A 72,089-nucleotide genomic window follows, 5' to 3' on the forward strand; every position below is an offset into this window, starting at 1 on the left:
GGGCTCATCTGCTTTGCTGTACATGGTTTCTATGGGAGGAGAACGTTTAATGTGAAATTAAACGCGTTGCGTTCAAATTCTGGCCTATTAGTATGATGTTTACTTACATTACGCCAGCATTACGCCACGTTAAGCTTTTTATAATGTCCCGAAAATGGGACAAAATGGCGCTCCATTTCACATCCGTTTTCCACGCTGGTCAGTATATGCAGATAGTTCATAACACAGCCAGCGTTCACCATTCTAATATGTTTTTAACTGTATAATATAAATTTTAACATCTTCCTCCACTATTTCCCAGTCTCTACTGTACTGTCCGTGACCTAAAGTCCCAGAATGCAATGCGTTGCTGACGTCACGTTCCCAGACTCTATAAGGGTGGTTAATGGACTCTTAATTTGAAGGGTAGTTGTAGTGATGCTATTCTCCACTAGAGGGTGATGAGCGCAATAATTGAGAAAAGAGCCATTTTTACAAATGAGAGTGGAGATAGAAGATTGTTGATTTCAGAGTGCAAATATTTTAAAAGAGAGCAATATAAAGTGTGAAGAAGCTGTTTTAAGTTCTTTTTCCAGTCGATTCCGGGGGGAAGAAACATCTTTTAAGAAAGAAACATCTGTACTTTTATTTCGAGGAACGGTGAGTGTTGTGTTCCTCCGTTATTGCTCTGTAATCAGTCATATGTGTTTAATTAATGGTTTACAGTAAGAAATACGATTGATAACTAACTGATGATGAGAAAGTATTGAAATATGCATGTTGATAAAAGAGATAAAGGTAGTTGTCATAAAAAAACCTTGTTAAAATCAACTGCGTCACACGTTGTTTGATGTGCATTGGTTGATGCAGATTGAGCCAATTTGTGATAGTTTGATGTTATTAATTAACTATATGGGAATGTACTGTTAAGAAACAGAATTTAGAGTATGTGATGACATGCATGTTTGCCATTTAGTCGTTTTATTTTGCTTTTATTTTGTCATATATATATATATATATATATATATGTCAGACATTAGTTTGCTTAATGTTGATCAAGTGGGTATATTCTCACAGTATTTTCTTTGTAAGAAAAGTTACGTTAATATTAAGCAGTTGGAGGAAGAAAAGAGAAAGATTTGAAATCTCCTGTGCTTTATGATCGCTCACGTACGTCTGCAAGATGTCTGTTAAAGATCACTTCATCTGGAAAGCATCTGCTGTTTACAAACATCTGACAGACGTCTTTAAGATGTCAGTTTTACATACATTCTAAATCATAAACATCTAAAAGACGTCTTCTAAACGTCTATTTGACATCTGACAGGAAACGTCCTATAGACATATTGCAGATGAGCAAACGCTCTAAAAAATACGTCTTCCAGACGTAAACACACACATCAAATAGACGTCTCCGAGGTGTACGTGTGCTATCAGGTGAATGTGAATGAGTGATAAGTTTTCTGCATTATGCAGGTTGTTTTTTTTTCCTTCTCTTGTTTGCTGTTGATGTGTGCTTCTTCGATCGTGGACGAGTGAATGGCGAGCCAACAGTGCCTAGTTGATGTCGCAACGCATCCTTCTTTGTAGCACATTCAGCATCCTTATTCTGTCATCAATCCCTGGATACAGATAAGAGAATACAACACACCACACTCTTTTGATAACTTGAGTGAAACTGAGTTTAAGACTACCCGGGTAGTAAATCCTTTCTCTGTCATGTGACTACTTTTACTTTTTTTACTTTTTCCTATTTTTCTTCTTCAAATTTTTTCTTCCTGGAAGGATCTGACTTTATCGAAGAGACAAATAGTAAAACAAGGAAAAGACTCTGAACAGTGTTTTGGGAAACCTATCTTTTATTGGTCATTCCAAACAGGCCTGATTGTATTCCCTTTTAGTTTTGTTGACTGTTGAACTATTTTTTTTCAATTGATGGTACCAATAAATTTTTTTCTTCTTCCTTAACAAGTTGTAGTGAATTTGCTGTCTCAAATCCTCCTTACGAACTTAGACGTTAACTATACTGTCACGCTACTGTGCCCATTCATCCTTATTAGTTCAGTTGAATACTAGAGTGATATTACGGGTTACACCACTATATGGCTGTAGTACTCAATGGCTGCAAATCGCCGCCAGTTTCATTCTTTTCCGTAAGTAGAATAGGGAGGTGAAGGACATACAGCGTAAGCTTTTTGAAGAATATGGAAGAATAAGTGAAAGCATTTTTTAAATTTTTTAAATGACCAATCGTTATGCTAGATGAGACCTTTATTCCTCGTCTGGTATCGTTTAAAGCCCTTTGAAGCTGCACTGAAACTGTAATTTCCAACTTCGTTCAGCTTCCGGCTAGTGAGGTCAAAAAACGCGTTGTGATGACGGAAGTGATGTCTCGCCCATATACTTCAATGAGCGCGAGACATCACTTCCGTTGTCAGAGCGCGATCCGACCTCACTAGCCGGAAGCTGAACGAAGTTGGACATAGTGGTGTATTAGAGGTAAAAAATTATATAAATACTGTTCGGTTTCTCGCACAAACCGATCGTTTCGTGTCTTAGGACATCAATGTGTCGTTACGAGCCGCAGGGTTTAATTTTGATTTGTCTATGGAAGTTTTTTCGACTCTTATTGTTCAAGTTCCCAATCACTGCTATTATTTGACTGACAGACGGCAGCGGTTGCAGTTAAAAATCATCATTTGTGTTCGACTGAAGAAAAAAAGTCATCTACATCTTGGATGCCCTGGGGGTAAGCAGATAAACATCAAATTTTCATTTTTGGGTGAACTATCCCTTTAAGATGTCTGATGGCTCTAAAAGTAATTTGAGCAAACATGTTCCAGGCCTAAATTTTAGTTCTACCAACTGTAATCTCTGAACTCAACCACCTCTAAAATATTGCATTTTTTGTTCTGAGTTAATGCATTTACACAAATCTAATGACTTGTAATGATTGAGATTGTGTAAAACATTGTGTATTACACTCATGTTTAACAAATACAGTTTGTGCATTTGCCACATCTTTGTTGTATTTAATGATTCATTACAAGAAAATTTAAAAAAAAATTATTTTGTTAAATGTATGCAATTTAAATAGAAACAATTTAGAAAAAAAAAAAACAATTGGATGGAACCATGTCTATAATTTTAATGAGTTATTTGAATAAAATCATCTTATGTTGCTTCATTGAAAAATAGTTGGGAGTTTTTACTAGACCAGAACCTGTTCAGAAAACATAACCAGTTTAAGTTACTGTGAAGTGATTGAATCAAGTTGGTTGGACATAGCTATCAGCTCAGTTACTGAGTGGTTCCTCATTTACTGTGGTGACTAAAAATGAGGAGCCCTACAACTGACCGTTCTGGTACCCTCCGCACCAGAGCCTGCTCACATCATGGCCGCCACTCAAGAGCCCGCCTCTGCTCTATCCAGGTCTTTCCCTTCACGGGCCTGGCCCTCCATCCCTCCCTCGCCCAATACAATCCCACCACTCTCCAGGACTTTCTGTTAGTAAAAGGTGTGTCTGACATTGGCTGCAGCTGGATGCAGTCGGGGAGGAGCTGAAAACGGAGCCGTGAAGTCGGACACTTTCTGCTTCTCGTAGTGACGCTCGCACTGCATTTGTATACAGGGGTGCATTTGTATACTTTTTTGCCTCCACCAAAAAAGTAAATGAGCAAATCAGAACACTGCGCGCCAAAACAGCACCGGTATGCGCGCTGGTGTGAACCACTGTTTCTTCTTGCTGCGGTATATCTGCCACTGCAGCATTATTTCTCCCTGAGACCCGAGTTCGGCGCCGCGCCTTCCCGTTTACTGGAAACTGGTGAGATCATCAATGACTGGAGGTAAGGATATTTTTGGTTTATAATGTTATGTAATCTAATAGTCATGTAATTTATTAAACATTTTAACTAGGCCGAGGTAATATGTTGTGTGTCTGTGTGTAACCTGCTATCAGTACGATTTAGCTACATCAAGTTCACATGTAAAGACCTAACGTTAGTGCTAGCTAGCAGATCAAATTATGGATGACTGTAGCTACATAGAAAAAGTTGTTAGGCTCGAAATTACAACCATTTTGGTCGCATGTGCTTGTGAAAAATGTAATCCGTCGATATATACGGTAACCTAAAAATATATTCAGGAGTAAGTTACTGCTAATTTGTGCGAGTGCAAATAATGGTTGTGGTGCTAACGTTTCCTGTTTCATTTTGTAAGCCGTCAGTAAAAGAGGTAGAACACGCCAATGCTGATAGTTAAAAGGAACTAAAATCCTGCTATTGAATCTTAGTATTCAGTAGTAAACATGCTGTATGTGTCTATATGAGAGAGAGATGAATAAAATGTGTGTTGTACACCTATACCTACTGTTTTATGGTTATGGTTATGATTTAGCAGACACTTTTGTCCCAAGTAAATTGTTATTATTATATTTTATTAGCCTAAGGAGTACTCATACTGTTACAATCTGTGCAACATTTTATGTATACCATTGGTATTGCACTAACTTTAAATCTGTATGCACTGGTATGTATATTGTATCTTTTTTTATCTTTCTTTTTTTCTTTCTTTTTTTTTGAAGGAATGACTGATTTGGGGAAGAAAAGGAAGGCCCGAATCGTAAAGAAGATTTGGGTGGAAAACCAAAAAGTGAACCTTATTCTTAGTGTGTACCTTGGTGTCCTCCCAATTTTGAAGGAATACGTGATGGTCTTTCAAGTGAGTATTTTTCTATACAGTGTATGCAACTCAGCATAGAAGTAAGATGATTCTGATGTCTATTGAAAAACAACAGCAAGTTCAGTCAGTTCTAAAAATGCATTTTTTATGTTCTTTGAAGGGAAGTAAAACCTTGGTTCACAAGCTTCATGACAAGCAACTTGAAGTGTTCATCAACTTTCTTGCCTGCTTCATCAAGCCTGAGCATCTGAAGATGTCGCCAAAGAAATTGCTAGAATTGGACTTGGCCAATAACACTTCACTCCCAGATTTACGTTGGGAAAGTCACAGAAGACCTGATTGCAGCCCATCCAAAGCATCCGGTTAGAATTTTAGATAAAGTTAACTACTTTTTAAATTTTCTTTCCATTTTATCATTAGCGGTTCAGAAAAGCAGTATCCCTTAGGTCATACTGCCACCTACTGGTTAAAAAAATGCAACCGCATAATCACGAAAGTACAGTATATGGGACAAATGGAACATGTATTGTAATTACTCTTTCCATTTTATTGACTGATTTGTACATTTATATGTAGACCAGTAAGAGTGTTTAACATCTTGTAAATTTAAAATGTATTTTTATTAATTGTTTAGAAAAGTAAAGATTTGGAAATTTTCCTATTCTGATTTTACAGTCCTGCATGATGTCACCATAAATGTTACATAAACAGTTAAGTAATATCATCGAACATGATCTGATATGCTGATATGACTTGCCATTGTGCTGCAGCCATGAAACCTGAGTATGAACTCAGTTTAAACATGTTTTTTGTATGGTATGTGTGTTGCAGATAATCATGGATTTTATTGGGAAGGTGACCAAGGCATACAGAGCTTGTGGCAAGTACATGCAGCACAAACTACCTCTCAAAAGTAAGACCCTACAGGCCTTGTCCTCTATTGATCCTGTGGTTAGGGGCCATTCCCAGGCTGTTACTCAGCTGAAGGAGTTGGCTAGGATCATGAAACATTTAGTGCCCCTAGAGAGTGACATCACCCAGGAGATCATTAGGTACAATGTGGACCCCAACCTGGCCAAGTATGAAGATGGAGATGACATTATGAAGTGGTGGGCCCATGTCATGAGTTTGGGGAAGTATCCAGCTCTCAGCCATCTTCCATGGACCACTGGTAGAGTCCTCCTTTAGTCTCATGGGAGATGTGATTGATGCTAAAAGATCTAGCATGAAGATCTCCACCTTTGACAGTCTGCACTGCATCAAATATGTGCTGAGGTCAAGGGGCAAGACTGGCATTGGCATGTTCAAAAGAGATGACATCAAACTGGGGCCAGTTGATAAAACTCTCTGCCAGAACATTAGGGTTGCAGGGAGAAGGGACAAGACCGACAGAGAGAAGAGGATGGAGGCAAAGCAGAAGAGGCAGGTGGAGTATGGCTGCAGTGCTACATGTGAAAGTGCAGAGAAGGCCAAGACCACTGCTCTGGCCGAAGAAAGGCAGACACGTCTCAAACATGTTGATAAGAAAATTAATGCAGCCAGACGCAAGGCCCTGGATACGTTGCAGGAGGTGGCCAGGAAGAAGAGGAAGTTGGAGTAAAGCAAGAAGATAGTTCAATGAGAGTTTATGTTTCGGAATTAGCGTCTGTGTATTTTGATTTTCAGAATTTCATTTTAGTCTGTGCCTATGGGGTGGGCTGGGGATGGCAGGGGTTGGTGGCAATGTAAGTATCTCGATAGTTGCCGCTGGGCGGGGGCTTCGATTACCTCTCTCTTTTTTGACCATACATGTGTTTGCACCCCTGTGTATACTTTATCACAGCTAAAGTGAAAGAAATGCAATATTTGTCAAATACACTGATGTTTCAGAGACATTTTCATTCAATACTTTATTCTTGTACAAACAGATGCCGTAAGCAGCAAAGTTCAAAATAAGCATATACTATTTCAGTAACAAATAAGTGGGGTCTGCGTTTTTTTATCAGTTTTATTTGCACAATACAACACAACTACACGAAAAGTTATAAGTACTGTTATAAAAATACATATTTGTGAACATTAGTGGAACTCAAGGTTTCAGAATAAACACAAAACACACGTGATTGTTGTCATGTGGTGAATCCGGCCAATCATGAAACAGCTGTGGTGTTATCAGAGCTTGTGCATACTGCAAAAAAAGCTTTTCTTACTTAGTACTTTAGTCTTGTTTACAGTCCAAATATTTAAAAATTCTTAAATCCAGATGCTTTTCTTGATATTTTTTCTTGTTTTCTGGAGAACAAAAATTAAAACAAAGTGAGTTTTTGTTTAAAACAAACAAAATTATCTGCAAATGGAGTAAGAAAAATACAAAAATGTAAATGACTGGGCAAACGAGAGGATTTCTTATCCTGGGTCTCCCTCTAGTGGACAGTACTGCTCCAGTCTAGAGGGGGCATTTCTGCTGTGCCAATGTAAGTCTATGGGAAATTTATTATTTTTGATTATTATTTATACGGAAAATGTAAGTCTGATAAGAGAATATATAGCAACGATCTACAGAACAGGCCCAAGGTCTGTGGCGAGTTTGGTGCTTGTAGTTATATATGCAGTATATATAAATAATAAATATAATATTTAAGTTTAAATAGCATTTAAATATGTTGTATTGTTCAAACTAACATAATGTTTAAATAGCATTTCAATAAAAAGCTTAAGCTGTAGATCAGTAAGTTGGCTTTTTCATGCCATCTTAATAACTAGGGAACTGGCTGACTAGAATCAGCTTGAAAATGCCATTTCATGAAACAAAGATGGACCCTTAAAGGGTTAGTTCACCCAAAATGAAAATTATCCCATGATTTACTCATCTTAACTTCATTTACTCATCTAATCTTCTTTCAGACAAATACAGTCAGAGATCTATTTTAAAAATATAACTCTTCCAAGCTTTATGACAGTGAGTGGAGGACCTGATTTTAAAGCAAATAAAAGTTCATCCATTTATTGTAAAAGTACTCCAAGTGGCTTAGGGAGGTTCATAATTTGAATTAAATAATCAGCTATTTCCTCGCAAAAGGGAGGTATATTTGATTAATGTCTACTATGGTTTCAGACACCACTACAAATGGCTGTCCCATCAAATAGTGCCCTGTTTAAGACTATAGGGGATGATTTTGGACACAGTCCTACTTGTGATGCAATGAGATCAGTTTTCTAGTTTGGTCATGTGACATTCATCATTAACCCCATTCTAATAAATGAGAAATAAATGCTTGGGTCAACTGCCATAGAGTTAATGTTGCTATTGTGTTAGGGTTTCTACAGGTTTCATCAAATCTATTAAATAAATGTTGATAGATGACGACATACGGCAATTAGAATATTCAACATGTCATTGTTGTATTCGCATTCTGCCAAGTGTCAGCCCTTTACCTTTGTTTGCCTCTCTGCTGCTACCCTTTTGCTCACATAATGTATTTTAATACAGCCAAATTACCAATAAAATTCATCTATATATCATAAATATCTATATAGTTTCATCTATATATAGTTTTTATTGTCAGATATGAAATGGTGACTGAAACACGGCCCATTAAGATTACACAGGGCTCGACATTAAGCCTTGTCATGTGGACATGCGTAGTTTTTTGTTTTTTTTTAATTTTTATTGGTGGAAATATAAATTTGTTTTGAAGCAATATCCTTTCAGAATATTGCAGCTTTGACATATGTAAATCTGCTTATTTTTAATTGATTACAACTGCATTAAATAATGTTATTGGATTGTTTTAAATATTGTTTGAAAATAGAAATATGAAATGTTGGGGGGGAAATGATACTTTTAAAAATGAAACTAAACCACCAATAGGTGGAGTCAAGTAACTGTTTTATTGAGTGGGTCATTGATTCATTTATTCCATTGGCTGATTCATTCAAGAATGAGGCAGTTGTTTATGAATGATTCATTTAATCTTTGACTCAACAGATTCATTCAAAACACTGAATCATGTGTTGTGCTTTGGTTCTGCTGTGATCTTTGTTTGAAACTATTTTCGCTGATAAAATTAACAAAAATACTCAATGTTCTAAAATGTAAGTGGATTAATATTAACTACTTGTTAATTGAACCTTTGTATGAAATCAGTGTCACGTTTTTAATGGTGATGGTAGCATATTTAGGAAAACAGCATTCTTGATCGTGTGATATTGCTTACCAGGATCAAGTTATAAAGATTTAGATTTTTTTACCACAGTAGCCTACGTTTAACTGAGTTTCTTTTTGTGTGTGCTTCACTCATGTTTCCATTTCTTCTCGAGATGCTGCGTGAGGCTCAACAGCTCAACCTTGTTATCGCCAGTAGCCTACATTATACAGCCTATTATTATTCACTATCGATCGCCACTTAGACTAAATGTAATATGTAAATGTGCGTTTTGGTGATTCCCAAGTTGCCGTTTGTTTTTTTGTTTGTTTGTTTTTGTGGTATTGACATTTTAATCAGTTCTTTGTCCAGTCGGGAAAGTAAAGTTCGAGCTCTGACTTGTTAAGCCAGCACTAAAATCCTGATTTATAATCGAAACGTTGTCTGATTAAATCACCTTACACATAAGATAAAGACATTTGCTGTGATTCTGGCTATATGTACATGTAAAATGATCACTCAGGTTAGAAGCAATAGTATCTATTTTATTTGTTCTCTGACAGAGCGCACAGCCTCAACTGAATGCGCCGCTGAACCAGAGAGGTGCGCCTGTGGCAGGAAAGCAAGATCTCGCGCTCGTGCGGCAGTACTAGGGGTTTCGGAAGCTAGATCAGGTTAACAAATCGCTATATTCTTCACAACACACTTTCTTAGAAAAAAAGTAGCAAAGGGGGTCTGAAAAGGCACTAGGTTGGCAACACTAGCCGCGTTTTCACTGCCGGGCCAAAGGCGGGCGTGCTAGTGCGTGCCAGGCCCGGTTGCGTTACCACTGTCACTTCCGGGGCTTGATCGTGCCTCTTCGGTGCTTCCTCGGTGCCAAAGGCACGGGTTTTTCAGCCCACCGAAAACCTTGGTCCAAAGCTGGCCAGCTGGGGCTTGAGGCGCGGTCGAGGTGAAAGGCGGAGCTAATCGTAGTCAGGTGATGGTCTACACGCTGAAATGGGTTGTGTGACGTTAGATCAAGGGAGGTGTGTTTAAAAGTGGTTTTTAGATCAGCGCTACGGAGCTAGCGGACCGACAGCACATCTATAGCACAATTTCATGCTTTCATTTGGCATGTTTTTAACATGCAGAAATCACCTTTTACGTGCATCTGATACACACTATTCAGTTAAATTCAATTTGAGTTATTATTTGAGTGAAATTATTTGGCTATTAGTGTTCTTATTATAATATTTTATTATAAAATGTATATTTTATCAAATATATTGTACTCTAAAATTGCTATCAAATGAAAGCTATATATATAACCAAGTTGTGTTCCAAATGTGAAGTTGATATCGCAAACATTTTGGTTCCTATGAGAATTTATTTAGGAGCTGTACTAAAAAATAGCCACCAGGTGTCACCAATATTCTATTGAATTTTTTTTAAAGCATTCTCCTGTTACAAATGAATACATTTCTGTCCAAATATCACTTCTATCACAAAGCAATGGCAAATATGGACCCGTGAGACTCAAACCTTTCCAACGATGTGTATTTTGTCAAGATTAGAAAAAGGTTTTGACTATAAAGTAGTTAAAATAAATATTGTAATATGAAACCTGACACCACCCACTAAAGGAGCTCACTTAAAGAAATTAAAGTACTGTTTCCACAGTTTTCACAGGCTATATATATATATATATATTTTTTTTTTTTAAATCATTGTAAATTTATGAGAATCTAAAACATTTTTACTAGATTTTGATACAAAGGTCTTGTTAATGTTTTTCAGTTTTTCAATAACGAAAGAAAATGAAAAAGTATGGATTGAGGTAAAAGGCACAATAATTAACATGATATTAAATAGCGGTCTGAATTTTCCATTTGTTGATATGACATGGTTAGATTCAGATAGTAAAATGTCATATATTAAGTTGGGTGTCCCCCATACGGAAATGTAATATATGACATATATGTCCCTATATCGCAAGTGACATTGTCATATATGCAAAATATATGACAATATATTGCTATCACATATATACATATCTCTAGATATATGTTGATATATGTTTATAACATATATAAAATTTTCATATTAAATAAATATATTGACATATATTAATACCATGTATATGATTTGTTTATATAATATTATGTTATGACCATATATGTCACATATATATGTTTAATTTATATATGCCAATATATGTTTATAACATATATAAAATGTCCATATTAAATAAATATATTGACATATTGTTACAGTTGTACTGGTTTGAAGAGATGAGGCAGGTACGGATTTCCACACTACACAATACTTTAATCCAAAAGGCAAGGAGAACCAAACATACAACATAAACATAACATTAAGACGGACGAGGAGTGAAGGGAGTGAGTGCAATATAAAGGGAGTGCAGATAATAGAGTCCAGGTGCAGGTGATCCGTGATGATGAGGAACAGACGAGGGAAGTGAGTGCAGGTGTGGAGAACAGGAGGATCATGGGAAATGGAGTCCAGGGGAACAAGGGATCTGTGACAGTACCTCCCCCTCCCGGTAGGCGCGTCCTCGCGCCGTAAATAGAATAACCGGGAGGGGGGGGCGGGCGCCCTGGAGACCTCATGCAGGTGCCGGGGGATGAGTGGACTGGAGTGGAGGTCTCCAGGGCGGATCCATGAGCCATGGCGGGTCAGGAGCCTTGGCAGGCCACGGCGGGTCAGGAGCCTTGGCAGGCCACGGCGGGTCAGGAGCCTTGGCAGGCCACGGCGGGTCAGGAGCCTTGGCAGGCCACGGCGGGTCAGGAGCCTTGGCAGGCCACGGCGGGTCAGGAGCCTTGGCAGGCCACGGCGGGTCAGGAGCCTTGGCAGGCCACGGCGGGTCAGGAGCCTTGGCAGGCCACGGCGGGTCAGGAGCCTTGGCAGGCCACGTCAGAGGCCCACCCACATGTGTGGCGCCCACATGTCCCCCACCCACGGGTACTTGCCCCCCCCCCAAAAAATACTTGGAGAGGTTAAGGATCATATAGAGGAGTCCAAGGAATAAAGTCAATGTGTGGGCGGATACTGGAGAACTTGGCTCGGCGGCGGAGGCTGGAGAACTTGGCTCGGCGGCGGAGGCTGGAGAACTTGGCTCGGCGGCGGAGGCTGGAGAACTTGGCTCGGCGGCGGAGGCTGGAGAACTTGGCTCGGCGGCGGAGGCTGGAGAACTTGGCTCGGCGGCGGAGGCTGGAGAACTTGGCTCGGCGGCGGAGGCTGGAGAACTTGGCTCGGCGGCGGAGGCTGGAGAACTTGGCTCGGCGGCGGAGGCTGGAGAACTTGGCTCGGCGGCGGAGGCTGGAGAACTTGGCTCGGCGGCGGAGGCTGGAGAACTTGGCTCGGCGGCGGAGGCTGGAGAACTTGGCTCGGCGGCGGAGGCTGGAGAACTTGGCTCGGCGGCGGAGGCTGGAGAACTTGGCTCGGCGGCGGAGGCTGGAGAACTTGGCTCGGCGGCGGAGGCTGGAGAACTTGGCTCGGCGGCGGAGGCTGGAGAACTTGGCTCGGCGGCGGAGGCTGGAGAACTTGGCTCGGCGGCGGAGGCTGGAGAACTTGGCTCGGCGGCGGAGGCTGGAGAACTTGGCTCGGCGGCGGAGGCTGGAGAACTTGGCTCGGCGGCGGAGGCTGGAGAACTTGGCTCGGCGGCGGAGGCTGGAGCTGAGGGCTCGTTAAAAAAGTCAATAAGCCAGTCCAGATCTGGCGGCTCGCACAGGGTTGGAGCGGGCTCTGGAGATACAGGAGCGGGCTCTGGAGATACAGGAGCGGGCTCTGGAGATACAGGAGCGGGCTCTGGAGATACAGGAGCGGGCTCTGGAGATACAGGAGCGGGCTCTGGAGATACAGGAGCGGGCTCTGGAGATACAGGAGCGGGCTCTGGAGAGACTGGAGCGGGCTCTGGAGAGACTGGAGCGGGCTCTGGAGAGACTGGAGCGGGCTCTGGAGAGACTGGAGCGGGCTCTGGAGAGACTGGAGCGGGCTGCTTCCTCCTCCGCTGCTTTCTGGACCCAATTGAGGAGTGTGGGTCCAGCGTTGACCAGGAAATCAGTTCACTGGAGGGATATGCGGAGGGAGAGGCAGGCTGACCAACTGGCCTGGCCACCCGTGTTTCAGGAGAGACTGGACGAGATGAACACATATCCTGAACCTCATCACAATAGAAACTAGATCCGTTTAAATATAAAATTAGATTAATGGTTTCGTTCAGGGAAAAATAATCTTCAGGTTCATAAAAACGGATAGTGTTCTCGTCCAGTCCGTCCAGAAACAGGGTGATTAAGCGTGCCTCAGACCAGTTAGTCAGAAACGCTAGCTCTACGAACTCCTCCACATACCTCTCCAGTGAACGTCCAATCTGGAAGAGCCCGATAAGGCGATCGCCGGGTGACAGGGTGAGAGGCGTTGGAGGAGCAGGAGCCAGGGAGCTGGTCAAAGTCTCCATCTTCTTGTGGAAATCCAGTCTATATTGGTCCGTCTTTCTGTTACAGTTGTACTGGTTTGAAGAGATGAGGCAGGTACGGATTTCCACACTACACAATACTTTAATCCAAAAGGCAAGGAGAACCAAACATACAACATAAACATAACATTAAGACGGACGAGGAGTGAAGGGAGTGAGTGCAATATAAAGGGAGTGCAGATAATAGAGTCCAGGTGCAGGTGATCCGTGATGATGAGGAAAAGACGAGGGAAGTGAGTGCAGGTGTGGAGAACAGGAGGATCATGGGAAATGGAGTCCAGGGGAACAAGGGATCTGTGACACATATATTTATACTATCTATATGATTTTTGTTTAGTTTATATAATATTATATGTTATGACCTGTCACAGATATGTTTAATTTATATATACCAATTTATTTACACAACATACATAAAAACATTTTACATGCTTGTTTTCCTTACTAATTCCTTATGTTTTCATTATTTGAACAGACTGAACTTTTAACAAGTCTACACAATCCACATTTCATTTAAATTTCTATCCCATTTTAGAATTAGCACAATATTTAAAAAACTTGATTTATTTTACATTATTTATTTTACCTTATCTTAACTAGCTCATAAAACATGTTGTAAAAAAACAAAATTTTTTAATTAAATTACTTATTTAATGATTTTGTATGGTTTAAATTAATTTTTATTGTTATTTGACATTATTGTGACTTAACCAAGAGTTACATAATGAAAATAGCATGATTAATAATGCTTACTACTGAATAAAGCGTTAGAAACAAATGAAAAAAAAAATGTTAGAAACACTTTCAGTCTGCATTTCAGGCTTTGCATTTAGAATGCTGCGCAGTTACGTCATTGCGCGCGCCCAAATTCAAACGTAATCAAAAGACCGCCAAATTACGCACATTCAGGATCGAGACCAACGGATGAAAATGTTTGCGCTTGTCGAGTGGAAACAAGAAATGGAATGAAAGTTTGAGCATTGTTCCAACATCACACATAAAAAACTTAGATAAAATAATGATGATTTCTTGGACGGACAAGATGACAGATCTGTATATTTAACCGAGTGGAGAGGTGGACTGAAGAAAAAACCTCAAGGCAGATGGCATTTGTACGAGACAATGGCGCATAAAGTTGCAGGTAATTTCTGATTTTTTTATTATAATTCACACATTGATATTGCACGGAGAATACATTTTAAATGATCGCTAAACTGCATGAGCCATTGATTTACCAAGCTACTGGTAACGTTAGCGCAGCTAGTAGGCTACAGATCGGTTAAATGAGCAGAAATTAACCGTGTTTAACTATTAGGTTTTTAAATTGCTCTATTACTGCATAATTGTGTGCGTTCTATGTTCATATTTAACAGCTAGCGTTAAGTACGAGTAGATTATTACAACGAACTAATTCTATGATCTTTAAATGTTTACTGGATACCTAAACCAGGATTAGGCCTTAGTTCAATATGAATATTTAAGTAGCTTTTATAAATGTATACTAGAGAGAGAGAAAAAAAAAACATTACTTGTGTGCATCTTGAGACAGAACAATGGCTTAGACATGATTTAAGATATATTAGTAAGTTTCTTTCAGTTAAAACAGCTCAAACATGCATTTTAGTCTAGGGCTAGCTTAAGCCTTGTCTGTGAAACCAGGGGCGTTTAAAAATATCATAGCCCTAGTTGTAACTTTAGATTCTACATTTTGTTTTCCCCTTTTTCCCACAGAGACAGTCCACCCTAGAAAAACCAACGAGGACTCAACATCAGTCCAGTCCAAAACTTCTGAGCAAAAGAAAATGCAGGCCAAGCTTTTTAAGAATAAGGAAGTTGTTCTTGTGGAAGCGGATATTTAACTTCATATCTTAAGTATAATTATTATTATTTATTAATAATAGTAGTAATAGTATAGAAAATATGTGATGCAAAGCTAAATTGTATCAGGCCCCCTATACACTTTTTGTTAAAGCAATCTTATATTTATTAATATAACTTTAATATTGATTCATGTTTGCCTTTCCTCACAGCTTGAAATTCACCCGGCTCAGGAATTTGTGTTGTGGTCATGCAAACAGCCTCACTGCTATGGCATGGATGCTTCTTCTTGGAGTATTTTGACACTTTTGCTAAAGCGCAATCTCAGAGGTATGTAATTGGTCATAGTGTGTGCATGTGTCTGTACAATTATTGTTATGTTTTGGTAATTATGTAGATTGAACTTAATATCTAAAGTCTTTGGGTAAGAGGTCAAAATTAAAAAAAAAAAAAAAACTGTCCTATAGTTATTCTGGCATAGTTAGATATATGTACACACATTTACATTAAAATATGATGATTTATAAATAATTTGAGTTGTACTATTTACATTATCACCATTTTACTTAAGCAGGCTGTCCAAGAATTAAGTTGAAAAATGTAAAGGAGTGGAGTGAGTTCTGATTTTGTTCTAAACTGTTATGTTGCTCTTTCTTAGGTGGCAAGTCTAAAAAAGCAAGCCCTGGGGAAACAAAGGAGGCCTTGGACAGAACAAATTGATGCAATAATGAGTATGTATATTATTCTTTTAGTTGGGCTCATTTTTTAAAACTGTTGAACCAAATGTGACAGTAAAACCATGAGAATTTATCAGTGTCATCTTGGTGTATCGGTGTGATGACACTTAGGCCCAATCCCATTTCTACCCCTACCCTTTCATTTTGCACGTTCACATGAAGGGGTAGGGGTGTCTCGATTCTCTTTTGGCTGGAGTGGTAGAGGTAAGGGAAAGGGCCAGATAGCCCTTCAAACAAAGATCTTTTGGGACCACACTTTGAACAAAGGGGTATGAGAAAGTTCCCTGCATACACAAACTACCATTTCATGGTATTGATATTTCCACACAGTATCGATTACTTTTGTGTTACCTGGCTGGCAGTTTCTCCGTAGCTTGCTAAACGTGCTATTTGAATGATATAAACACATCTCGTATCGCTGTAAACTCTTGCGTTACCAAGGCAACAACTAACTCATTTGTATTACTTTGCAAAGAGCTCCATTATTGCAGCGCCGCAGTAGAAAACGAAACCATGTCCGTACCGGCTGACTCGGCATGAAATGCAATGGTTAAACAAACAGCTTGGCCTGATGGAAAAGCTGCTTTACCAGTCTTGGAAAACCCAAAGGGTCATAAGTTTTCCAACTGAAACCGAGCGCCATCCAAAATACAACGCAAAACAGTGAGTGAGTAATCTGTTAAATGTGCTCGCGCCTGATTTCTGTTGATATGCGCACTTCATTGCTGTTCATACTGGTTAAATGTTACAGGACACTAATAAAATAATCTATTATGACGTGTAGTAGTGGTTTCCCATTTCTTAGGGGAATATTTTCACCCCTACACATTGCCACTCTGTTTCAAGGGGAAGGCGAAGGGGTATAAAATAGAATTGGGATTACACCTGGTTCTGAAAAATGCCTAAATTTCAGTAACGTTTAGTTTATCTACCTAACGAAGTATGCCGTGTTCATTTAATGTGTTTTAGGGAATTATAATTTGGATGTCCTTAGATAAATGTTGTACCTAAAAGACATTTCTTTGTCTTTTTTACAGATGCAGTGATCCAGAGATCTCCTGGAACCACCAGGGGCCAACTAAGGGTCGCTATTAATCAAAAGGTCACTGAGCTGCGGACATCCAAAAAGACTCTAAAACTTAAAAAATGAACAACATGCATCATATACCTTGGACCTGTACCATGAAGGAAGTTTAACAAACTCAGTGTTATAAGATTAGTAACTTGTGAAGTTGGTTTGTATAGTTGATAATAGTGATAGAGACTCAAACATGTAAGGCTATATCATATTTAAAGTTTATTTACAGCTTATTTATATTACATATGATCTGTATATATTAATATCCATTGGAACTAAATGCTTAATAACTGTTAAACTAAAATTAACTAAAATCGCTTGTTTAATGAATTAATAATAATATCATATAATAATTCTAAGTAATTATTATTAAAGCTAGACAATTTTATCACCAGTTGAGAGGTTAGCCGTGGGGTGCAAGTTATTATGGTGATGAACACCGCTAAAAGCCAAGTCACTTTCATGGTACCTAAAACCCAGAATTGGGCCAAACTAATCTGAAACTTACCTGGCTAGCCAGTGAATCCAGATTCATGGTACAGGCCCCTGTTGGTGGATTTTCCTGTTCTGGGCTTGTTTTGTTGAGTGTTCATTAGTTTTCTAATTTTGCACAACTTATTTTATTTTTTATTTTTTTAAATAATTTAATCTTTTAATAAAGATTTGATGTTTTAACTCTTTTATTGTAATCTATTTTTCCTAACTGCACCATTTAACATTTAAGGCCATGTGCATTGTAAGCAATATGCTAAACATATATGCGTAATTTGTATATTTAACATTTATACAAAGAAATATGTCATGCACATTGATATTTATATATGTGACATATATGTATATAAGACTTTATGTTTTATACATATATAAACATATATTTATATGGGCTAGTTTTATATGTCAATATATGAAATTGTTCCATTTTCGAATAGGTTTCATATATGGGCAGATATATATATGTACATATGTTTTCACTTTATATGTGACATATATGTATAAATGACTGTTTTATACATATATGTCACATATAAAGTGAAAACATATATGTACATATATATCTGCCCATATATATATGTACATATATGTTTTCACTTTATATGTGACATATGTATAAATGACTGTTTTATACATATATAAACATATATATTTATATGGGCTAGTTTTATATGTCAATATATGAAATTGTTCCATTTTCGAATAGGTTTCATCTATGTTTTCACCATATATGTGGATATATTTAATATATGTAAATGTCATACATGTACATATATTACATTTCCGTATGGGCCACCTTAGAGATAATTACCATCATTATCATTGAACCATCATATTTAAATATATATATATATATATATGTAACGAAGGTTCTTGTGTAATGGGAAGGAAGAGGACAGGGATCGGCTTTGGGCTGCTGACAGTCTTTATTCTCACCAGAGAAAAATATCAAACACATAAACAAAAAGACTCAATAATTCCACATCCAAGGACGGGCTTCACTCCACGATCCGAGCACAGCTCACTCAGTCTGACTGTCAGCAGTCCCTCTCTCTCTCAAACGCTCCTGCTTCTCCTGGCGTTTTATCCTGTCTCCACGCCAATTACTGGAACGAGAAACAGGTGTTCGTGATTTACATTCAACCCGTTCAATCACCGTACATCCCCAGACACTCCCTCCTGTTGCAGACCCCGCTAAACCACGCCCCCCTCGCCACAATATATATTTGTATTTATTTCTTACTACTGTAAAACTATATTTAATTAATCGAGCGCAGCGTTAGTTCAGTCAGGCCACGTAGGCATAGTGCCGCGACAGCTGAACAAATCGCTCCAATCACTGCGATTCTCCTATTAGACACGGGACATATAAACGTGGCATCGCTGCTCGGTAAGTATGCTCAAACTGCTCGCAACCCTCCCTCCCTCCCTCCCTCCCTCCCTCTCTCCCTCCCTCCCTCCCCATTATAAGCATGAGCATATTACAGTGCACCTTCTGGTTGTCGTCTTCTTTTGTTCCAGATCACTACCTTTAAAGTCAATAAGGCTTCAAGTCCCGGCCGGTATGGACCTCACTGCTGAGAGACACTCATCCTCATAACCAAGCTACAGTATAGACGTCCTACTGCCATATCTACATGATACCACGTTCGCTCTAAAAGACATTACTAGTGTCTTAATTGTCTGTGTATTCCAAGCTGATGGTTCCAGGGGGTAATGTTAAAGCTCTTGTATGTCCAATTTATTTTGGAGCAAGAACCCCCATAAGGAACCATACCACCAAAGATAATTGTGTTCAATAAACTCAGTAACTTGCCAAAGTGGTCCTGTCTGAATTGTGGGAACTCATTCAATGCTTTCAGAAACCTAATTTTTAAAATAACTTTTTCTGTAAATTATATTTAAAAATTAAAATTTTAATGACAGTATGTTTACTGAACAAAAATTATTTTATTTATCAAAATAAACCAAAAGAGGAATAAAACCAAATAGAACCAACTTAGCTAAAGTGGTTGTTTTGAACAAGTATTAACAGAAATTATTAAAAACATTATTTTTATTTCTAGTATTTGTATCAATACTTTATATCATACACTATGGAAGTAGTGAAAAGCACATTTGTTTCTTATGTTGTGCCTTTAGCCCCTTTGTACCCAGAAAATCGTGTTGGATAATCTCATGCAGTTTCAGAAACTGCATGACTACATCTTAAATCAAGAGCCTGTATGGGGAAGCGTACTTACATGGATGACTGCAGTCTGAACTTCTTCTCAAGAGCAGCTGGTCTGGTTGAAGCTGGAAAAGTGAGATGTTTGGCCAGGCTGCTGCTTAAATAGAGCTCCAAAAGAGGATAAAATTGCACTAAATTAAAAACATGCACAAGTATGTTAATTCAGTATGTCAACATTCAGCACGCTGCCACTATTACAGCTACAAATAAACTAACATATACACAGTTTAGCTCAAAATTACTTAAGGTTTCAATTTCCCTTACACAAAAAAAAAATACTGTATACGCTCAACAGAAAAGATAACCAGTCCGTTCTCAGGTGCGTAAATCAAAAAAAGTTTGATCAATCAAAGACACAGAATATTCCACACTGAAAAACATACAAGTGCATACAAAGCAAGGGTCTGTCGCAAAAAATACTTTAATTTAACATCTGCAAAGTGAAAAAAACTGCAAAAAAAGTGGAAAGTGTCCTAAAAACTGACCAAAGAGTAGATGTTTTAGCTCATGCTTTCTTCAGTGCTCATGGAACCAACAGCAACAACACTTTTCTATAAACACAATTACTAATTATTACCAGCTGAGCTTAATCAATAGGTGGTAGGTGAATACAAAAAAGAAAAAGTAAAAAAAAAAAGGGAAAACAGAAAGAAAAATATTTATTTGATTGTATATTGTGAAAGTTTTTTTTTTTTTTTTTTTTTAATACTACTTCTATGTGAATATATTGTAAAGTGTAATTTAATCCTGTGATCAAAGCTGAATTTTCAGCATACAGTCTTCAAGGAATTGTTGAATAAAAAGGAAAGCAAACTTAAAAGGATCTTCTGTCATACAGAGCATGAATGTATGGAGTAAGAAAAGAAAATATCAAAAATGCTTTATGTACAGATCATTTTATGTGCTGATCATTTAATTATGTCTTGTCACTTAAATGGCATTATCAAATACAAATCTGGTTTGCATTATTTCTCTGTCAACAGTAGCTCTACACTATTAAAAATAAAGGTTGATTATTAACATCAATGAAGAACCTTTAACATCCATGGAACCTTTCTATATAAATATAAAATATAGTGTAAATATTTTAAAATGTTCTTCACTCTATGAAAAAAAGGGTTCTTTTAAGAACTTTTGGCTGAAAGGATCTTTGTGGAGCAAAAAATGGTTCTTCTATCTGGTATCAGTGTGAAAATGAAAACATATTATGCTATATGTATTTTTAATAATAAACTTTACAAATTATATATACACAAGAGATATTATTATTTTACAGTTTCATTTTTTTCCCCAGTATATTGGCCCTTATGTCGGCTCGCCACTGGTTGACACATTGTATACTGCTGTAACCCGTAATGACAACATTTGTGTGAGTTTTTGATGTTTCAGCAAACAGTTGTGACAACTGAACTTACAGTTTAGAGAAAAATAAGAGAAATGTGCCAAAGCAATTGAGAAAAACTGTAATAGTTTGAATTTTTTTTTTTTTTTTTTTTTTTTTTTTGATGTGCTTTCGAGATTAGGACTATGAATTTTGATAATATACCATTTAGTAATATCAAAGCGAAAAAGTAAATCTTTATATATATATTAAAATGTATAGATACTATGTCATGAAGTTCAGCATTAGGTTGTCTAATTTTTCTCAAAAATGTTTTGACATATTTCACAATTTCTGTGGGCTGTGCTTCAGTGAAGTTTAATCAGAAATGGAAATCCATCAGGCGTGACATTGTATAGAATGTCAACCGGCAAATGCTACTCCCAAGAAAAACATAAAACTGAAGATACTGCGATATTTGCAGTCTTGAATCGACTTCATCACAGGTTTTACAGGTTTTTATTATTATTATTTTAAAAATAATTTAAGACTTTTTGTTCTAGGAATATTTTTCCAAATCTTCAAGCAGATCCTTAAAAACAGTTTGATTTATTAATTTACTAACAATAAAGGAAAACCTTATAGAGTAAATAACATTCACAATGCATTTATATATATATATATATATATATATATATATATATATATATATATATATATATATATACAACACAGCAAACATTGCTTGAGCCATAGTAAAGAAGGAAAAATGAATAACAAAATCAAGTATTACAACACAATATAAATAGATATAAATAAAAAAAATACAATTGAACAAACACAAATTTGTAGAAAACTGAAAATGTTATGGCAACCTTTTAGAGAAGGTGATTTATCACTAATGCAAGACATTCAAATATTTTTACAAATAGTTAACAAGTTAAAAAGTCATTTAATTGGAAATTAATTTATAAGGAATATGCAACTAAATTCAACGACAACTTTGGACCAAGAGGCTTTAATTATATGGCATATATATCACATAAACAACATGTATAATCCCCTTGCTTTTGAAGAAGAGTGGAGAATGAACGGAATTAATAAGGGTGTATATCCAATCTGTACAAGATCTTTAGGTGAATCACTCTTGTCCTATTGCATAGAGAAAGTCCAAACCTTCTCCCATTCCTCTCCTGAGTTGTCCACTCAAATCTCCCTCTCCCACTCAAATCTGTGATTCAATGTTTTAACTCTACCATAAAAGCATAAAGTTTCCTAAAAATAAGAGATCTCCTTGACATTAAGTAGTTAGAGGTAAGTGTCAAGCTAATTTGAACAGTCTCAAAGTTGTAAGAAAACCATTCTGAATACCCAATGGGATATCGTGTATCAACCAGCATACAAATGTGCGACAAAGGCGCTTCATTCATTGATTGTCTCAATAAGATGATGCAAAAGTGGGTTAAAAAAAGTTTTTTTGACCCCTACGCCCTTCATCCCTTCAAAGCTCTCATTCCGGAGGGTGAACCCTTTGAAGGGATCAGGGCATAGAGATGAGCCCTTCTGAATGGAACGCAGGGAGTATCTCCTTTAAAATATCTCACATATACACTGATCAGGCATAACATTGACCACCTTCCTAGTTCATAGATTTCATGTGACGCTGAGGGGAATGCCCACCTGGAGGGCAAAATATAGTGCTTATATAGTGCTTTTACAAATCAGATTGTGTCAGAGCAGCTTTACATTGATAACTGGTACATAATTTTGCTGCACAGCAGCTCTTAAAGAATAGTGTCAATGCAGGCAGATCAAAGCACTGTTGAATAAATGTCAAGAATGCTGTTGAATATCAAATGTCAAGTCAAATGTCAAGTGTCCCCAACTAAGCAAGGCGACAGCGGCAAGGAACCCAAACTCCAACAGGTGACATCAGTTGGCAAATAGGTGTTAAAATGGAGAAAAAAAACCTTGGGAGAAATCAGGCTTAGTCGGGGGGCCAGTTCTCCTCTGGTGAACAGTGCTTTGTTACGATTCAGGTAGCTATCACAAGTCCAATGGGATTGCAACATTCAAAGTATTTATTTCAGTTCCATCCAGTTGAGGATCGTATTCATCACGCCAGTATGGACGGTTTGTTGAGGAACTGTGGCACTGGCTGTCGTGTCGATGAGGCCTTCACAATGGATGATCTAGTTGACTCGATACTGCTGATACTGCTGATACTTCAGGGCTGCATTGTGGTCGTGTCAAGGCGAAAGTCCTCGGTCTCACCTGGATATGGCCCGGATCCGGCTGACTACGGTAAACCTCGGGATAAACAGAAAGACTAATATTAGCGTAGATGCCATTCTTCTTCTGATGTAACAAGTACATCATTTTTCAGATGGAAGAATGCGGTTTTACAGATGCTAGTAACATGGCCTTCAAATGAAAGATTGGTATCAAAGAGTACATCCAGGTTCCTAACTGACGACGAAGACTTAACAGAGCAGCCATCAAGTGTTAGACAGTATTCTAAGACTAGGTTATTACGTGAAGTAGTTTTCGGTCCAAAAATTAGAATCTCTGTTTTTCTCTGAATTTAGTAGTAGGAAAATACTGGTCATCCAATTTTTTATATCAGTTATACATTGTTACTTTAGTGAATTGGTAAGTTTCGTCAGGGCGTGAAGAAATATAGAGCAGAGTATCATCAGTGTAACAGTGAAAACTAACGCCATGCTTCCTAATGATATCTCCCAAGGGTAGCATGTACAGAGTGAAAAGCAACGGTCCTAGTACTGAGCGTTGCAGTACTCCATATTTAACTTGTGATTGATATGACATCTCTTCGTTTACTACTACAAACTGATAACGGTCAGATAAGTATGATTTGAACCATGCCAATGCAATTCCACTAATGCCAACATAGTTTTCGAGTCTATTAAGAAGAATATTGTGATCAATAGTGTCAAATGTAGCACTAAGATCTAGTAACACTAATAGAGAGATACAACCACTATCTGATGATAAGAGCAAATCATTAGTAACTCTAATGAGAGCAGACTCAGTACTATGGTACGGTCTAAATCCTGACTGGAAATCTTCACAGGTACTATTTCTTTCTAAAAAAGGAACACAGTTGTGATGAAACCACCTTTTCTAGTATTTTTGACAGAAAAGTGAGATTTGAAATCAGCCTGTAATTGACTAATTCTCTAGGATCAAGTTGTGGGTTTTTAATAAGAGGTTTAATAATAGCCAGCTTAAAAGTTTTTGGTACATATCCTAGTGATAAAGATGAATTGACAATATTAAGAAGAGGATCTATGACCTCTGGAAGCATCTCTTTCAATAGCTTAGTCGGTATAGGGTCTAACATTCATGTTCATGTCAAGATGTCTTTCTTTCTTCATTCAAAAAGAAATGAAGGTTTTTGATAAAAAAAAAAAAAAACATTCCAGGATTTTTCTCCTTATAGTGGACTTCAATGGCTTCCAAATGGTTGAAGGTCAAAATTACAGTTTCAGTGCAGCTTCAAAGGCTTTAAACGATACCAGACGAAGAAAAATGGTCTTATCTAGCGAAACTATCAGTCATTTTGGAAAAAAATACAACTGTATATGCTTTATAAACACAAATTATTGCCTTGCACGTGGTTCTGCTTTCCGTATTCTTCAAAAAGCTTACACTGTATGTCCTACGCTTTCCCTATTCTACTTATAGAAAAAAAAACGGAACTGACGCCACGTGAATAGAAATGTGTATACCAATGTCAAGTGTAACTTTAGAGACGGTCCCTAATTTTGCGAATATCGATCGTCCAACGTCAAGCCAGTTTATGCCCGTATTTCACTGGGAAACACTTGGCGTCAAATTTTGCACGATACGTTCATATTCTGAGTCCACCTGCTTGCCTGTAGCCTATACGATATAGCCTAAAGAGGTGCGAGTTTGGTAGTCCTTTATATCACTGTATTAGTCCATTAAGCTAATTTAAGCATTTTAAATGTCCTGATGGCAAGGGAATCCTGGAGTATTAAGTATTGAGGGAAACCCCAGTACTGCAGCACAGTGCTGCAATCTAAAATTAGGGAAAGTTATATATCTACCTCAGATTTAACATTTGAACTGCACATCAGCATTGGAGAATAATGTTATAATCTCATTCAATGTAGAGAAAGCTTCTTACATGTAGGCTACACAGGGAAAGTAACAGTGTCGAGGAGACGAACTCCGTGATTCCTTCCTCTGGCCATCAGAGGGCGCCCTGTCCTGAATACTAGCACACATTCACACGCACTACATTTCCCATCAGCCCCGTACCTTGGACTAATCACCAAACCCAGCTGCCATGCATTTACTGGACTATTTAAGCCACACTCTACCTCACAGCCAATGTGAGGGCTGCGTCCGAAAACTGAAAAATGCTGCCTTCCGAGGACACATTTCAAGGTAAGGCATCAAGGCACGTCTGAATCCAATGTTAGCCTCACTTCCTCTCTCATGAGATACCTTCCTCAGATCGATTTTTGAAGAAAGCATAGATGTATCCTTAGCTGCCTTTGATATCCCACAATCCTGTGCTTTCCATTCTGTGACAGTTGAGCTAGAAAAATAAAGATGGCGTCCGAAGGTTGCGTTTGCTGCTCAGTTTGTGTATAAATGTACGATTTTGATCAACATATTTCAATTTTGATATCATTTCTATCGAGAAATTACTACTGTAGTAATTAAATATTTGTTTAGTTCTCACCAAAGCTCGCGCTATATTGCTGTAGATCATTAAACTGTTACACTGCCTCAGAAGTCTGTCCGAAATAAATTTCGTGAGGTACCTTCATGCACAAACGCTGCCATACAAGTCATTCTCTTATAAGATAGCAAGGCAGCAAGACAGCTGCCTAGGTTTTTGGACGCAGCCAAGGTCTTGTATTGCCACGGTGTACATTTCTGAGCATTTCCTATTTGCCTGCCTGTTGCTGAACCTGTTTGATTCCCGTTTACGATTCTCTGCTGCCTACCCATTGGACTGTGTATTGTTTACCTGGACTGTGATGGATATCTGACTGCCCTGATTCTCTGCCTGTACCACGACCACGATTCTGCCTGACCCTTGTTACACCTGTTTGCCCCTGCCTGTTTGTACCACGCTTTCTGTTAATAAAAGCTTGCTGATGGATCCCAACTCGAGTGACGATTCGTTACAAACCGTAAAGACATTGAATTAAATGCTACATAGTGTCCTGATAATTATCACACATGCACTTGCTCCATTAATGTAAATCTGTTTTTGAGTGATTTTGTGAATAAAATGAATGACTAGCTCTCAGGCATCCCTGTGCCCCTCTCCGTACAGAGGGAGACAGACTTGATACTAGCTTGTAATTTTCTCACTCAAACAAACCACTACCTGCTTCTGATTGTTTTTAGAGAGAAAAACTACCCATAACTGCTCTTTTAGGATCTGTTTTCTTCATAATAATAACAACATATTATTAGAGTTGGCAAACAATCCAGTACGTATCTGTGTTTGCGCTCTAAAGAGCACCAAATCATTTAACTAGAGTGGCCACGGATTGACATTAGCCGTGTTGCAGCCGTAATGCGCTGCAGACATACACAGTGTAAATAAGGGGTCACACCACAAGCATGAGTGGCGCGTGAGCAGCATGTATATTTTTTCGGTGTGCATGTTAACCAATGGATGCATTCACAGCAGGAGCAGCGCGTGAACGTCAAGCTGGAGCGTCAGGTAAAACACTCACGCGTCTGCAGTGACAATGTAGTTATGCTGACGCGCCGCTCAAGCTTGCGATGTGAAACGGGCGTAACAGCAGATTGGAGGTTATGAATCAGCACTCTACTGCTTTTCCGGCAGTAGTTTTTTTTTTTAGAGTTTTTAAGGTAATGAAACATCTTGTATATTATTAACTGCTGCTTTTTCAAAACTAAAAAGAAAAAATAATAATACCAAAGTGGGAAACCTCAAAAGTTTACAAAGACTTCAGTAGTTACTAGAGAGTTATCATGCTTTTCACTTTAGAATACTGATCCAAATAATTAGTAATTCCTTAAGTATTTGGTAATACTTCAGTCATTACTAGTGGGTTACCAAGGCCTTTACTCTAGAATTAATTATACATTATGCATCATTCATGTTAATTATGAACCTGTATATAGTAGTTCTTAGAGTTCTGCAATCTCTGGGAGGAATGAAAAAACAGTAGTTACTGATTAGTTAATAGTGAACTACCACCTTCAACTGAGCACTGTTACTTACTAATTTATTAATCAGAGTTTATTATTAGTTAATATTAGTTACTAGAGTGTTAATAATGCATTACTCATTTGTTCCTGTGTAGTTATTCATTAATGAAGGATCAGTATTCTAAAGTGTTACCGTTCATTTGACGTTAATACTGTTACGTTCTAATTTTCCGTTCTTTCTTAAAGTATGCAATCACATTGAAATAATTTCTGGAGCAGCATCTGTTGGAGGAACAGGTAGGAAGTGGCTCTAATATAACCTTTGTGAAACTAAAGCACATCTAGATTGAACTGTCTAATGTTTTCTCATATCAATTCTTGCATCTCAAAGAATAGAATTGTGTGTTTTTAATTCTTTATTTCAATGTTTGTGTGATATGTTAGGCTGCATTCTTTAATAATCTACATTAGTCTCAGAGTAACTAGAGATTTGTCAAGTTTGGTAATTACATCAAAATTTAATTGCATCATCCTTTTATATGTTCTTTTTTCTTCTTCTTCCTTAAGCTGTTTGTAATGCGGCCACAACAATGGTGCCTGTGATGCCTCCTCCTGGTAAGTTATATAATCAAGAAATATCTGATTTGGAAATGCCATAAAAGTTTATTAAAAGTCCTTAAAAAAACACATCACCACAAAATGTTAAGACAGATTGTCTTCTTAATGTTGAGACTATATATATATATATATATATATATATATATATATATATATATATATATATATATATATATATATATATATATATATATGAGATTATACACACACACACACACACACACATATATATCTATATATATTTTCCCTGAACACCCAACCCTCCCAATAAAAAAAAGAACAAACAATTTGGCCTTAATGTAAAACAATTGATACATGATTGACAAAATTAGAAGTAATCAAAAAACTTGTGTGTTACATGTGCAATTTTTCTTAACATTACAGATCAGATTCCTTAGTCACCACTTTGATATCAGTGTAAGTGACGCCTCTGTATGTGCCCTTGGTTTCGTACTGTAACACACTGCCATTCTTGCAGGTGATCTGCACTGTGCCAGTGTAAGGCATGTCAAAAGTGGCTCTTGCAATGGTGATGTTAACATCCACCTTCTTCCCTGGTGGCACAGTGACATCAGTAGGCAGAGTTTCAGTTTTCTCATGTGTGTCCTCGTGACTGTGAGTGCTTTTATGTCCAACACTAATACTGTATCCTGCTGTAACTTCTGCAATCTTTGGAACCCCAGCCTTGACTTCCATACTAAATGTTGCTGTCAAACTTGTACTCACAGACCATGAAGATTTGTTGGTTATTTTCTTTGAGGTTTTAACTTGTTGTTTTTGAGGGACGGAGGATCTGTTCCTGTAAGTGAGGGATTCAATTTCTTCTACTGCCACCTTTGGTATCAGTTGGTTGATAGTGGGATAGTTGACATTGGTGAGAACTGCTGATTGAACTGCATTGAGAAACATGAATCCCATGCAGTCAATGTCGGCACCACCTCTTCCTACAACTCCCAAACAAAATCCAGAGCCGACATCAATGGGATATTCTGTTTTTAAACCCCAGCTTGTCATCTTTGCAAAGAATTCTCCCCCAAGAGTGGTTCTGAATTTGATAGCTCCAAGACGTGTTCCTGCTCCGTTCCCCCACAAGGACAGTGAGGTGAAACACTCACCAGGCTGGAACTTGTACTCTTGATGATTTCCAGCTGGTTCTCCAAAAGTCTGAACTCTCCCATCTGAAAGCCAAACCCTGACAGCCTTCACCTGCCATCCTCCAACCCAAACCCCGATCTTCTCTAAACTGGCACCGTTGTTCTCACCAGTAAATGAAAATGGACCACCTCCTTGTCCACCAATTAGCTCTAGAGTTGTTGGGTAGGACATCTTGGAATGAAATTGATCTGAAAATAATAAACACAGATCAGAATTAGCATCAGCTATATACTTTCTTGCAGTGTTTCCCACCCCAGATTGTGGAGACACAACAACTGTACATGTTGGATTGCTTTTTTAACTGACCCATCCATTTCTGGTCTTCAGGACATGGTTATATTCAGATAGTAAATGTCATATATTAAGTTGGGTGTCCACCTTAGATATAATTACCATATGTATGATGAAACCATCATACTGTACTTAAAATAAGATATTAATATCATATAATAAAATTTTGTATGTATTTGTTACTACTGCAGAGCTTTATTAAATAATTATGGGATCTCGTTCAACGCTTTCAGAATCTTAATTTCGTAAATAATTTTCTTTCTGTAAATTATATTTAAAATTAACATTTTAATGACTATGTTTACTGAACAAAAATTATTTTAATCAAAATAAACCAAACGAGGAATAAAACCAAATAGAACAAATTTAGCTAAGTATGAACTTAGATATTATTAAAAACATTATTCTAATTTCTAGTATTTGTATCAATACTTTATGCCTTTTACCCCATGCTGGTTTTACCCTGTGTGGGGTAAAAGGTCCCCTCATACATTTAGATTTTTAAACAGTCAAACAAACCCCCTTTTCCCCCTGTTATCATACACTTTGGGAGTAGTGAAGAGCACATTTTTCTTACGACGTGCCTTTAGCCCATTTGTACCCTATGCGGTGCCAGAAAATGGGGTTGGATAATCTCATGCCGTTTCAGAAACTGTTAGCTACATCTTAAATCAAGAGCCTGTGAGAGGAAGCGTACTTACATGGATGACTGCAGTCTGAACTTCTTCTCGAGAGCAGCTGGTCTGGTCGAAGCTGGAAAAGTGAGATGTGTTTGGTCAGACTGCTGCTTAAATAGAGCTCCAAAAGGGGACAGGCAGTACCTAAAACACACCCCGAGTCAGTGTAATCAGCTCCCCCCACCTCTCACTCACAATTAAACGCAATCTTTTTAAAGATGCATGTGGAAGACTGGAGATTTTGCTTGCTGATAAAATTGCACTAAATTAAAAACATGCACAAAATTGTCCAAAGCAAGAGTCTATCACAAAAAACACTTCAACATTTGCAAAGTGAAAAAAAGTGAAAAGATAAAAATAAAGGGAAAATGAATGACAAATAACCCCGACTGGATTGAATGAAGAGACAGATTTTTTGTAGTTTCTTGTATTTTTTTCCTTGTCATTCATTTTTTTCATGAATTCCCCCCTTTTCCACTCTTTGGTTTGTTTTTAGGACACTTTCCCTTTTTTTCTCACTTTGCAGACGTTAAATTAAAGTAATTTTATAGTGATAGACCCTTGCTTTAGTTCATCTATGTATACATCAGCTCTGGAGAAAACAGTGATGTCATGTGAAAATGCAGACTAAGGATGCTCATATGATTAGCTTAGATTACTGTAAACCAATCACCAGAACAAATCAGAGTGAAGAACACATTGATTTTTACTCAACTGTAAGACTTCAATGAGCATGTATCTTTCTATTCATCAAGAGTCACTCAGTTGTTGTGATGAGTGACCTCCCGGCCGTAAATAACTTAATTTCTTCAAAGAGCAACTTGGAAGTCATATCAAGTCATCTATTGAATTCACCCAATCAGATGTTGCAAGTTGATCTCATGAGTTACCCTCATGTAAATGTTTTCCTTTATCACAATGGTTTGAGTCCCTCTTCACAAGTTTCATACAAATCCATTTTTAAAAGGTCAACCTGACTGTTTATTGGTGAGAAGTATTTATGTATTACACCATGTTTGGTATTGATATTTCGGTAACACTTTACATTAAAGTTCCCTTTGTAAAGGGTTTATAAAGGTGTTTGTTAATGAGTATTAAGTAATTTACAAATGAATAATAAATCATTAATAAGCAGTTATAACTGCATGAATAAAAAGGGCGACTTTAATGCAATACTTGCCAAATAGTGAGCCGTTTTTAACTCACGTGTTATAAATGCTTAATAAATGTATTTATTAACACTTATTTAACCCAAAACCAGATTCCTAGTTTATTTCATGATGCAGCAAAAATTGACTATCATAATTAGACTGAAGGGTGTTTTATTTTTGCTTTTCTTAATAAGATCTCATGACTGACACTTTTCTTACTATGTTGCTTACCAGAAGTTTCTCTTACCCATGATACTCTCCAAAAAGGTCATGATGCCAATCCACAGCAGTGTATAAAAACTGATTTGTTGTTTTTTAAGATGAAATTCCAACTTTATTTTGAAAATAAAACATAAGATAAATGAGAATTTTTATTCCAGTATTAGTTACCTGTGAACCTTAAGAGGCTGCTGAATTGATTATTTGTGCAGTAAGAGAGAGAGACGGCTGGGGTAGAGGCTAGGATATTCTGTCTGTCTGTTATCAATCTGCTAAAGTTTAAACAAAACAATGAGACTAGAACCAAAACAACCCAGCTGACTTTTGTGAAAAAGAATTAAAATGAACAGAGATGTTTTGAGACTGAATAAAAGATCATGTAAGAAACTAAGTGAAGATCTACAGAACAAATGGGAAGTTTAAAGATATGCTTTTAGGATTAACACCAAGAGCAACTTTGAAAGTGAGCAGTTTATAGTCATGTGTGTCTTGTGTGAGTGAGTGTGAGAGTGACTGGACTTTGTTTTGTATGTGTTAGTTTGGGGAAAATCCATAGAGAGTGTATATGTCATTAACTAGTTTGAATGAGTGTTTTATCGTTACAGATGGGTTAAGTGAAATGAGAAATTTGGAGAAGCAGATATTTTGATTGAATCTGATGAAAAGATGATACAGAACATGGGACGAGCTTTAAGTGGATTGTTTATCCAGCTCTGTCTAATGGTAATTATGACTACTGTTGTCATTTATGATGTTGATTTGAATTACTCTCTGGATCAGTAAGTTTAAGTATTTATGGAAAATTGGAATTGTGAAATTGAAGATTGCCGTCCATGGGTTAAAACCCCTTGTCTAAATTCAACTTGGGGTCTGAATTTAAACACTGTCAGCTATGTGTGATCACAATGCGAAATGTAAAAATGTAGACTTGACGGCAGAGAAACAGTGACACACTGGCAGTAAACAAGATTATCCAGAGAGCCCAGTAACCTTCATAGAACAAAGGATGATGAGAAGAAACATCATTGTTGTTTGACTATCCTTGATCAAGTCTGTACACCATGACTTGACCTGCTAGACAAACAATTTGATAACTGTGAGGATGTGTTGTTTGTAGATGGCTCTGTCTTCAGAGACAAAACAACAGACCGGAATGGCGAAGGATAAGTTGTGACCATGGGATGTGAAGTGTTGGATTCAGAGCTACTGTCCTTTAATTATTTGGCATAAGCAGATGAGTTTTGACCCTCACTGGAGGGGGTACACTGACTGAAAGAATTGTAATATCAATTGAGAAACAGAGTAAAGAAAATCATTGCACAGTAAATGAGTGCGCTTCAGAAGTACACCAAGCATTGGCTGAGGTACCTGCTAATTTGAGCTAAACATAAGAATAAAGTGGTCCTGTTTGTCAGAGAGTGTGCTGAGGCTGAGCTTTTATGACAGAAAACAAGGGAGAAGTTAAGGTGGAAAGAATTGTGATTATCTACACAGGTGCTCATTGTTAGGTTGGGGTGGTAGATGATCTTTGGGGTGTTGTGGTTTGAATTTTTGTTTGTGTCCAAACTAATGAAAAAAAAAAAAAGTTTCTGTTTCTTTAGGAAGTGCTGGAGCAGACACAGGAGATTGTGTGTAATCTGTCATCTGAAAATAACCTTGATTTTTCAAACTCTTTACAGAGCATGTTCAGAGACAGAGAAAGCTGGAGAAAATCTGGTTGCAGAATTGAATATGTATATTAGTTCCCTTTCAGTCGGTCACGTTCGACGTACGTCAGTAGTGACCGACGAATTGGGATATCGCTTAGAGAGCCCTATCATCTTCGTGTAAACTAAAACAAGCCAATGGAATTGGCGTGCGATATTTGCATAATGCGCACCGCCCCCGACAGGTGTATATAAATAGGAAGCAGATGCAATCGCACTCTGTCTTTCGCTTCGGAGCCATTCACTGGTGTCCTGTTTTAGAAGACTCCTTTCTTCGTTTGTTTTATTCTAAAACATTGCCTCAGAAGAGGATTTACAGCGAGCTTTCAGTGCTGGTGAAAGGGCACGTTCAGCGAGGTCGCGAGTCTCCGAGGAGCTGAGCTATAAGCTCGAAAACTGCTGTTTTCACAGCAACACAAAGAGTGTGTGCGTGTGTAGCGATTTGGGCCGGTTCCTCGGTGTGTCAGGGAGTGGTGTACCTGACACATCGCGTCGCTCCCTGGGTGCTTCAGCACGAGTGAGTTGACTTCCCCTTCTAAAAGAGCTTTACAGACGAACCCTGACAGTATGTCATTTCGTCTGTGCGTTAATGGGTGCGGTCGTTCCCTGGTCCCTGCTGATGGGCACAATCGTTGCATCTCGTGTTTGGGCATTCTGCACGCTGAAGCAGCTTTTGTGGATGGTTCATGTTCCCATTGCGGGAACATGACTATCGCGATGCTGAGGTCGAGACTCTCCTTCCTGAAGTCTCAGGAAGCGGGGGTCCCCTCTCCTATGCCGCGTACGACCGTTTTTTCCGGCCCCGGGAACCGGAATGACGGTACGGCGCTGTATAGGAAGGTTGACCGGAGGATTACGGTCAGGGCTTCCCCGCCGAGCGGAAACGCTCCTCGGGCCCCTGCCGCCTCATCAGCACCGCAACCCATCGTGCCACCGTTGGTTTCCGCTGGGCCCTCTACAGACTGTCCAGCCGTTACCTTTGGTGTGCTGGCGGCGGATCGGATGTCGATCGCTGCATCGGAAGGTGAGCCTGAGTCCTCGGGGGGGGATTCGGACGCGCTGCCGCCCGGGACGGTAGCGTTGCCCGAGTCGGATCCCGAGCTCACGGCTGTGCTCTCCCGGGCCGCCTTGTGCGTCGGGCTTGAGTGGAACCCTCCACCCTGTCCCGGCCCATCTCGGTTGGACGATTGGTACTTGGCGGGGGGTCGCGCTGGTCAAATCCAGCGTCCCGCCCCAATGCCTTTCTTCCCGGAAGTACACGATGAGGTGACCAGGTCTTGGCAAGCTCCGCATGGGGCTCGTACAGGGCCTGGTCACTCGTCTGCCTTCACCTCCCTGGACGGCGGGCTAGCCAGGGGGTACGCGAAGATCCCGCCAGTCGAGCGGTCTGTTGCGACGCAGTTGTGTCCAACGGCCGCTGGCTGGCGTGGTGAGCCGCGTCTCCCGTCCCAGGCCTGTGAACTCTCAGCCGGTCTGACTGGGAAAGCTTACAGTGCCTGTGGGCAGGCTGCCTCTGCCCTGCACGCGATGGCCCTTTTGCAGGTCTATCAGGCAAAAGCGCTGTCGCAGATGCCCCAGGAAGGTCCTGACCAACAGCTGCTTGGGGAGCTGCGCGCTGCCACTGACCTTGCCCTCCGGGCAACGAAGGTGACAGCGCGTTCTGTTGGCCAGGCGATGTCTACTTTGGTAGCCCAGCAACGCCACCTCTGGCTGACCTTGGCAGACATGAGGGAGACCGACAAACATCGGTTCCTGGATTCCCCCGTGTCTCCGGTCGGCCTTTTCGGCGACGCGGCGGAGAACTGTGCCCAACAGTCCTCCGCTGCACAGAAGCAGGCTGAGGCTATCAGACATGTCATGCCACGGCGGTCCGCTGCTGCCTCCACCCAGCCGCCCGTGGCTCAGCCTCAGCCCGCTCGTCGCCGAGGGCGCCCGCCTGCGTCTTCCTCCGCCCCTGCTAAGTTGGCAAAGCAGCAGCCTACACCAGCCAAACAGCAGGGTGCCGGGCGCGGACGTGGTGCCCAGCCCGTCTCTGCCAGCCAGGTGGCAAGCGGTCGGGGAAAACTCGGCCCTGAGACGGGCGACCTGGAGCGGAAGGTTCCTGCCCTTTGGGAGAGTATTCCATCTGCTCTCCCACCCCCGGAGGAGGGCCGGGGGGGATTTTGTGGCGGCTGTCCATCTACCGCCGCTGGCTCTCCGGAGTCCAGCGGTACCCACTTTGCCACAAAAAGAGCAGTTTCCTCAAACTCCAAGTCGCAACAGGGGGTGTCTGCCAGTGTGCCAGGCTCCGCCTCGCTGCTGTCAGCTCCCTCCCCATTCGCCAGCAGGTGGCAGTGTGTTGGTGCAGACCGCGTCCCGTGCGCCGTCTCCCATGCACACTGCTGCCTCGCAGAGTCCGACCCCACTCCGGGCCGCCCTCAAGCCGTCCGAGTCGGGTCCCTCTCTGCCTTGCTGCCCCACCCCCGGTGCGTCTGTGGTGCCTTTGGTCCCGCTGGCTCAGTGTCTGGAAGCGTGGAGCACGCTCCCCAGCCTGTCCAGTTGGCTCATTCGTACTATCAGACTCGGCTATGCGGTTCAGTTCGCCCGGCGTCCCCCGGTCTTCAGGGCTGTCCACTTCACTCCGGTGTCGTTGGACAGTGCTCCTGTTCTCCGGGTGGAGATTGCTGTCCTCCTGGCGAAGGGTACAATCAAGCCGGTCCCTCCAGCCGATATGAAGTCGGGGTTTTACAGCCCCTACTTCATTGTACCGTAAAAGGGCGGTGGGCTACGGCCAATCCTGGACCGTCCCGAGGGTTGGTTTGCAGCAATAGACCTGAAGGACGCATACTTTCATGTCTCGATTCTGCCTCGACGCAGACCCTTCCTAGGTCGGTCTGCGTTCGAGGGTCGGGCATGTCAGTACAAAGTCCTACCCGACATGGTTGTAGCTCCCAACCGGTTGGGTCTTCAGGTCAACTGGGACAAGAGCAAACTCGCCCCCGGGTAGAGGATCTCTTGTTTCGGTCTCGAGCTAGACTCGGTCGCACGGACTACGCGTCTCACCGAGGTGCGCGTCCAGTCGGTGTTGAACTGCCTGAGCTCGCTCAAGTGCAGGACAGCGGCTCCACTGAAAGATTTTCAGAGGCTCCTGGGGCATATGGCATCTGCAGCCGCGGTAACGCCGCTCGGATTGCTTCATATGAGACCGCTTCAACACTGGCTCCGCGGCCGGGTCCCGAGATGGGCGTGGCAGTGCGGCACGCTCCGTGTCCCCGTGACACCGAGCTGCCGTCGCACCCTTGTCCGGTGGTTGGACCCTTCGTTCCTGTGGGCCGGAGTACCCCTCGAACGAGTGTCCAGGCACGCTGTGGTCTCCACAGATGTCTCTGCCACGGGATGGGGGGCCACGTACAACGGGCATGCAGTGACAGGTCTTTGGACGGGGCCTCAGCTGCATTGGCATACCAATTGCCTCGAGTTGCTAGCGGTCCGTCTTGCGCTGGCCCGCTTCAAGGAGCTGTTGTCAGGCAAGCATGTTCTAGTCCGCTCACTAAGCATTGCGGCTGTTGCGTACACCTACCGTCAAGGTGGTCTACGCTTCCGTCGCATGTTGCAACTCGCCCGCCATCTCTTGTTGTGGAGTCAGAAGGATCTGAGGTCCCTTCGGGCCACTCGTGTCTCAGGTGTGCTCAACCGTGCAGCCGACGAGCTGTCACGGCAGCATCTACTTGCGGGCGAGTGGCGGCTCCACCCCAGGCGGTCCAGCTGATTTGGCAGCAAAAAGGAAACTGCCCTCCGCCAGTGGTTTTATTCCCTGACCGGCGGCACGCTCGGCACGGATGCCCTGGCACACAGCTGGCCCCCGGGTCTGCGCAAACATGCGCTTCCCCCAGTGAGCCTTCTCGCACTATTCATGTGCAAGGTCAGGGAGGACGGGGAGCAGGTTCTGTTAGTGGCTCTGTACTGGCCCACTCGGACCTGATTCTCAGACCTCATTCTCCTCGTGACAGCACCTCCCTGGCCGATTCCTCTGAGGAAGGACACCCTGACTCAGAGACGGGGCACCCTGTGGCACCCGCCTCCCGATCTGTGGAACCTCCACGTGTGGTCCCTGGACGGGATGCGGAGGTTCTGAGTGATCTCCCGCAAGCGGTCGTAGACACCATCACTTCCGCTAGAGCTCCTTCTACTAGGAATCTCTACGCGCTGAAGTGGAACCTGTTCGTCGAATGGTGCGCCTCTCGCCGAGAGGACCCCCGATCATGTTCGGTCGGATCCGTGCTTTCCTTTCTGCAAGATGGGTTGGAGCGAAGGCTGTCTCCCTCCACCCTCAAGGTGTATGTTGCCGCCATTGCCGCACATCACCATGCAGTTGAGGGTAAGTCCCTGGGGAAACACGATCTGATCGTCAGATTCCTGAGGGGGGCCAGGAGACTGAATCCTCCTCGCCCTTCCTCCGTACCCTCTTGGGATTTGACCCTGGTTCTCACAGCTCTCCGGGGTCATCCCTTCGAACCTTTGCAATCAGTCGACCTGAAACTAATGTCTCTTAAGACGGTTCTTCTGGTTGCATTGGCTTCCCTGAAGAGGGTAGGGGATCTGTATGCATTTTCGGTCGACGAAACGTGCCTAGAATTCGGGCCCGGTGCTTCTCACGTCATCCTGAGACCCCGGCCTGGATACGTGCCCAAGGTTCCTACCACTCCCTTCAGAGATCAGGTAGTGAACCTGCAAGCGCTGCCCTCGGAGGAGGCAGACCCAGCCCTAGCTTTGCTCTGTCCCGTCCGCGCTCTGCGCGTTTACGTGGACAGAACGCGAAGCTTTAGGACCTCAGATCAGCTCTTCATCTGTTACGGAGGCCAGCAGAAGGGAAAGGCTGTCTCCAAGCAGAGGATGGCCCACTGGATAGTGGATGCCATCGCCTTGGCGTACGAATCCCAGGGCGTGCCTTGCCCGCTCGGGTTGAGAGCCCACTCCACCAGAGGGGTGGCCTCTTCCTGGGCGCTGGCTCATGGCGCCTCGCTGACAGATATCTGTAGAGCTGCGGGCTGGGCGACACCTAACACGTTCGCTAGGTTTTATAGCCTACGTGTAGAGCCGGTATCCTCGCGTGTACTCGCATCCACTAGTCGGTAGACGTGTTGTACCCACTCTAAGTGTCGGCTTGCAATGCCATTCCCGCCTCTGGCCGGATACGTGCATACTTTCACTCCAGTCGCGTTCCCCGCTTGGCGAACCCTGTCGAGTTCCTCCGCCTCCCCCTTCGGCTCGGACATTGCGGAGTGTCTGATGCCAGGCCTACATCCGTCGCTGACGCTGTCTGTTGGCTGGGGCCCATATGTCGTGACCCCTCTACGTGAGCGGTCCCATATGTGTATTTTCCACGGTTTAAAACTCCCTACGGGCCGAGTCCGTGTCTTTCCCTTAGCAGAGCCAGCTCTGCTGTCACCTGTCAGATGAGTCTCCCCCTAACCAGGTGGAGCCATCCCAGGGACTCCATATGCGTACTGCCCCCCCGGGCCAGTCCATGTGTGTATTCCCACGTAAACTCCTCCCCCATTGGGTAGGTAGTGGTTTCCGCAGCGTCCCTTACGGGTTCGCTTCCCCAGTGTGTCTAGTTTACTTAGTGGGTAGTGGTTAGACAGCAGTAGACTCTCTCGGTGTAAGCTCGCCCCCTTCACCGCCAGCCGGTGCCATGGGCGGCTGAGCTTGTGCTGGGCACTGGAAGGGGTTTCGTAACTGTGGCGCTTTAGTTGGGATCCCAATTCGTCGGTCACTACTGACGTACGTCGAACGTGACCGACTGAAAGGGAACGTCTCGGTTACGTATGTAACCCTCGTTCCCTGAAGGAGGGAACGGAGACGTACGTCCCGTCGCCACAGTTTCTGTACCCTCGCTGTAGTGCGGACACCAGTTGTCTCCTCAGCGAAAAACAGAGTGCGATTGCATCTGCTTCCTATTTATATACACCTGTCGGGGGCGGTGCGCATTATGCAAATATCGCACGCCAATTCCATTGGCTTGTTTTAGTTTACACGAAGATGATAGGGCTCTCTAAGCGATATCCCAATTCGTCGGTCACTACTGACGTACGTCTCCGTTCCCTCCTTCAGGGAACGAGGGTTACATACGTAACCGAGACGTTTAGTGTTGATGGCAAATGTTGTTTAGAGAAACATGTCTCCAACTACTATGATCAATTGATGATGAACAATGCATCAAAAAGGGGGAAGGTAACTAAAGAATGTATGGCTGAAGAGAAAATATGCCTAAAAATTTTAAATTAGGTTGGAAGAGCTATTGCAAAGCAATGTTTTCTATTTTCTATTATGTTTTCTATTTCTATCCGTATCCTGTCTAAAATTTTCATGTAGGTGAAATCAGCTCAAGGAATTCCAAATCACCACTGAGGCTGGACAATGATACATCATGGGCTACAAAATGGATCTGTTGTGATAAGATGTTATAGAACCTAAATTTGCATGCTATATGTCTGTAAAATGAAGGATTTCTATGATTGGGTGATGTATCTGAATTTGTTGTTTGTATGAAGATCAGAAATGAGGAGCATAAATGTGACAAGAATAAGATACTTTAATATGAATATGGATGATTAGTGGTTAATCCTTGAAGAATGTGATAGTAAAATGTGACCGAGGTATTTGACTTCATGGTAAAGCCCATTCTTTATCTATCCTATTTAGCTTGCTAAAACAGAGGGTCTATCCCCACAGAAAAAGCCTTAAGCATTTTCTGACTTTCTTCACAAATTTAAGAGTGTGATGTGAAATGAAGTAGAAGTAATGATTAGTTATCAATGAATGATAAGAAGAGGGAATTGTTGTGGAAATTAAAATTTTTCATATGCTTTTTACCTGTATTCTTGTGAAATATGATGCTTACGGAACATGGCATGATGTTGGCTTAAGTGGTAATGTTTAACATAGTGTTAACATAGATGTTGGAAATAGAAATAGCAAGATATGGTATGGGGAAATGCAAGATGTATGTTAAAAACATGTCTGTGTTAACAATGTGTGGAAAGTTACAGCCACTAAGGGATGTTCCAAATATGGTAAAAGGACAGAGGCTTCGGCCTTGGAGGTTAGAGATATAAAAGTGAGAGGAAGCTTTCGTTCTTGGTCTTACACTTTGCAGCTACTTGTGTTTCTGTATGACCTGTCTGACCTTTCTTGCAAGAAATAAAAGCTTTAAAGACAGTTGGACGTGTTTATCTCTTATGCAGTAGAGTCGGAGATGATTTTTGCCACAACACTTTGCTCATGAAGATCAACTGTGACTTGACTTTGTGTTGTTGTTGTTATGGCCGCCATTTTGTGAGTGTTCTCCTTAGCGGCAACCATTACATGATTCACCATGGTGTTGCATTTCTCTGCGACACCCACAGTAAATGGAGAGCCAACAGACAATAAAGCATAATCCAAGAAATGACTGAGGGAGGAACGGGGTCCATTTCTAACTAATTGTTCTTTGAGTGGTTGGTTAACACCCTCACAGAAAAAGTCAATGAGTGCACAGTCAGGCAGATCTGAATAATATGCAATGTCCAAGTATTCAGTGATGTAATCATCGATTGATCATGTGCCCTGCTTGATACATAATAGTGAATATGCAATGTCCATATCGGGCCAATGTTCTCCTGAAAAGCCACTGGACCCTTGTGTTGGCGAGGTCTTCTGTAACAAGGCGGGACTCAGGGTAAGATCCATCTGCAGGCTTTTATCAAACAGAGTTCGTAGTAAGACAGGCAATGGTCAAACACTGGCAAACAGGTATGGCAGAGAGCAGGCAGAATCGTAGTCGAGGAACAGGCAATGAATCAGGGCAGGCAGATATCATTCACAAAACCAGGAAACAATTAACAGTCCAAAGGGTCCAAAGGGCAGACGAAAGAGATTCATACACGGGGAACAGACAGGATCAGAAACAGGCAGACAGACAGGGTAAATAACGCTTAGAATTGTCACAAGAATAAACAACCTCACAAAGTGTGTGAGGGTGTGTGTGAATTAAATAGTCCAGATAATGTGCTGCAGCAGTATGTGGCAATTGGTGATTGGTGGAGAGAGTGCAGGTGATTGCCAGGGAGAATTGTGGGAAATGTAGTCCGGGAATGACTGGGAACGTGACAAATACATATTTAGGTGCCTTCATTCAGCTTGTATCAAATGTGTTTGGCTTATAGGTGTGATGCTTATTATCTTTTTTTTTTTTTGGAATACTTGATTGTTTCTCTGAGTGTTTTAATTTGAGTTTACTTGCATAAGCCACTTTTCATTAGAAGTCATGCTCTATAATTTTGTGCTGTAAAAGAAAAGTTTAAACTTTTTTTGTTTCAAGTTTAAAGTTGTTTACTGATACATACAACAAAAATAAAATATTTCATCAGAAAAAATATTATCTTCTGTGTGTACATTAATAATTAATAAATACATGATTCACATGTGTTCACTTTACATTAAGATTCACTTTCACATGTTATTAATGTTTATAACTCATTAATAAATGGTTCGCGTGTTCACTTTACATTAAGGTTCATTTTCACAGGTTATTAATGTTTATAACTCATTAATAAATGGTTCACATGTGTTCACTTTACATTAAGATTCACATGCACATGTTATTAATGTTTATAACTCAAAAAATGGTTCACAGGTTTCCACTTTACATTAAGATTCACTTTAACAGGTTTTTAATGTTTATAATTCATGAATAAATGGATCACATGTGTTCACTTTACATTAAGGTTCACTTTAACAGGTTATTAATGTTTATAACTCATGAATAAATGGTTCACAAGTCATTCATTATTCATTATTTCATTATTAATATCTCATCAAGTTATAGTTATTATCTTATGTTTTAATTTAAAAATAAAGGTGGAATTTCATATTTTAACAATATGCCAACAACACAAGCCATTACGATGCGTCAGTAACAAATATGTTGAAGCCAAGTGAAATTAAATGACAGGTTCAAAAGAGCACCTAAAGTTCATCTTTGCAGTGACTGTTGATTCCCACTGAGCAAAACATCTGGCTGAATCATTGTGATGAATGAAGTGAAGAAACAGTAGAAATTACTACTATTTTTAAACATATTAACATATTTTCAGAGCTTCTGAAAGTGACTCAATAAATAGGTGCGGAGGGATTTATAATTCTCACTCGACCTGTCTGTACAGGTGCTGGTCATATAATTAGAATATCATCAAAAAGTTGATTTATTTCACTAATTCCATTTAAAACGTGAAACTTGTATATTAAATTCATTCATTCATTACACACAGACTGATATATTTCAAATGTTTATTTCTTTTAATTTTGATGATTATAACTGACAATTAAGGAAAATCCCAAATTCAGTATCTCAGAAAATTAGAATATTGTGAAAAGGTTCAATATTGAAGACACCTGGTGCCACAATCTAATCAGCTAATTAACTCAAAACACCTGCAAAGGCCTTTAAATGGTCTCTCAGTCTAGTTCTGTTGGCTACACAATCATGGGGAAGACTTGACAGTTGTCCAAAAGACGACCATTGACACCTTGCACAAGGAGGGCAAGACACAAAAGGTCATTGCAAAAGAGGCTGGCTGTTCACAGAGCTGATAGGTATTAAGTCATACCTATCAGACCGTCACAATTTTGTTTATATAAACGGGGAAAAATCTAAGATAACGATAGTAAACTATGGAGTGCCGCAAGGATCTGTGTTAGGACCTCTGCTATTTTCAATCTACATGCTGCCACTCGGCAATATTATAAGAAAACATGGGATTAGTTTCCACTGCTATGCCGATGATACTCAGTTATATATATATCATCACGACCAGATGAAATCTCTAAATTATCCAAACTGACAGAGTGTGTTAAAGAAGTAAAACATTGGATGAATAGTAATTTTCTTCTATTAAATTCAGATAAGACTGAAGTATTACTTATTGGGCCAAAAACCTGTACACAGAATCTCTCAGACTACAATCTGCATTTAGAAGGATGTACTGTTACTCCATCCTCGACAGTTAAAGACCTGGGTGTTATATTAGACGGCAACTTGTCCTTTGAAAATCATATTTCATATGTTACAAAAACAGCCTTCTTTCACCTCAGAAACATTGCTAAAATACGGAATATGTTATCTATTTTGATGCAGAAAAGTTAGTTCATGCTTTCATGACGTCTCGACTAGATTACTGTAATGCATTATTAGCTGGTTGTCCTGCTTCCTCAATAAACAAGCTACAATTAGTACAAAATGCAGCTGCTAGAGTTCTTACCAGGTCAAGAAAATATGATCATATAACACCAATCTTATCATCTATACACTGGTTACCCATTAAGTTCCGTATCGATTATAAAGTATTGCTAATGACCTATAAGGCTCTAAATGGTTTAGCTCCTGTATACTTAACCAATCTTCTATCGCCCTACAATCCTTCACGCTCTTTAAGATCACAAAACTCTGGACTTCTGGTTGTACCTAGGATATCTAAGTCCACTAAAGGAGGGAGAGCGTTTTCACATTTGGCTCCTAAAATCTGGAATAGCCTTCCTGATAATGTTCGGGGCTCAGACTCTCTCACCCAGTTTAAATCTAGATTAAAGACGCATTTCTTTAGCCAAGCATTCACATAACGCATCTCATATCAGATCAACTGCACATGACTATCTTTGCTTAAAGTTATGAACAGCAGCTACACTAATTGTTCTCCTTTTGCTTTTCTGTTTTACCTCGGGACACCCGCCCTGAGGTGACTAGAGAGTACATCAGCTTCAGCTTGTATCCAGCCTCTTAAGAAGACCTCAGATGACCATCACCTGTGAAGAAATGGCGCCAGCTCCTGCGAGGACTTCAGGAGACGCAATCATCTAGATCAACATTCACATTGCACAATCTCTATATCCTAATTTATTGTTAATGTAATTCATTTTCCAGGAGCTCATTACTTCTACCTTCAGTTAAACTGCTAACAGTGATTGTAATTACATAAAGTATATTATTTGCTAATTACATTCTTTAAATTGTAATGTTGACATCCATTTTCTGTAAAGCTGCTTTGAAATGATATGTATCGTGAAAAGCGCTATACAAATAAATTTGAATTGAATTGAATTGTTCACAGAGCTCTGTGTCAAAGCACATTAATAGAGAGGCGAAGCGAAGGAAAAGATGTGGTAGAAAAATGTGTACAAGCAATAGGGATAACCGCACCCGGAAGAGGATTGTGAAACAAAACCCATTCAAAAATGTGGGGGAGATTCACAAAGAGTAGACTGCAGCTAGAGTCAGTGCTTCAAGAACCACTACGCACAGACGTATGCAAGACATGGGTTTCAGCTGTCGCATTCCTTGTGTCAAGCCACTCTTGAACAACAGACAGCGTCAGAAGCGTCTAAAGACAAAAAGGACTGGACTGCTGCTGAGTGGTCCAAAGTTATGTTGTCTGATGAAAGTAAATTTTGCATTTCCTTTGGAAATCAGGGTCCCAGAGTCTGGAGGAAGAGAGGAAAGGCACACAATCCACGTTGCTTAAATTCCAGTGTAAAGTTTCCACAGTCAGTGATGGTTTGGGGTGCCATGTCATCTGCTGGTGTTGGTCCACTGTGTTTTCTGAGGTCCAAGGTCAACGCAGCCGTATACCAGGAAGTTTTAGAGCACTTCATGCTTCCTGCTGCTGACCAAATTTATGGAGATGCAGATTTCATTTTCCAACAAGACTTGGCACCTGCACACAGTGCCAAAGCTACCAGTACCTGGTTTAAGGACCATGGTATCCCTGTTCTTAATTGGCCAGCAAACTAGCCTGACCTTAACCCCATAGAAAATCTATGGGGTATTGTGAAGAGGAAGATGCGATATACCAGACCCAACAATGCAGAAGAGCTGAAGGCCACTATCAGAGCAACCTGGGCTCTCATAACACCTGAGCAGTGCCACAGACTGATCGACTCCATGCCACGCCGCATTGCTGCAGTAATTCAGGCAAAAGGAGCCCCAACTAAGTATTGAGTGCTGTACATGCTCATACTTTTCATGTTCATACTTTTCAGTTGGCCAAGATTTCTAAAAATCCTTTCTTGTATTGGTCTTAAGTAATATTCTAATTTTCTGAGATACTGAATTTGGGATTTTCCTTAGTTGTCAGTTATAATCATCAAAATTTCAAAAGAAATAAACATTTGAAATATATCAGTCTGTGTGTAATGAATGAATATAATATACAAGTTTCACTTTTTGAATGGAATTTGTGAAATAAATCAACTTTTTGATGATATTCTAATTATATGACCAGCACCTGTAGTTTGCTTTTGGTTTCATGTCTTACAGGTATATAATACAGTCTCTTTCACTCTAGTGCATAGTCAGTTTTATCTTTACAAGCTGAAGTTGCAAGCATGTCTTCTTTTGGAAAATACTTTTTAGGCAGCATGGGAACACAGGAGAACACAAACCGGAATTCCCCAAGTAAGCGGAAAAAGTGTCTTTTACAGGTTCATTTGACGTTAATACTGTTACGTGCTAATTTTATGTTCTTTCTTAAAGTATGCAATCACACTGAAATAATTTCTGGAGCAGCATCTGTTGGAGGAACAGGTAGGAAGTGGCTCTAATATAACCTTTGTGAAACTAAAGCACATCTAGATTGAACTGTCTAATGTTTTCTCATATCAATTCTTGCATCTCAAAGAATAGAATTGTGTGTTTTTAATTCTTTATTTCAATGTTTGTGTGATATGTTAGGCTGCATTCTTTGATAATCTGCATTAGTCTCAGAGTAACTAGAGATTTTTCAAGTTTGGTAATTACATCAAAATTTAATTGCATCATCCTTTTATATGTTCTTTTTTCTTCTTCCTTAAGCTGTTTGTAATGCGGCCACAACAATGGTGCCTGTGATGCCTCCTCCTGGTAAGTTATATAATCAAGAAATATCTGATTTGGAAATGCCATAAAAGTTTATTAAAAGTCCTTAAAAAAACACATCACCACAAAATGTTAAGACAGATTGTCTTCTTAATGTTGAGACAGATTATATATATATATATATATATATATATATATATATATATATATATATATATACACACACACACATACAGTATATAGCTATATATATTTTCCCTGAACACCCAACCCTCCCAATAAAAAAAGAACATCAAACAATTTGGCCTTAATGTAAAACAATTGATACATGATTGACAAAATTAGAAGTAATCAAAAAACTTGTGTGTTACATGTGCAATTTGTCTTAACATTACAGAGGAGATTCCCAAGTCTCCACTTTGATATCAGTGTAAGTGACGCCTCTGTATGTGCCCTTGGTTTCGTACTGTAACACACTGCCATTCTTGCAGGTGATCTGCACTGTGCCAGTGTAAGGCATGTCAAAAGAGGCTCTTCCAATGGTGATGTTAACATCCAACTTCTTCCCTGGTGGCACAGTGACATCAGTAGGCAGAGTTTCAGTTTTCTCATGTGTGTCCTCGTGACTGTGAGTGCTTTCATGTCCAACACTAATACTGTATCCTGCTGTAACTTCTGCAATCTTTGGAACCCCAGCCTTGACTTCCATTTTAAATGTTGCTGTCAAACTTGTACTCACAGACCATGAAGATTTGTGGGTTATTTTCTTTACGATTTCAACTTGTTGTTTTTGAGGGACGGAGGAGCTGTTCTTGTAAGAGAGGGATTCGATTTCTTCTACTGCCACCTTTGGTATCAGTTGGTTGATAGTGGGATAGTTGACATTGGTGAGAACTGCTGATTGAACTGCATTGAGAAACATGAATCCCATGCAGTCAATGTCGGCACCACCTCTTCCTACAACTCCCAAACAAAATCCAGAGCCGACATCAATGGGATATTCTGTTTTTAAACCCCAGCTTGTCATCTTTGCAAAGAATTCTCCCCCAAGAGTGGTTCTGAATTTGATAGCTCCAAGACGTGTTCCTGCTCCGTTCCCCCACAAGGACAGTGAGGTGAAACACTCACCAGGCTGGAACTTGTACTCTTGATGATTTCCAGCTGGTTCTCCAAAAGTCTGAACTCTCCCATCTGAAAGCCAAACCCTGACAGCCTTCACCTGCCATCCTCCAACCCAAACCCCGATCTTCTCTAAACTGGCACCGTTGTTCTCACCAGTAAATGAAAATGGACCACCTCCTTGTCCACCAATTAGCTCTAGAGTTGTTGGGTAGGACATCTTGGAATGAAATTGATCTGAAAATAATAAACACAGATCAGAATTAGCATCAGCTATATACTTTCTTGCAGTGTTTCCCACCCCAGATTGTGGAGACACAACAACTGTACATGTTGGATTGCTTTTTTTAACTGACCCATCCATTTCTGGTCTTCAGGACATGGTTATATTCAGATAGTAAATGTCATATATTAAGTTGGGTGTCCACCTTAGAGATAATTACCATATGTATGATGAAACCATCATACTGTACTTAAAATAAGATATTAATATCATATAATAAAATTTTGTATGTATTTGTTACTACTGCAGAGCTTTATTAAATAATTATGGGATCTCATTCAACGCTTTCAGAATCTTAATTTCGTAAATAATTTTCTTTCTGTAAATTATATTTAAAATTAACATTTTAATGACTATGTTTACTGAACAAAAATTATTTTAATTATCAAAATAAACCAAACGAGGAATAAAACCAAATAGAACAAATTTAGCTAAGTATTAACTTAGATATTATTAAAAACATTATTCTAATTTCTAGTATTTGTATCAATACTTTATGCCTTTTACCCCATGCTGGTTTTACCCTGTGTGGGGTAAAAGGTCCCCTCATACATTTAGATTTTTAAACAGTCAAACAAACCCCCTTTTCCCCCTGTTATCATACACTTTGGGAGTAGTGAAGAGCACATTTTTCTTACGACGTGCCTTTAGCCCATTTGTACCCTATGCGGTGCCAGAAAATGGGGTTGGATAATCTCATGCCGTTTCAGAAACTGTTAGCTACATCTTAAATCAAGAGCCTGTGAGAGGAAGCGTACTTACATGGATGACTGCAGTCTGAACTTCTTCTCGAGAGCAGCTGGTCTGGTCGAAGCTGGAAAAGTGAGATGTGTTTGGTCAGACTGCTGCTTAAATAGAGCTCCAAAAGGGGACAGGCAGTACCTAAAACACACCCCGAGTCAGTGTAATCAGCTCCCCCCACCTCTCACTCACAATTAAACGCAATCTTTTTAAAGATGCATGTGGAAGACTGGAGATTTTGCTTGCTGATAAAATTGCACTAAATTAAAAACATGCACAAAATTGTCCAAAGCAAGAGTCTATCACAAAAAACACTTCAACATTTGCAAAGTGAAAAAAAGTGAAAAGATAAAAATAAAGGGAAAATGAATGACAAATAACCCCGACTGGATTGAATGAAGAGACAGATTTTTTGTAGTTTCTTGTATTTTTTTCCTTGTCATTCATTTTTTTCATGAATTCCCCCCTTTTCCACTCTTTGGTTTGTTTTTAGGACACTTTCCCTTTTTTTCTCACTTTGCAGACGTTAAATTAAAGTAATTTTATAGTGATAGACCCTTGCTTTAGTTCATCTATGTATACATCAGCTCTGGAGAAAACAGTGATGTCATGTGAAAATGCAGACTAAGGATGCTCATATGATTAGCTTAGATTACTGTAAACCAATCACCAGAACAAATCAGAGTGAAGAACACATTGATTTTTACTCAACTGTAAGACTTCAATGAGCATGTATCTTTCTATTCATCAAGAGTCACTCAGTTGTTGTGATGAGTGACCTCCCGGCCGTAAATAACTTCATTTCTTCAAAGAGCAACTTGGAAGTCATATCAAGTCATCTATTGAATTCACCCAATCAGATGTTGCAAGTTGATCTCATGAGTTACCCTCATGTAAATGTTTTCCTTTATCACAATGGTTTGAGTCCCTCTTCACAAGTTTCATACAAATCCATTTTTAAAAGGTCAACCTGACTGTTTATTGGTGAGAAGTATTTATGTATTACACCATGTTTGGTATTGATATTTCGGTAACACTTTACATTAAAGTTCCCTTTGTAAAGGGTTTATAAAGGTGTTTGTTAATGAGTATTAAGTAATTTACAAATGAATAATAAATCATTAATAAGCAGTTATAACTGCATGAATAAAAAGGGCGACTTTAATGCAATACTTGCCAAATAGTGAGCCGTTTTTAACTCACGTGTTATAAATGCTTAATAAATGTATTTATTAACACTTATTTAACCCAAAACCAGATTCCTAGTTTATTTCATGATGCAGCAAAAATTGACTATCATAATTAGACTGAAGGGTGTTTTATTTTTGCTTTTCTTAATAAGATCTCATGACTGACACTTTTCTTACTATGTTGCTTACCAGAAGTTTCTCTTACCCATGATACTCTCCAAAAAGGTCATGATGCCAATCCACAGCAGTGTATAAAAACTGATTTGTTGTTTTTTAAGATGAAATTCCAACTTTATTTTGAAAATAAAACATAAGATAAATGAGAATTTTTATTCCAGTATTAGTTACCTGTGAACCTTAAGAGGCTGCTGAATTGATTATTTGTGCAGTAAGAGAGAGAGACGGCTGGGGTAGAGGCTAGGATATTCTGTCTGTCTGTTATCAATCTGCTAAAGTTTAAACAAAACAATGAGACTAGAACCAAAACAACCCAGCTGACTTTTGTGAAAAAGAATTAAAATGAACAGAGATGTTTTGAGACTGAATAAAAGATCATGTAAGAAACTAAGTGAAGATCTACAGAACAAATGGGAAGTTTAAAGATATGCTTTTAGGATTAACACCAAGAGCAACTTTGAAAGTGAGCAGTTTATAGTCATGTGTGTCTTGTGTGAGTGAGTGTGAGAGTGACTGGACTTTGTTTTGTATGTGTTAGTTTGGGGAAAATCCATAGAGAGTGTATATGTCATTAACTAGTTTGAATGAGTGTTTTATCGTTACAGATGGGTTAAGTGAAATGAGAAATTTGGAGAAGCAGATATTTTGATTGAATCTGATGAAAAGATGATACAGAACATGGGACGAGCTTTAAGTGGATTGTTTATCCAGCTCTGTCTAATGGTAATTATGACTACTGTTGTCATTTATGATGTTGATTTGAATTACTCTCTGGATCAGTAAGTTTAAGTATTTATGGAAAATTGGAATTGTGAAATTGAAGATTGCCGTCCATGGGTTAAAACCCCTTGTCTAAATTCAACTTGGGGTCTGAATTTAAACACTGTCAGCTATGTGTGATCACAATGCGAAATGTAAAAATGTAGACTTGACGGCAGAGAAACAGTGACACACTGGCAGTAAACAAGATTATCCAGAGAGCCCAGTAACCTTCATAGAACAAAGGATGATGAGAAGAAACATCATTGTTGTTTGACTATCCTTGATCAAGTCTGTACACCATGACTTGACCTGCTAGACAAACAATTTGATAACTGTGAGGATGTGTTGTTTGTAGATGGCTCTGTCTTCAGAGACAAAACAACAGACCGGAATGGCGAAGGATAAGTTGTGACCATGGGATGTGAAGTGTTGGATTCAGAGCTACTGTCCTTTAATTATTTGGCATAAGCAGATGAGTTTTGACCCTCACTGGAGGGGGTACACTGACTGAAAGAATTGTAATATCAATTGAGAAACAGAGTAAAGAAAATCATTGCACAGTAAATGAGTGCGCTTCAGAAGTACACCAAGCATTGGCTGAGGTACCTGCTAATTTGAGCTAAACATAAGAATAAAGTGGTCCTGTTTGTCAGAGAGTGTGCTGAGGCTGAGCTTTTATGACAGAAAACAAGGGAGAAGTTAAGGTGGAAAGAATTGTGATTATCTACACAGGTGCTCATTGTTAGGTTGGGGTGGTAGATGATCTTTGGGGTGTTGTGGTTTGAATTTTTGTTTGTGTCCAAACTAATGAAAAAAAAAAAAAGTTTCTGTTTCTTTAGGAAGTGCTGGAGCAGACACAGGAGATTGTGTGTAATCTGTCATCTGAAAATAACCTTGGTTTTTCAAACTCTTTACAGAGCATGTTCAGAGACAGAGAAAGCTGGAGAAAATCTGGTTGCAGAATTGAATATGTATATTAGTTCCCTTTCAGTCGGTCACGTTCGACGTACGTCAGTAGTGACCGACGAATTGGGATATCGCTTAGAGAGCCCTATCATCTTCGTGTAAACTAAAACAAGCCAATGGAATTGGCGTGCGATATTTGCATAATGCGCACCGCCCCCGACAGGTGTATATAAATAGGAAGCAGATGCAATCGCACTCTGTCTTTCGCTTCGGAGCCATTCACTGGTGTCCTGTTTTAGAAGACTCCTTTCTTCGTTTGTTTTATTCTAAAAAATTGCCTCAGAAGAGGATTTACAGCGAGCTTTCAGTGCTGGTGAAAGGGCACGTTCAGCGAGGTCGCGAGTCTCCGAGGAGCTGAGCTATAAGCTCGAAAACTGCTGTTTTCACAGCAACACAAAGAGTGTGTGCGTGTGTAGCGATTTGGGCCGGTTCCTCGGTGTGTCAGGGAGTGGTGTACCTGACACATCGCGTCGCTCCCTGGGTGCTTCAGCACGAGTGAGTTGACTTCCCCTTCTAAAAGAGCTTTACAGACGAACCCTGACAGTATGTCATTTCGTCTGTGCGTTAATGGGTGCGGTCGTTCCCTGGTCCCTGCTGATGGGCACAATCGTTGCATCTCGTGTTTGGGCATTCTGCACGCTGAAGCAGCTTTTGTGGATGGTTCATGTTCCCATTGCGGGAACATGACTATCGCGATGCTGAGGTCGAGACTCTCCTTCCTGAAGTCTCAGGAAGCGGGGGTCCCCTCTCCTATGCCGCGTACGACCGTTTTTTCCGGCCCCGGGAACCGGAATGACGGTACGGCGCTGTATAGGAAGGGTGACCGGAGGATTACGGTCAGGGCTTCCCCGCCGAGCGGAAACGCTCCTCGGGCCCCTGCCGCCTCATCAGCACCGCAACCCATCGTGCCACCGTTGGTTTCCGCTGGGCCCTCTACAGACTGTCCAGCCGTTACCTTTGGTGTGCTGGCGGCGGATCGGATGTCGATCGCTGCATCGGAAGGTGAGCCTGAGTCCTCGGGGGGGGATTCGGACGCGCTGCCGCCCGGGACGGTAGCGTTGCCCGAGTCGGATCCCGAGCTCACGGCTGTGCTCTCCCGGGCCGCCTTGTGCGTCGGGCTTGAGTGGAACCCTCCACCCTGTCCCGGCCCATCTCGGTTGGACGATTGGTACTTGGCGGGGGGTCGCGCTGGTCAAATCCAGCGTCCCGCCCCAATGCCTTTCTTCCCGGAAGTACACGATGAGGTGACCAGGTCTTGGCAAGCTCCGCATGGGGCTCGTACAGGGCCTGGTCACTCGTCTGCCTTCACCTCCCTGGACGGCGGGCTAGCCAGGGGGTACGCGAAGATCCCGCCAGTCGAGCGGTCTGTTGCGACGCAGTTGTGTCCAACGGCCGCTGGCTGGCGTGGTGAGCCGCGTCTCCCGTCCCAGGCCTGTGAACTCTCAGCCGGTCTGACTGGGAAAGCTTACAGTGCCTGTGGGCAGGCTGCCTCTGCCCTGCACGCGATGGCCCTTTTGCAGGTCTATCAGGCAAAAGCGCTGTCGCAGATGCCCCAGGAAGGTCCTGACCAACAGCTGCTTGGGGAGCTGCGCGCTGCCACTGACCTTGCCCTCCGGGCAACGAAGGTGACAGCGCGTTCTGTTGGCCAGGCGATGTCTACTTTGGTAGCCCAGCAACGCCACCTCTGGCTGACCTTGGCAGACATGAGGGAGACCGACAAACATCGGTTCCTGGATTCCCCCGTGTCTCCGGTCGGCCTTTTCGGCGACGCGGCGGAGAACTGTGCCCAACAGTCCTCCGCTGCACAGAAGCAGGCTGAGGCTATCAGACATGTCATGCCACGGCGGTCCGCTGCTGCCTCCACCCAGCCGCCCGTGGCTCAGCCTCAGCCCGCTCGTCGCCGAGGGCGCCCGCCTGCGTCTTCCTCCGCCCCTGCTAAGTTGGCAAAGCAGCAGCCTACACCAGCCAAACAGCAGGGTGCCGGGCGCGGACGTGGTGCCCAGCCCGTCTCTGCCAGCCAGGTGGCAAGCGGTCGGGGAAAACTCGGCCCTGAGACGGGCGACCTGGAGCGGAAGGTTCCTGCCCTTTGGGAGAGTATTCCATCTGCTCTCCCACCCCCGGAGGAGGGCCGGGGGGGATTTTGTGGCGGCTGTCCATCTACCGCCGCTGGCTCTCCGGAGTCCAGCGGTACCCACTTTGCCACAAAAAGAGCAGTTTCCTCAAACTCCAAGTCGCAACAGGGGGTGTCTGCCAGTGTGCCAGGCTCCGCCTCGCTGCTGTCAGCTCCCTCCCCATTCGCCAGCAGGTGGCAGTGTGTTGGTGCAGACCGCGTCCCGTGCGCCGTCTCCCATGCACACTGCTGCCTCGCAGAGTCCGACCCCACTCCGGGCCGCCCTCAAGCCGTCCGAGTCGGGTCCCTCTCTGCCTTGCTGCCCCACCCCCGGTGCGTCTGTGGTGCCTTTGGTCCCGCTGGCTCAGTGTCTGGAAGCGTGGAGCACGCTCCCCAGCCTGTCCAGTTGGCTCATTCGTACTATCAGACTCGGCTATGCGGTTCAGTTCGCCCGGCGTCCCCCGGTCTTCAGGGCTGTCCACTTCACTCCGGTGTCGTTGGACAGTGCTCCTGTTCTCCGGGTGGAGATTGCTGTCCTCCTGGCGAAGGGTACAATCAAGCCGGTCCCTCCAGCCGATATGAAGTCGGGGTTTTACAGCCCCTACTTCATTGTACCGTAAAAGGGCGGTGGGCTACGGCCAATCCTGGACCGTCCCCAGGGTTGGTTTGCAGCAATAGACCTGAAGGACGCATACTTTCATGTCTCGATTCTGCCTCGACGCAGACCCTTCCTAGGTCGGTCTGCGTTCGAGGGTCGGGCATGTCAGTACAAAGTCCTACCCGACATGGTTGTAGCTCCCAACCGGTTGGGTCTTCAGGTCAACTGGGACAAGAGCAAACTCGCCCCCGGGTAGAGGATCTCTTGTTTCGGTCTCGAGCTAGACTCGGTCGCACGGACTACGCGTCTCACCGAGGTGCGCGTCCAGTCGGTGTTGAACTGCCTGAGCTCGCTCAAGTGCAGGACAGCGGCTCCACTGAAAGATTTTCAGAGGCTCCTGGGGCATATGGCATCTGCAGCCGCGGTAACGCCGCTCGGATTGCTTCATATGAGACCGCTTCAACACTGGCTCCGCGGCCGGGTCCCGAGATGGGCGTGGCAGTGCGGCACGCTCCGTGTCCCCGTGACACCGAGCTGCCGTCGCACCCTTGTCCGGTGGTTGGACCCTTCGTTCCTGTGGGCCGGAGTACCCCTCGAACGAGTGTCCAGGCACGCTGTGGTCTCCACAGATGTCTCTGCCACGGGATGGGGGGCCACGTACAACGGGCATGCAGTGACAGGTCTTTGGACGGGGCCTCAGCTGCATTGGCATACCAATTGCCTCGAGTTGCTAGCGGTCCGTCTTGCGCTGGCCCGCTTCAAGGAGCTGTTGTCAGGCAAGCATGTTCTAGTCCGCTCACTAAGCATTGCGGCTGTTGCGTACACCTACCGTCAAGGTGGTCTACGCTTCCGTCGCATGTTGCAACTCGCCCGCCATCTCTTGTTGTGGAGTCAGAAGGATCTGAGGTCCCTTCGGGCCACTCGTGTCTCAGGTGTGCTCAACCGTGCAGCCGACGAGCTGTCACGGCAGCATCTACTTGCGGGCGAGTGGCGGCTCCACCCCCAGGCGGTCCAGCTGATTTGGCAGCAAAAAGGAAACTGCCCTCCGCCAGTGGTTTTATTCCCTGACCGGCGGCACGCTCGGCACGGATGCCCTGGCACACAGCTGGCCCCCGGGTCTGCGCAAACATGCGCTTCCCCCAGTGAGCCTTCTCGCACTATTCATGTGCAAGGTCAGGGAGGACGGGGAGCAGGTTCTGTTAGTGGCTCTGTACTGGCCCACTCGGACCTGATTCTCAGACCTCATTCTCCTCGTGACAGCACCTCCCTGGCCGATTCCTCTGAGGAAGGACACCCTGACTCAGAGACGGGGCACCCTGTGGCACCCGCCTCCCGATCTGTGGAACCTCCACGTGTGGTCCCTGGACGGGATGCGGAGGTTCTGAGTGATCTCCCGCAAGCGGTCGTAGACACCATCACTTCCGCTAGAGCTCCTTCTACTAGGAATCTCTACGCGCTGAAGTGGAACCTGTTCGTCGAATGGTGCGCCTCTCGCCGAGAGGACCCCCGATCATGTTCGGTCGGATCCGTGCTTTCCTTTCTGCAAGATGGGTTGGAGCGAAGGCTGTCTCCCTCCACCCTCAAGGTGTATGTTGCCGCCATTGCCGCACATCACCATGCAGTTGAGGGTAAGTCCCTGGGGAAACACGATCTGATCGTCAGATTCCTGAGGGGGGCCAGGAGACTGAATCCTCCTCGCCCTTCCTCCGTACCCTCTTGGGATTTGACCCTGGTTCTCACAGCTCTCCGGGGTCATCCCTTCGAACCTTTGCAATCAGTCGACCTGAAACTAATGTCTCTTAAGACGGTTCTTCTGGTTGCATTGGCTTCCCTGAAGAGGGTAGGGGATCTGTATGCATTTTCGGTCGACGAAACGTGCCTAGAATTCGGGCCCGGTGCTTCTCACGTCATCCTGAGACCCCGGCCTGGATACGTGCCCAAGGTTCCTACCACTCCCTTCAGAGATCAGGTAGTGAACCTGCAAGCGCTGCCCTCGGAGGAGGCAGACCCAGCCCTAGCTTTGCTCTGTCCCGTCCGCGCTCTGCGCGTTTACGTGGACAGAACGCGAAGCTTTAGGACCTCAGATCAGCTCTTCATCTGTTACGGAGGCCAGCAGAAGGGAAAGGCTGTCTCCAAGCAGAGGATGGCCCACTGGATAGTGGATGCCATCGCCTTGGCGTACGAATCCCAGGGCGTGCCTTGCCCGCTCGGGTTGAGAGCCCACTCCACCAGAGGGGTGGCCTCTTCCTGGGCGCTGGCTCATGGCGCCTCGCTGACAGATATCTGTAGAGCTGCGGGCTGGGCGACACCTAACACGTTCGCTAGGTTTTATAGCCTACGTGTAGAGCCGGTATCCTCGCGTGTACTCGCATCCACTAGTCGGTAGACGTGTTGTACCCACTCTAAGTGTCGGCTTGCAATGCCATTCCCGCCTCTGGCCGGATACGTGCATACTTTCACTCCAGTCGCGTTCCCCGCTTGGCGAACCCTGTCGAGTTCCTCCGCCTCCCCCTTCGGCTCGGACATTGCGGAGTGTCTGATGCCAGGCCTACATCCGTCGCTGACGCTGTCTGTTGGCTGGGGCCCATATGTCGTGACCCCTCTACGTGAGCGGTCCCATATGTGTATTTTCCACGGTTTAAAACTCCCTACGGGCCGAGTCCGTGTCTTTCCCTTAGCAGAGCCAGCTCTGCTGTCACCTGTCAGATGAGTCTCCCCCTAACCAGGTGGAGCCATCCCAGGGACTCCATATGCGTACTGCCCCCCCGGGCCAGTCCATGTGTGTATTCCCACGTAAACTCCTCCCCCATTGGGTAGGTAGTGGTTTCCGCAGCGTCCCTTACGGGTTCGCTTCCCCAGTGTGTCTAGTTTACTTAGTGGGTAGTGGTTAGACAGCAGTAGACTCTCTCGGTGTAAGCTCGCCCCCTTCACCGCCAGCCGGTGCCATGGGCGGCTGAGCTTGTGCTGGGCACTGGAAGGGGTTTCGTAACTGTGGCGCTTTAGTTGGGATCCCAATTCGTCGGTCACTACTGACGTACGTCGAACGTGACCGACTGAAAGGGAACGTCTCGGTTACGTATGTAACCCTCGTTCCCTGAAGGAGGGAACGGAGACGTACGTCCCGTCGCCACAGTTTCTGTACCCTCGCTGTAGTGCGGACACCAGTTGTCTCCTCAGCGAAAAACAGAGTGCGATTGCATCTGCTTCCTATTTATATACACCTGTCGGGGGCGGTGCGCATTATGCAAATATCGCACGCCAATTCCATTGGCTTGTTTTAGTTTACACGAAGATGATAGGGCTCTCTAAGCGATATCCCAATTCGTCGGTCACTACTGACGTACGTCTCCGTTCCCTCCTTCAGGGAACGAGGGTTACATACGTAACCGAGACGTTTAGTGTTGATGGCAAATGTTGTTTAGAGAAACATGTCTCCAACTACTATGATCAATTGATGATGAACAATGCATCAAAAAGGGGGAAGGTAACTAAAGAATGTATGGCTGAAGAGAAAATATGCCTAAAAATTTTAAATTAGGTTGGAAGAGCTATTGCAAAGCAATGTTTTCTATTTTCTATTATGTTTTCTATTTCTATCCGTATCCTGTCTAAAATTTTCATGTAGGTGAAATCAGCTCAAGGAATTCCAAATCACCACTGAGGCTGGACAATGATACATCATGGGCTACAAAATGGATCTGTTGTGATAAGATGTTATAGAACCTAAATTTGCATGCTATATGTCTGTAAAATGAAGGATTTCTATGATTGGGTGATGTATCTGAATTTGTTGTTTGTATGAAGATCAGAAATGAGGAGCATAAATGTGACAAGAATAAGATACTTTAATATGAATATGGATGATTAGTGGTTAATCCTTGAAGAATGTGATAGTAAAATGTGACCGAGGTATTTGACTTCATGGTAAAGCCCATTCTTTATCTATCCTATTTAGCTTGCTAAAACAGAGGGTCTATCCCCACAGAAAAAGCCTTAAGCATTTTCTGACTTTCTTCACAAATTTAAGAGTGTGATGTGAAATGAAGTAGAAGTAATGATTAGTTATCAATGAATGATAAGAAGAGGGAATTGTTGTGGAAATTAAAATTTTTCATATGCTTTTTACCTGTATTCTTGTGAAATATGATGCTTACGGAACATGGCATGATGTTGGCTTAAGTGGTAATGTTTAACATAGTGTTAACATAGATGTTGGAAATAGAAATAGCAAGATATGGTATGGGGAAATGCAAGATGTATGTTAAAAACATGTCTGTGTTAACAATGTGTGGAAAGTTACAGCCACTAAGGGATGTTCCAAATATGGTAAAAGGACAGAGGCTTCGGCCTTGGAGGTTAGAGATATAAAAGTGAGAGGAAGCTTTCGTTCTTGGTCTTACACTTTGCAGCTACTTGTGTTTCTGTATGACCTGTCTGACCTTTCTTGCAAGAAATAAAAGCTTTAAAGACAGTTGGACGTGTTTATCTCTTATGCAGTAGAGTCGGAGATGATTTTTGCCACAACACTTTGCTCATGAAGATCAACTGTGACTTGACTTTGTGTTGTTGTTGTTATGGCCGCCATTTTGTGAGTGTTCTCCTTAGCGGCAACCATTACATGATTCACCATGGTGTTGCATTTCTCTGCGACACCCACAGTAAATGGAGAGCCAACAGACAATAAAGCATAATCCAAGAAATGACTGAGGGAGGAACGGGGTCCATTTCTAACTAATTGTTCTTTGAGTGGTTGGTTAACACCCTCACAGAAAAAGTCAATGAGTGCACAGTCAGGCAGATCTGAATAATATGCAATGTCCAAGTATTCAGTGATGTAATCATCGATTGATCATGTGCCCTGCTTGATACATAATAGTGAATATGCAATGTCCATATCGGGCCAATGTTCTCCTGAAAAGCCACTGGACCCTTGTGTTGGCGAGGTCTTCTGTAACAAGGCGGGACTCAGGGTAAGATCCATCTGCAGGCTTTTATCAAACAGAGTTCGTAGTAAGACAGGCAATGGTCAAACACTGGCAAACAGGTATGGCAGAGAGCAGGCAGAATCGTAGTCGAGGAACAGGCAATGAATCAGGGCAGGCAGATATCATTCACAAAACCAGGAAACAATTAACAGTCCAAAGGGTCCAAAGGGCAGACGAAAGAGATTCATACACGGGGAACAGACAGGATCAGAAACAGGCAGACAGACAGGGTAAATAACGCTTAGAATTGTCACAAGAATAAACAACCTCACAAAGTGTGTGAGGGTGTGTGTGAATTAAATAGTCCAGATAATGTGCTGCAGCAGTATGTGGCAATTGGTGATTGGTGGAGAGAGTGCAGGTGATTGCCAGGGAGAATTGTGGGAAATGTAGTCCGGGAATGACTGGGAACGTGACAAATACATATTTAGGTGCCTTCATTCAGCTTGTATCAAATGTGTTTGGCTTATAGGTGTGATGCTTATTATCTTTTTTTTTTTTTTGGAATACTTGATTGTTTCTCTGAGTGTTTTAATTTGAGTTTACTTGCATAAGCCACTTTTCATTAGAAGTCATGCTCTATAATTTTGTGCTGTAAAAGAAAAGTTTAAACTTTTTTGTTTCAAGTTTAAAGTTGTTTACTGATACATACAACAAAAATAAAATATTTCATCAGAAAAAATATTATCTTCTGTGTGTACATTAATAATTAATAAATACATGATTCACATGTGTTCACTTTACATTAAGATTCACTTTCACATGTTATTAATGTTTATAACTCATTAATAAATGGTTCGCGTGTTCACTTTACATTAAGGTTCATTTTCACAGGTTATTAATGTTTATAACTCATTAATAAATGGTTCACATGTGTTCACTTTACATTAAGATTCACATGCACATGTTATTAATGTTTATAACTCAAAAAATGGTTCACAGGTTTCCACTTTACATTAAGATTCACTTTAACAGGTTTTTAATGTTTATAATTCATGAATAAATGGATCACATGTGTTCACTTTACATTAAGGTTCACTTTAACAGGTTATTAATGTTTATAACTCATGAATAAATGGTTCACAAGTCATTCATTATTCATTATTTCATTATTAATATCTCATCAAGTTATAGTTATTATCTTATGTTTTAATTTAAAAATAAAGGTGGAATTTCATATTTTAACAATATGCCAACAACACAAGCCATTACGATGCGTCAGTAACAAATATGTTGAAGCCAAGTGAAATTAAATGACAGGTTCAAAAGAGCACCTAAAGTTCATCTTTGCAGTGACTGTTGATTCCCACTGAGCAAAACATCTGGCTGAATCATTGTGATGAATGAAGTGAAGAAACAGTAGAAATTACTACTATTTTTAAACATATTAACATATTTTCAGAGCTTCTGAAAGTGACTCAATAAATAGGTGCGGAGGGATTTATAATTCTCACTCGACCTGTCTGTACAGGTGCTGGTCATATAATTAGAATATCATCAAAAAGTTGATTTATTTCACTAATTCCATTTAAAACGTGAAACTTGTATATTAAATTCATTCATTCATTACACACAGACTGATATATTTCAAATGTTTATTTCTTTTAATTTTGATGATTATAACTGACAATTAAGGAAAATCCCAAATTCAGTATCTCAGAAAATTAGAATATTGTGAAAAGGTTCAATATTGAAGACACCTGGTGCCACAATCTAATCAGCTAATTAACTCAAAACACCTGCAAAGGCCTTTAAATGGTCTCTCAGTCTAGTTCTGTTGGCTACACAATCATGGGGAAGACTTGACAGTTGTCCAAAAGACGACCATTGACACCTTGCACAAGGAGGGCAAGACACAAAAGGTCATTGCAAAAGAGGCTGGCTGTTCACAGAGCTGATAGGTATTAAGTCATACCTATCAGACCGTCACAATTTTGTTTATATAAACGGGGAAAAATCTAAGATAACGATAGTAAACTATGGAGTGCCGCAAGGATCTGTGTTAGGACCTCTGCTATTTTCAATCTACATGCTGCCACTCGGCAATATTATAAGAAAACATGGGATTAGTTTCCACTGCTATGCCGATGATACTCAGTTATATATATATCATCACGACCAGATGAAATCTCTAAATTATCCAAACTGACAGAGTGTGTTAAAGAAGTAAAACATTGGATGAATAGTAATTTTCTTCTATTAAATTCAGATAAGACTGAAGTATTACTTATTGGGCCAAAAACCTGTACACAGAATCTCTCAGACTACAATCTGCATTTAGAAGGATGTACTGTTACTCCATCCTCGACAGTTAAAGACCTGGGTGTTATATTAGACGGCAACTTGTCCTTTGAAAATCATATTTCATATGTTACAAAAACAGCCTTCTTTCACCTCAGAAACATTGCTAAAATACGGAATATGTTATCTATTTTGATGCAGAAAAGTTAGTTCATGCTTTCATGACGTCTCGACTAGATTACTGTAATGCATTATTAGCTGGTTGTCCTGCTTCCTCAATAAACAAGCTACAATTAGTACAAAATGCAGCTGCTAGAGTTCTTACCAGGTCAAGAAAATATGATCATATAACACCAATCTTATCATCTATACACTGGTTACCCATTAAGTTCCGTATCGATTATAAAGTATTGCTAATGACCTATAAGGCTCTAAATGGTTTAGCTCCTGTATACTTAACCAATCTTCTATCGCCCTACAATCCTTCACGCTCTTTAAGATCACAAAACTCTGGACTTCTGGTTGTACCTAGGATATCTAAGTCCACTAAAGGAGGGAGAGCGTTTTCACATTTGGCTCCTAAAATCTGGAATAGCCTTCCTGATAATGTTCGGGGCTCAGACTCTCTCACCCAGTTTAAATCTAGATTAAAGACGCATTTCTTTAGCCAAGCATTCACATAACGCATCTCATATCAGATCAACTGCACATGACTATCTTTGCTTAAAGTTATGAACAGCAGCTACACTAATTGTTCTCCTTTTGCTTTTCTGTTTTACCTCGGGACACCCGCCCTGAGGTGACTAGAGAGTACATCAGCTTCAGCTTGTATCCAGCCTCTTAAGAAGACCTCAGATGACCATCACCTGTGAAGAAATGGCGCCAGCTCCTGCGAGGACTTCAGGAGACGCAATCATCTAGATCAACATTCACATTGCACAATCTCTATATCCTAATTTATTGTTAATGTAATTCATTTTCCAGGAGCTCATTACTTCTACCTTCAGTTAAACTGCTAACAGTGATTGTAATTACATAAAGTATATTATTTGCTAATTACATTCTTTAAATTGTAATGTTGACATCCATTTTCTGTAAAGCTGCTTTGAAATGATATGTATCGTGAAAAGCGCTATACAAATAAATTTGAATTGAATTGAATTGTTCACAGAGCTCTGTGTCAAAGCACATTAATAGAGAGGCGAAGCGAAGGAAAAGATGTGGTAGAAAAATGTGTACAAGCAATAGGGATAACCGCACCCGGAAGAGGATTGTGAAACAAAACCCATTCAAAAATGTGGGGGAGATTCACAAAGAGTAGACTGCAGCTAGAGTCAGTGCTTCAAGAACCACTACGCACAGACGTATGCAAGACATGGGTTTCAGCTGTCGCATTCCTTGTGTCAAGCCACTCTTGAACAACAGACAGCGTCAGAAGCGTCTAAAGACAAAAAGGACTGGACTGCTGCTGAGTGGTCCAAAGTTATGTTGTCTGATGAAAGTAAATTTTGCATTTCCTTTGGAAATCAGGGTCCCAGAGTCTGGAGGAAGAGAGGAAAGGCACACAATCCACGTTGCTTAAATTCCAGTGTAAAGTTTCCACAGTCAGTGATGGTTTGGGGTGCCATGTCATCTGCTGGTGTTGGTCCACTGTGTTTTCTGAGGTCCAAGGTCAACGCAGCCGTATACCAGGAAGTTTTAGAGCACTTCATGCTTCCTGCTGCTGACCAAATTTATGGAGATGCAGATTTCATTTTCCAACAAGACTTGGCACCTGCACACAGTGCCAAAGCTACCAGTACCTGGTTTAAGGACCATGGTATCCCTGTTCTTAATTGGCCAGCAAACTAGCCTGACCTTAACCCCATAGAAAATCTATGGGGTATTGTGAAGAGGAAGATGCGATATACCAGACCCAACAATGCAGAAGAGCTGAAGGCCACTATCAGAGCAACCTGGGCTCTCATAACACCTGAGCAGTGCCACAGACTGATCGACTCCATGCCACGCCGCATTGCTGCAGTAATTCAGGCAAAAGGAGCCCCAACTAAGTATTGAGTGCTGTACATGCTCATACTTTTCATGTTCATACTTTTCAGTTGGCCAAGATTTCTAAAAATCCTTTCTTGTATTGGTCTTAAGTAATATTCTAATTTTCTGAGATACTGAATTTGGGATTTTCCTTAGTTGTCAGTTATAATCATCAAAATTTCAAAAGAAATAAACATTTGAAATATATCAGTCTGTGTGTAATGAATGAATAATATACAAGTTTCACTTTTTGAATGGAATTTGTGAAATAAATCAACTTTTTGATGATATTCTAATTATATGACCAGCACCTGTAGTTTGCTTTTGGTTTCATGTCTTACAGGTATATAATACAGTCTCTTTCACTCTAGTGCATAGTCAGTTTTATCTTTACAAGCTGAAGTTGCAAGCATGTCTTCTTTTGGAAAATACTTTTTAGGCAGCATGGGAACACAGGAGAACACAAACCGGAATTCCCCAAGTAAGCGGAAAAAGTGTCTTTTACAGGTTCATTTGACGTTAATACTGTTACGTGCTAATTTTATGTTCTTTCTTAAAGTATGCAATCACACTGAAATAATTTCTGGAGCAGCATCTGTTGGAGGAACAGGTAGGAAGTGGCTCTAATATAACCTTTGTGAAACTAAAGCACATCTAGATTGAACTGTCTAATGTTTTCTCATATCAATTCTTGCATCTCAAAGAATAGAATTGTGTGTTTTTAATTCTTTATTTCAATGTTTGTGTGATATGTTAGGCTGCATTCTTTGATAATCTGCATTAGTCTCAGAGTAACTAGAGATTTTTCAAGTTTGGTAATTACATCAAAATTTAATTGCATCATCCTTTTATATGTTCTTTTTTCTTCTTCCTTAAGCTGTTTGTAATGCGGCCACAACAATGGTGCCTGTGATGCCTCCTCCTGGTAAGTTATATAATCAAGAAATATCTGATTTGGAAATGCCATAAAAGTTTATTAAAAGTCCTTAAAAAAACACATCACCACAAAATGTTAAGACAGATTGTCTTCTTAATGTTGAGACAGATTATATATATATATATATATATATATATATATATATATATATATATATATATATATATATATATACACACACACACATACAGTATATAGCTATATATATTTTCCCTGAACACCCAACCCTCCCAATAAAAAAAGAACATCAAACAATTTGGCCTTAATGTAAAACAATTGATACATGATTGACAAAATTAGAAGTAATCAAAAAACTTGTGTGTTACATGTGCAATTTGTCTTAACATTACAGAGGAGATTCCCAAGTCTCCACTTTGATATCAGTGTAAGTGACGCCTCTGTATGTGCCCTTGGTTTCGTACTGTAACACACTGCCATTCTTGCAGGTGATCTGCACTGTGCCAGTGTAAGGCATGTCAAAAGAGGCTCTTCCAATGGTGATGTTAACATCCAACTTCTTCCCTGGTGGCACAGTGACATCAGTAGGCAGAGTTTCAGTTTTCTCATGTGTGTCCTCGTGACTGTGAGTGCTTTCATGTCCAACACTAATACTGTATCCTGCTGTAACTTCTGCAATCTTTGGAACCCCAGCCTTGACTTCCATTTTAAATGTTGCTGTCAAACTTGTACTCACAGACCATGAAGATTTGTGGGTTATTTTCTTTACGATTTCAACTTGTTGTTTTTGAGGGACGGAGGAGCTGTTCTTGTAAGAGAGGGATTCGATTTCTTCTACTGCCACCTTTGGTATCAGTTGGTTGATAGTGGGATAGTTGACATTGGTGAGAACTGCTGATTGAACTGCATTGAGAAACATGAATCCCATGCAGTCAATGTCGGCACCACCTCTTCCTACAACTCCCAAACAAAATCCAGAGCCGACATCAATGGGATATTCTGTTTTTAAACCCCAGCTTGTCATCTTTGCAAAGAATTCTCTCCCAAGAGTGGTTCTGAATTTGATAGCTCCAAGACGTGTTCCTGCTCCGTTCCCCCACAAGGACAGTGAGGTGAAACACTCACCAGGCTGGAACTTGTACTCTTGATGATTTCCAGCTGGTTCTCCAAAAGTCTGAACTCTCCCATCTGAAAGCCAAACCCTGACAGCCTTCACCTGCCATCCTCCAACCCAAACCCCGATCTTCTCTAAACTGGCACCGTTGTTCTCACCAGTAAATGAAAATGGACCACCTCCTTGTCCACCAATTAGCTCTAGAGTTGTTGGGTAGGACATCTTGGAATGAAATTGATCTGAAAATAATAAACACAGATCAGAATTAGCATCAGCTATATACTTTCTTGCAGTGTTTCCCACCCCAGATTGTGGAGACACAACAACTGTACATGTTGGATTGCTTTTTTTAACTGACCCATCCATTTCTGGTCTTCAGGACATGGTTATATTCAGATAGTAAATGTCATATATTAAGTTGGGTGTCCACCTTAGAGATAATTACCATATGTATGATGAAACCATCATACTGTACTTAAAATAAGATATTAATATCATATAATAAAATTTTGTATGTATTTGTTACTACTGCAGAGCTTTATTAAATAATTATGGGATCTCATTCAACGCTTTCAGAATCTTAATTTCGTAAATAATTTTCTTTCTGTAAATTATATTTAAAATTAACATTTTAATGACTATGTTTACTGAACAAAAATTATTTTAATTATCAAAATAAACCAAACGAGGAATAAAACCAAATAGAACAAATTTAGCTAAGTATTAACTTAGATATTATTAAAAACATTATTCTAATTTCTAGTATTTGTATCAATACTTTATGCCTTTTACCCCATGCTGGTTTTACCCTGTGTGGGGTAAAAGGTCCCCTCATACATTTAGATTTTTAAACAGTCAAACAAACCCCCTTTTCCCCCTGTTATCATACACTTTGGGAGTAGTGAAGAGCACATTTTTCTTACGACGTGCCTTTAGCCCATTTGTACCCTATGCGGTGCCAGAAAATGGGGTTGGATAATCTCATGCCGTTTCAGAAACTGTTAGCTACATCTTAAATCAAGAGCCTGTGAGAGGAAGCGTACTTACATGGATGACTGCAGTCTGAACTTCTTCTCGAGAGCAGCTGGTCTGGTCGAAGCTGGAAAAGTGAGATGTGTTTGGTCAGACTGCTGCTTAAATAGAGCTCCAAAAGGGGACAGGCAGTACCTAAAACACACCCCGAGTCAGTGTAATCAGCTCCCCCCACCTCTCACTCACAATTAAACGCAATCTTTTTAAAGATGCATGTGGAAGACTGGAGATTTTGCTTGCTGATAAAATTGCACTAAATTAAAAACATGCACAAAATTGTCCAAAGCAAGAGTCTATCACAAAAAACACTTCAACATTTGCAAAGTGAAAAAAAGTGAAAAGATAAAAATAAAGGGAAAATGAATGACAAATAACCCCGACTGGATTGAATGAAGAGACAGATTTTTTGTAGTTTCTTGTATTTTTTTCCTTGTCATTCATTTTTTTCATGAATTCCCCCCTTTTCCACTCTTTGGTTTGTTTTTAGGACACTTTCCCTTTTTTTCTCACTTTGCAGACGTTAAATTAAAGTAATTTTATAGTGATAGACCCTTGCTTTAGTTCATCTATGTATACATCAGCTCTGGAGAAAACAGTGATGTCATGTGAAAATGCAGACTAAGGATGCTCATATGATTAGCTTAGATTACTGTAAACCAATCACCAGAACAAATCAGAGTGAAGAACACATTGATTTTTACTCAACTGTAAGACTTCAATGAGCATGTATCTTTCTATTCATCAAGAGTCACTCAGTTGTTGTGATGAGTGACCTCCCGGCCGTAAATAACTTAATTTCTTCAAAGAGCAACTTGGAAGTCATATCAAGTCATCTATTGAATTCACCCAATCAGATGTTGCAAGTTGATCTCATGAGTTACCCTCATGTAAATGTTTTCCTTTATCACAATGGTTTGAGTCCCTCTTCACAAGTTTCATACAAATCCATTTTTAAAAGGTCAACCTGACTGTTTATTGGTGAGAAGTATTTATGTATTACACCATGTTTGGTATTGATATTTCGGTAACACTTTACATTAAAGTTCCCTTTGTAAAGGGTTTATAAAGGTGTTTGTTAATGAGTATTAAGTAATTTACAAATGAATAATAAATCATTAATAAGCAGTTATAACTGCATGAATAAAAAGGGCGACTTTAATGCAATACTTGCCAAATAGTGAGCCGTTTTTAACTCACGTGTTATAAATGCTTAATAAATGTATTTATTAACACTTATTTAACCCAAAACCAGATTCCTAGTTTATTTCATGATGCAGCAAAAATTGACTATCATAATTAGACTGAAGGGTGTTTTATTTTTGCTTTTCTTAATAAGATCTCATGACTGACACTTTTCTTACTATGTTGCTTACCAGAAGTTTCTCTTACCCATGATACTCTCCAAAAAGGTCATGATGCCAATCCACAGCAGTGTATAAAAACTGATTTGTTGTTTTTTAAGATGAAATTCCAACTTTATTTTGAAAATAAAACATAAGATAAATGAGAATTTTTATTCCAGTATTAGTTACCTGTGAACCTTAAGAGGCTGCTGAATTGATTATTTGTGCAGTAAGAGAGAGAGACGGCTGGGGTAGAGGCTAGGATATTCTGTCTGTCTGTTATCAATCTGCTAAAGTTTAAACAAAACAATGAGACTAGAACCAAAACAACCCAGCTGACTTTTGTGAAAAAGAATTAAAATGAACAGAGATGTTTTGAGACTGAATAAAAGATCATGTAAGAAACTAAGTGAAGATCTACAGAACAAATGGGAAGTTTAAAGATATGCTTTTAGGATTAACACCAAGAGCAACTTTGAAAGTGAGCAGTTTATAGTCATGTGTGTCTTGTGTGAGTGAGTGTGAGAGTGACTGGACTTTGTTTTGTATGTGTTAGTTTGGGGAAAATCCATAGAGAGTGTATATGTCATTAACTAGTTTGAATGAGTGTTTTATCGTTACAGATGGGTTAAGTGAAATGAGAAATTTGGAGAAGCAGATATTTTGATTGAATCTGATGAAAAGATGATACAGAACATGGGACGAGCTTTAAGTGGATTGTTTATCCAGCTCTGTCTAATGGTAATTATGACTACTGTTGTCATTTATGATGTTGATTTGAATTACTCTCTGGATCAGTAAGTTTAAGTATTTATGGAAAATTGGAATTGTGAAATTGAAGATTGCCGTCCATGGGTTAAAACCCCTTGTCTAAATTCAACTTGGGGTCTGAATTTAAACACTGTCAGCTATGTGTGATCACAATGCGAAATGTAAAAATGTAGACTTGACGGCAGAGAAACAGTGACACACTGGCAGTAAACAAGATTATCCAGAGAGCCCAGTAACCTTCATAGAACAAAGGATGATGAGAAGAAACATCATTGTTGTTTGACTATCCTTGATCAAGTCTGTACACCATGACTTGACCTGCTAGACAAACCATTTGATAACTGTGAGGATGTGTTGTTTGTAGATGGCTCTGTCTTCAGAGACAAAACAACAGACCGGAATGGCGAAGGATAAGTTGTGACCATGGGATGTGAAGTGTTGGATTCAGAGCTACTGTCCTTTAATTATTTGGCATAAGCAGATGAGTTTTGACCCTCACTGGAGGGGGTACACTGACTGAAAGAATTGTAATATCAATTGAGAAACAGAGTAAAGAAAATCATTGCACAGTAAATGAGTGCGCTTCAGAAGTACACCAAGCATTGGCTGAGGTACCTGCTAATTTGAGCTAAACATAAGAATAAAGTGGTCCTGTTTGTCAGAGAGTGTGCTGAGGCTGAGCTTTTATGACAGAAAACAAGGGAGAAGTTAAGGTGGAAAGAATTGTGATTATCTACACAGGTGCTCATTGTTAGGTTGGGGTGGTAGATGATCTTTGGGGTGTTGTGGTTTGAATTTTTGTTTGTGTCCAAACTAATGAAAAAAAAAAAAGTTTCTGTTTCTTTAGGAAGTGCTGGAGCAGACACAGGAGATTGTGTGTAATCTGTCATCTGAAAATAACCTTGATTTTTCAAACTCTTTACAGAGCATGTTCAGAGACAGAGAAAGCTGGAGAAAATCTGGTTGCAGAATTGAATATGTATATTAGTTCCCTTTCAGTCGGTCACGTTCGACATACGTCAGTAGTGACCGACGAATTGGGATATCGCTTAGAGAGCCCTATCATCTTCGTGTAAACTAAAACAAGCCAATGGAATTGGCGTGCGATATTTGCATAATGCGCACCGCCCCCGACAGGTGTATATAAATAGGAAGCAGATGCAATCGCACTCTGTCTTTCGCTTCGGAGCCATTCACTGGTGTCCTGTTTTAGAAGACTCCTTTCTTTGTTTGTTTTATTCTAAAACATTGCCTCAGAAGAGGATTTACAGCGAGCTTTCAGTGCTGGTGAAAGGGCACGTTCAGCGAGGTCGCGAGTCTCCGAGGAGCTGAGCTATAAGCTCGAAAACTGCTGTTTTCACAGCAACACAAAGAGTGTGTGCGTGTGTAGCGATTTGGGCCGGTTCCTCGGTGTGTCAGGGAGTGGTGTACCTGACACATCGCGTCGCTCCCTGGGTGCTTCAGCACGAGTGAGTTGACTTCCCCTTCTAAAAGAGCTTTACAGACGAACCCTGACAGTATGTCATTTCGTCTGTGCGTTAATGGGTGCGGTCGTTCCCTGGTCCCTGCTGATGGGCACAATCGTTGCATCTCGTGTTTGGGCATTCTGCACGCTGAAGCAGCTTTTGTGGATGGTTTATGTTCCCATTGCGGGAACATGACTATCGCGATGCTGAGGTCGAGACTCTCCTTCCTGAAGTCTCAGGAAGCGGGGGTCCCCTCTCCTATGCCGCGTACGACCGTTTTTTCCGGCCCCGGGAACCGGAATGACGGTACGGCGCTGTATAGGAAGGGTGACCGGAGGATTACGGTCAGGGCTTCCCCGCCGAGCGGAAACGCTCCTCGGGCCCCTGCCGCCTCATCAGCACCGCAACCCATCGTGCCACCGTTGGTTTCCGCTGGGCCCTCTACGGACTGTCCAGCCGTTACCTTTGGTGTGCTGGCGGCGGATCGGATGTCGATCGCTGCATCGGAAGGTGAGCCTGAGTCCTCGGGGGATTCGGACGCGCTGCCGCCCGGGACGGTAGCGTTGCCCGAGTCGGATCCCGAGCTCACGGCTGTGCTCTCCCGGGCCGCCTTGTGCGTCGGGCTTGAGTGGAACCCTCCACCCTGTCCCGGCCCATCTCGGTTGGACGATTGGTACTTGGCGGGGGGTCGCGCTGGTCAAATCCAGCGTCCCGCCCCAATGCCTTTCTTCCCGGAAGTACACGATGAGGTGACCAGGTCTTGGAAAGCTCCGCATGGGGCTCGTACAGGGCCTGGTCACTCGTCTGCCTTCACCTCCCTGGACGGCGGGCTAGCCAGGGGGTACGCGAAGATCCCGCCAGTCGAGCGGTCTGTTGCGACGCAGTTGTGTCCAACGGCCGCTGGCTGGCGTGGTGAGCCGCGTCTCCCGTCCCAGGCCTGTGAACTCTCAGCCGGTCTGACTGGGAAAGCTTACAGTGCCTGTGGGCAGGCTGCCTCTGCCCTGCACGCGATGGCCCTTTTGCAGGTCTATCAGGCAAAAGCGCTGTCGCAGATGCCCCAGGAAGGTCCTGACCAACAGCTGCTTGGGGAGCTGCGCGCTGCCACTGACCTTGCCCTCCGGGCAACGAAGGTGACAGCGCGTTCTGTTGGCCAGGCGATGTCTACTTTGGTAGCCCAGCAACGCCACCTCTGGCTGACCTTGGCAGACATGAGGGAGACCGACAAACATCGGTTCCTGGATTCCCCCGTGTCTCCGGTCGGCCTTTTCGGCGACGCGGCGGAGAACTGTGCCCAACAGTCCTCCGCTGCACAGAAGCAGGCTGAGGCTATCAGACATGTCATGCCACGGCGGTCCGCTGCTGCCTCCACCCAGCCGCCCGTGGCTCAGCCTCAGCCCGCTCGTCGCCGAGGGCGCCCGCCTGCGTCTTCCTCCGCCCCTGCTAAGTTGGCAAAGCAGCAGCCTACACCAGCCAAACAGCAGGGTGCCGGGCGCGGACGTGGTGCCCAGCCCGTCTCTGCCAGCCAGGTGGCAAGCGGTCGGGGAAAACTCGGCCCTGAGACGGGCGACCTGGAGCGGAAGGTTCCTGCCCTTTGGGAGAGTATTCCATCTGCTCTCCCACCCCCGGAGGAGGGCCGGGGGGGATTTTGTGGCGGCTGTCCATCTACCGCCGCTGGCTCTCCGGAGTCCAGCGGTACCCACTTTGCCACAAAAAGAGCAGTTTCCTCAAACTCCAAGTCGCAACAGGGGGTGTCTGCCAGTGTGCCAGGCTCCGCCTCGCTGCTGTCAGCTCCCTCCCCATTCGCCAGCAGGTGGCAGTGTGTTGGTGCAGACCGCGTCCCGTGCGCCGTCTCCCATGCACACTGCTGCCTCGCAGAGTCCGACCCCACTCCGGGCCGCCCTCAAGCCGTCCGAGTCGGGTCCCTCTCTGCCTTGCTGCCCCACCCCCGGTGCGTCTGTGGTGCCTTTGGTCCCGCTGGCTCAGTGTCTGGAAGCGTGGAGCACGCTCCCCAGCCTGTCCAGTTGGCTCATTCCTACTATCAGACTCGGCTATGCGGTTCAGTTCGCCCGGCGTCCCCCGGTCTTCAGGGCTGTCCACTTCACTCCGGTGTCGTTGGACAGTGCTCCTGTTCTCCGGGTGGAGATTGCTGTCCTCCTGGCGAAGGGTACAATCAAGCCGGTCCCTCCAGCCGATATGAAGTCGGGGTTTTACAGCCCCTACTTCATTGTACCGTAAAAGGGCGGTGGGCTACGGCCAATCCTGGACCGTCCCCAGGGTTGGTTTGCAGCAATAGACCTGAAGGACGCATACTTTCATGTCTCGATTCTGCCTCGACGCAGACCCTTCCTAGGTCGGTCTGCGTTCGAGGGTCGGGCATGTCAGTACAAAGTCCTACCCGACATGGTTGTAGCTCCCAACCGGTTGGGTCTTCAGGTCAACTGGGACAAG

The 72,089-nt window shown here is 41.9% G+C and overlaps 3 protein-coding genes and 1 long non-coding RNA gene across 4 annotated transcripts; 1 reads left to right on the top strand and 3 right to left on the bottom strand.

Moving 5' to 3' along the window:
- The first annotated feature begins 15,296 nt into the window (after positions 1-15,296).
- On the top strand, positions 15,297-17,463 carry LOC137025057 (uncharacterized). The gene is made up of 3 exons (XR_010895825.1): positions 15,297-15,412; positions 15,741-15,813; positions 16,857-17,463. It is a non-coding gene; the product is annotated as an uncharacterized lncRNA (long non-coding RNA).
- A 10,665-nt stretch (positions 17,464-28,128) lies between these two features.
- LOC137025043 (aerolysin-like protein) lies at positions 28,129-29,940 on the bottom strand. Its single transcript, XM_067393062.1, has 2 exons — positions 29,898-29,940; positions 28,129-29,093 (listed from the first exon to the last, which is right to left on the bottom strand). Exon 2 carries the CDS (start codon positions 29,074-29,076, stop codon positions 28,129-28,131), a length of 948 nt encoding a protein of 315 aa, XP_067249163.1. The 5' UTR covers positions 29,077-29,093; positions 29,898-29,940.
- A 16,268-nt stretch (positions 29,941-46,208) lies between these two features.
- LOC137025045 (aerolysin-like protein) lies at positions 46,209-48,024 on the bottom strand. The gene is made up of 2 exons (XM_067393063.1): positions 47,982-48,024; positions 46,209-47,173 (listed from the first exon to the last, which is right to left on the bottom strand). Exon 2 carries the CDS (start codon positions 47,154-47,156, stop codon positions 46,209-46,211), a length of 948 nt encoding a protein of 315 aa, XP_067249164.1. The 5' UTR covers positions 47,157-47,173; positions 47,982-48,024.
- Positions 48,025-64,303: 16,279 nt separating this feature from the next.
- Positions 64,304-66,119, bottom strand: LOC137025048 (aerolysin-like protein). The gene is made up of 2 exons (XM_067393066.1): positions 66,077-66,119; positions 64,304-65,268 (listed from the first exon to the last, which is right to left on the bottom strand). The coding sequence occupies exon 2, from the start codon at positions 65,249-65,251 to the stop codon at positions 64,304-64,306; it is 948 nt and encodes a 315-aa protein (XP_067249167.1). The 5' UTR covers positions 65,252-65,268; positions 66,077-66,119.
- Between the last annotated feature and the right edge of the window lie 5,970 nt (positions 66,120-72,089).

Source organism: Chanodichthys erythropterus, chromosome 8, assembly GCF_024489055.1.
Source record: "Chanodichthys erythropterus isolate Z2021 chromosome 8, ASM2448905v1, whole genome shotgun sequence".
Lineage (NCBI taxonomy): Eukaryota > Metazoa > Chordata > Actinopteri > Cypriniformes > Xenocyprididae > Chanodichthys > Chanodichthys erythropterus.

Excerpts from the sequence above, each read along its gene's own strand:
- LOC137025048 (XM_067393066.1), bottom strand. The coding sequence starts at position 65,251 with ATGTCCTACCCAACAACTCTAGAGCTAATTGGTGGACAAGGAGGTGGT.
- LOC137025043 (XM_067393062.1), bottom strand. The coding sequence starts at position 29,076 with ATGTCCTACCCAACAACTCTAGAGCTAATTGGTGGACAAGGAGGTGGT.
- LOC137025045 (XM_067393063.1), bottom strand. The coding sequence starts at position 47,156 with ATGTCCTACCCAACAACTCTAGAGCTAATTGGTGGACAAGGAGGTGGT.